The sequence below is a fragment of the Microcaecilia unicolor genome, chromosome 8, assembly GCF_901765095.1.
Source record: "Microcaecilia unicolor chromosome 8, aMicUni1.1, whole genome shotgun sequence".
Lineage (NCBI taxonomy): Eukaryota > Metazoa > Chordata > Amphibia > Gymnophiona > Siphonopidae > Microcaecilia > Microcaecilia unicolor.
In genome coordinates, this window is record NC_044038.1 from 168,956,169 (window position 1) to 169,028,257 (window position 72,089).

Consider the following 72,089-nt stretch of genomic DNA (forward strand, 5'->3'; position numbering starts at 1 on the left):
CATCTCTCTAGCACCATGTTGTGCTCTACTCTGCTGTTCTCTGTTCTATGCATTATGTATGGTTGGTTCCTCCCCCCCCCCCCCCCCCCACCCCACCCCCCAATATTCAGCACTATTTAACCAGTCAGCAATAGCCGCTGATTACTTAAATAGCGTTTAACCAGCTAACTGTGAATATTCAGTGGGAGACAAGAACATAAGAATCACCATACTGGGTCAGACCAATGGTCCATCCAGCCCATTATCCTGCTTCCAGCTGTGGCCAATCCAGGTCACAAGTACCTGGCAGAAATTAGTAGCAACATTCCAGAATCCCAAAGAGTAACAAGATTCCGAAATCCCAAAGAGTAGCAATATTCCATGCTACCAATCAACAGGGCAAGCAGTTGCTTCCCCCCATGTCCATCTCCAATAGACTATTGACATTTCCTCCAGGAACTTGTCCAAACCTTTTTAAATCCAGATATGCTAACCACTGTTACCACATTCTCCAGCAGCAAGTTCCAGAGTGAAAACATATTTCCTCCTGTTTGTTTTAAAAGTATCCTATATAATAAAATGCACCTCCAACGTTCTGAAGCCAAGAAAGTGAAGCCTTCAAGCCTTGAAGCATTCCTGCAACGTTCCAGAACTATGTGTCGTCAATTGAGGAAACGGAGCCTTACAGAGTGCACGAATACTTCAAGGCTTGAAGGCTTCACTTTCTCACACACACACACTCTGTCTCTCACATATACTCTCTCTCACTCTCTCTCTCTCTCTCTCTCTCTCTCTCTCTCTCTCTCTCTCTCACTCATTCTCTCTCACATACACACTCCATCTCTCACCCACACACTCTCTCTCAAACATACACACTCCGAGGAAAGGGGGGCATGGAACACGCTGGGGAGGAGAGGGAGGGGGGCATGGAACTCGGAGGGAAGGGGGGGCCAAGAACTTGGAGGGGAGGAGAGAGAGGGATGGAGGAGAGGAGAGAGAGGGAGGGAGGGAGGGGGCCTGCACCTCAGACGGAAGAGGGGCCTGGAACTCGGAGCCCCCCACACACACACTCACTCTCTGTCTCTCACATACACTCTCACACACTCTCTCTCACACACACACTCCATCTCTCTCTCACACACACACATACACTCTGTCTCTCACACACTCTCTCTCTCTCACTCATTCTCTCTCTCACTCACACACACACACACTCCATCTCTCACACACACTTTCTCTCTCACACACACACACTCTCTCTCTCTCTCTCAAACATACACACTCCGAGGAAAACCTTGCTAGCGCCTGTTTCATTTGTGTCAGAAACGGGCCTGTTTTACTAGTTTCTATATAATTTCATTGAGTGTTCCCTGGTCTTTGTACTTTTTGAACCAATGAAAAATTGATTCACTTCTACCCATTCTACACCACTCAGGATTTTATAAGCCTCAATCATATCCCCTTCAGCTGTCTCCTTTCCAAGCTGAAGAGCCCTAACCTCTTTAGCCTTTCCTCATATGGGAGAAGTTCCATCTCTATTATCATTTTGGTTGCTCTTCTTTGAACCTTTCCTAATTCCCCTATATCTTTTTTGAGATACAGCGACAAGAATTGAATGCATTATTCAAGGTGAGGTCGCACCATGGAGCAATACAGAGGCATTATAATATTCTCAGTCTTATTTTCAATCACTTTCCTAATAATTCCAATCATCCTGTTTGCTTTTTTTTGTCTGCCGCCACTCACTGGGCAGAAGATTTCAGCATATTGTCTACAATGACACATAGATCTTTTTTCACCACAGCTGAATTATCAGCTCCCTTATGCACTGTTTTATTTTATCTGCATTGAACAAATTATTTCTTTGGATTTTCACGATAGAGAATTGCTAAATAAATAAATAAACTTGATTTGTATTTTCTTCTAATAGTTCAAGTTAAAAGGGTTTCCGACACGCACACATCCTTGTCAACCCCTAATTTGCTTTTTGGAGGAATCTTTCTATAATAGGCACTGAGTTAAGTGAAACAGATAATTGAGCATGTTCATACTGCCCCCTAATGTTTATTTGATAATATATGAAAAGACAAAAGAAGTGGCTTTCCAAGCAATGTAAGGGAAGGGTTTCCTATTCTGAAGATGCTGAAGTGCAAGTCCCGTGATCTTACCTTTGTTAAATGCAAAACACTGGGTAAGAGGACAGAGCTCTTTCCCTGATTGTTTGTTGTCTTGTTCCTAGATTGCACTGTACACTTACCTCTGAATATACTCTTGAATGAAGATGGATGAATGACAGTTATAGGTGTTTTACCCTTGACATAACTTAATAAGTAGCCTAGCAATTTGTGCAGCAGGCTTTGATCCTGGTGAACTAGGTTTGACTCCCACTGCAGCTCCTTGTGACTCTGGGCAAGTCACAATCCTCCATTGCCCCAGGTACAAGATAAGTACCTGTAAGTAAACCACTTTTTTTTTTTTTTTTTGAAATTTGCTCACACCTTTTTCAGTAGTAGCTCAAGGTGAGTTACATTCAGGTACATTGGATATTTCTCTGTCCCTGGAGGGCTCACAATCTAAGTTTATACCTGAGGCAATGGAGGGTTAAGTGACTTGCCCAAGATCACAGGGAGCAGCAGTGGGATTTGAACCAGCCACCTCTGGATTGCAAGACTGGTGCTCTAACCACTAGGCCACTCCTCCACTTTGAATGTAGTTGCTAAAACCACAGAAAGGCGGTATATCAAGTTCCTTTTCCATTTCCCTATTTGAGATTCTATATGGAATGTTGCTAGTTGTGGAATAGCCTAGTGGTTAGTGAAGTGGACTATGATCCCGGGAACTGGGTTCAATTCCCACTGCAGCTCCCTGTGACTCTGGTCAAATCACCTAACTCTCCATTGCCCCAGGTACAAATAAGTGCCTGTATATAATATGTAAACCACCTTGATTGTAACCACAGAAAGGCAGCATATTAAGTCCCATTCCCTCCCCCTCCAATAGTGATCCAAGAGTGGATGCCCCAAGTTGGGTCTCTGTGGTTTGGGGGTTCACACATTGGGTCAGTCAGATTCCAGGGTTGCAATCTCATGGTCTCCAGACCAAGGAGTTTCTGCATGTTTTGTGAGTTCAGCTCAACTTCCACATCTAACTGCTGAAGTTAGAAAGGTAGAAAAGTAAAAAGTTAACTCGTTTTACAGTAGTTCTTTTTTAATTTTAATACTGCTGAATTTGTTTTTTCATTCCTTCCCATTGAAGTAAGTAGAATTAACAGCTTCATTCCAAAGAGTAAAGTACAAAGTCAGCATTTAAATGAAAGCACAAAGACCCCGATGCTCAAATGTCCGGCATTGCACGGAACAGCGCCAGAACAGAATGGAAAAAAAAACATCCTAATGTTCAGCACTACTGGTATGCAAATCATCAGTGTGCCCTTAGCATTGAGCATTAGGAAGTTAAGGGGAAGGATTGTGCCTGGTGCATGCACACAAGACCTCTCTCTGGCCAGTTGCCGGAACCTAGCCAGCCCTGCTTACTTGCCAGACCTCCTTGGTTTCTCCTTTCAAGTCACATTTCACATAAAGTGTACCTGTTGGTTCTGTTTTGCCTTCTCCTGAAAGACGCTATGTACTTGAATTGGGGGGGAGTGAAGGAGCAGTGTCTACTCCAGTGGTTCCCAAACCTGGTCCTGGAGGCACCCCAACCAGTCAGGTTTTCAGGATATTCACAATGAATATTCATGAGAGTGATTTGTCTACCAAGGAGGCAGTGCATGCTGGAAATCCTGAAAACCTGCCTCCAGGACCAGGTTTGGGAACCACTGGTCTACTCTGAAACTTATATTTCAGCTGGGCCAGGCTGTGAACTGGAGGCTGAGAGGCTCACTTTGGGGGGTCTTTTACTAAGGCATGCTAGCACCCCAAGGGTGTGCGATAGAAGCCTATTCTACTCAGGTTTCTTTAGAGAATGACATGCTTAATATTTAGGCACTTGCACTTAAGCCAACCATAGGTTGGTGTAAATGCGAGCACCTAAATGCACAGGTACCTACATAAGTTATGCAGTTACGTAAAAGTGGGAGCCCTGCTGAAGTCCCACCCATATGTGACCCTATTGAAAATATGCACTAACCCCCTATATATGGCGCTGAAAATTATGCATGCAAATTGGGCATGTGCTCAATTTGCTTGTGCAATTTAATAGAGTAATGAGCCAATTAGCACCAATAATTGGGTGCTAACAATTATTGGCATTAATTGGCAACAATTTGGATTTACGCACATATCTTGCTAAGCACTATTCTATAAAGATATGCACATACATCTTTTAGCTGCAACTGAAAAGGGGGCATGGCTATGGGAGGAGCATGGGTGGGTCAAGGGCGTTCGCTAAAGATGCGCGCAGTATTATAGAATTCAGAGGATCTGCACCTAATTTACATGCGAGGATTTACACCGGGTTTCAATTGGTGTAAATCAGCGCGCATTTTTCACCTAATTTTGGCTGCGAGCGTTTACGCCTGACAAAGGCTGGTGTAAATATTTGAGCCCAACTGATAGTTGGGATCGCAAATGCAGGTTTTCTATAACATTGTGCCTAATCTGACCTGCCCATGCCCCTCCCACGGCCAGGCCCTCTTTGGAGTTGCACACTATGAAATTTATATACGTATGTTTTAGAATAGGGCATAGAGTGGATCCCTGTGTAACTCCTAATTACTGCCAATTAAGTGCTTGTTAACGCCAATAATTGATCATTGGTAACATAGTAAACGATGGCAGATAAAGACCTGAATGGTTCATCCAGTCTGCCCAACAGTCACACTCATCATCAATTCATGATTAAATCAACAATGAATGTGATATTATATACTTTATTACGGGTCTTTCTTTGGCATTTCTGGGACGTAGACCATAGAAGTCCACCTGGCTCTATGCTTATGTTCCATCTACTGGAGTTGCCATCAAAGCCCACTCCAGCCTATCCAAATCCATCTTGTCAGTTGTGGGACCCAGACCGTAAAAGTCTGCCCAGCACTGTCCTCAGTTCCAGCTACTGAAGTTGCCATTGAAGCCCTTTCCAGCTTATCCTAACCTGTATTGCCATATTTGGACACAAACCTACAAAGTCTGCCTAATTCACTAATTAGTTTATGCACGGATCTTCTATTTAGGAAGTGGTAAGTGGTCCCATGTTAACTCTGCATTAGCATGTGGTAAGTGCAGTTCATGTCTACCATTTCCACCCATTCCATGGCCCCCCTGACACATAAAGCAACTGCTACATTACCACAAAGGCCCTTAGCACAGCTCTGAGCTGCTAGCAAGCTCTTAATGTGGTTTAGTAAAAGGGTCTCTTTCTTTTATATAATATACAAGCAACAAAGCCCGTTTCATGAAAAATGAAACAAGCCCTAGGAAGGCTCTCGTCTAAGCGATTCCTCCTCTCTCCCCTGCCCTCCCCTCCATGTCCAGTGATTCTTCCCTCCCCTCCCATCCCCTCCATGTCCCACAATTCTGGCCTCCCCTCCATGTCCAGTGAGTCTCCTCTGCCCTGCCCTCCCCTCCCATGTCCAGCAATTCTGGCCTCCCCTCCATGTCCAGCGATTCTCCTCTGCCCTGCCCTCCGTGTCCCGTGATTCTGGCCTCCCTTCCATGTCCAGCACTTCTCCTCTGCCCTGCCCCCCTCCCATGTCCAGCGATCCTCCCCTCCCCTGCCCTCCCATCCATGGCCAGTGACTCTATGCTTCCTGCCGCCCTGCCTTTAAGACGTTCATCTTACCTCAGTTTGCAGCGGCGGCAGACTGGGCTTGCGTCGCCTCCAGCCTTCCCTTGCCTTCCCTGTCAGTGTCCCGCCCTCCTCTGATGTCATTTCGTCTTTCCGTGAGGGCGGGACACTGAGGGGGAAGGGAACGCTGGAGGCAAGCTGACGTCAGCATGCTGTTACGAACCCAGCCATCCAGCCATCCAAGGAAGCAGAGTTACCAATTATTATATAGATATAAAATATAATTTCCAAAAGACACTATACCCAAGAAAAGTAACCTATTTGATAACTACCCATCCTCATTGTTTGTTTTTGTGCAGCTGTCAGAACATAATGTTTTGTTTAAAATGTAGCTGCCTTTGCCACCCCCAACAAGCTGCTGCCTTAGGTGACCCCCTTCTCTTGCCTAAGGGTTAAGCCATCCCTACTAAAGATGTAAATGCATGCGTGTGTGTGTGTGTGTGTATTCTATGCAGTCACATGTGTATTTTATAAAGTACAAACCAGGATGTCCAATATACTTCATAGACCCTCAGGGGGAGGAATGCTGGCTTCAGCCTAACCCCTGGTAAGCCTTTTCCTCAGCTGAGAGGTGCCCAGCTCTACCACCGGCTGCCTTTCAGGTGCTGTGGAGGACTTGCAGCTCATCTGCATATCATTTACAGCCTTCTCCAGGGTGAATCCCAGGTCCACTCTGATCCACTCAGGGCCTCTGCACTTGGTGCCGTGCGCCGTTGGGGGCATTTTTCTCTTTACATCTACTTTTCTCTCAGTTAATACTTATGGCTCCAGTACACTTTTTCTTCTTGGCACTGTCCCTTCCTAATTTGTTTCTCCATCTTAAACCACTGTACACTGCAGGAACACATTGTCCACCATCTGTATTCCACCTCTCACCATCTCTTTTTTCCTCTTCCTTTTTCTCAGCTCTCACCATCTCTTTTTTCCTCTTCCTTTTTCTCAGCTCTCACCATCTCTTTTTTCCTCTTCCTTTTTCTCAGCTCTCAGCCTTAAACATTTCCTTCCTTCTATTCAGGGCCATGCCTAGGGTCTCTGGCGCCCTCCTGCAAACTATCAGTTGCCCCCCCCCCCCCCCCCCCCCCCCCCCCGTGTGGCACAAGATGCAAAGGAAATAGGGCTGAAAGATGGAGTGCATCTTTGTGGGATTGCTCAACAAATGGATCACAAATAATTTTTTATGATTTTTAACCGTGAAAATGATTGCTCACCACTTGTCACACTGACAGGAATTGTCAGCAATATTCTTAGAAACAAATTGCTATACATTGCAAAATAAGATAGCAGATGTAAAGTGGACATATTCCAAGCGCTAAAATGAAAATAAAATGATTTTTTTCTACCTTTGTTGTCTGGTGACTTTCTTTTTCCGATCATGCTGGCCCAGTATCTGATTCTGCTGCTATCTGTCCTCTTAACTCTGTTTCCAGGGCTTCCTTTCCATTTATTTCTTTACTTTCCTCCTTTCTTCTTCATTTCTTGCTCTATATCCATTTCCAGCAATTTCTCCTCTCTCCCTGGGTCCTGTTCTCCCATCCATGTCCATCCTTGTCCCTCTCTGCCCTTCCCTCCTCCATCCATAGCCAGCAATTCTTCTCTCTCCCCTCCCCTCCATTTCCAGCAATTTCTCCTCTCCATGGGCCCTGCCCTCCCATCCATGTCCATCCTTGTCCCTCTCTGCCCTTCCCTCCTCCATCCATAGCCAGCAATCCTCCTCCTCCTACTACTACTACTATTTAGCATTTCTATAGCGCTACAAGGCATACGCAGCGCTGCACAAACATAGAAGAAAGACAGTCCCTGCTCAAAGAGCTTACAATCTAATAGACAAAAAATAAATAAAGTAAGCAAATCAAATCAATTAATGTGAACGGGAAGGAAGAGAGGATGGAAGGTGGAGGCGAGTGGTTACAAGTGGTTACGAGTCAAAAGCAATGTTAAAGAGGTGGGCTTTCAGTCTAGATTTAAAGGTGGCCAAGGATGGGGCAAGACGTAGGGGCTCAGGAAGTTTATTCCAGGCGTAGGGTGCAGCGAGACAGAAGGCGCGAAGTCTGGAGTTGGCAGTAGTGGAGAAGGGAACAGATAAGAAGGATTTATCCATGGAGCGGAGTGCACGGGAAGGGGTGTAGGGAAGGACGAGTGTGGAGAGATACTGGGGAGCAGCAGAGTGAATACATTTATAGGTTAGTAGAAGAAGTTTGAACAGGATGCGAAAACGGATAGGGAGCCAGTGAAGGGTCTTGAGGAGAGGGGTAGTATGAGTAAAGCGACCCTGGCGGAAGATGAGACGGGCAGCAGAGTTTTGAACCGACTGGAGAGGGGAGAGGTGACTAAGTGGGAGGCCAGCAAGAAGCAGATTGCAGTAGTCTAAACGAGAGGTGACAAGGGTGTGGATGAGGGTTTTGGTAGAGTGTTTGGAAAGAAAGGGGTGGATTTTACGGATGTTGTAAAGAAAGAAACGACAGGTCTTGGCAGTCTGCTGGATATGAGCAGAGAAGGAAAGAGAAGAGTCAAAGATGACCCCAAGGTTTCGAGCTGAGGAGACAGGAAGAATGAGAGAGCCATCAACAGAAATAGAAAACGGGGGGAGCGGGGAGGTGGGTTTGGGGGGGGAAATGAGAAGCTCGGTTTTGGTCATATTTAATTTCAGGTGGCGTTGAGACATCCAGGCAGCAATGTCAGACAAGCACGCTGAAACTTTAGTTTGGATGCAAGGTGAGATATCAGGGGTAGAAAGGTAGATTTGGGAGTCATCAGCATAGAGATGGTAGGAAAAGCCATGGGATGAGATTAATGAACCAAGGGAAGAAGTGTAGATAGAAAAGAGGAGGGGACCAAGAACAGAACCCTGAGGTACGCCGACAGGCAGAGGGATAGAAGTAGAAGAGGATCCACCAGAGTGAACACTAAAGGTGCGGAGGGAGAGGTAGGAAGAGAACCAGGAAAGGACAGAGCCCTGGAATCCAAGTGAGGACAGGGTATCGAGAAGTATGCTGTGATGGACAGTGTCAAAAGCAGCGGAAAGATCAAGAAGAATGAGGATGGAATATTGACCTCTGGATTTAGCCAGTAATAGGTCATTGGAGACTTTAGTAAGTGCAGTTTCGGTTGAGTGGAGAGGGCGAAAACCAGATTGTAGTGGGTCAAGAATAGCATGTGAGGAGAGAAAATCAAGGCAGCGGCAGTGAACAGCACGCTCAAGTAATTTGGAGAGAAAAGGAAGGAAATCAAGGCAGCGGCGGTGAACAACACGCTCCATTTCCAGCAATTTGTCCTCTCCCTGGGCCCTGCCCTCCCATCCATGCCTCTCTGCCCTTCCCTTACCTCAGCTCCGCGCCCTGGGGCTTTTAAATTTTTTACCTCCGGTCGCAGCAACATCAGTGAAAGCGCTGGCGACATCTCCCTTCCCTTCGCGCTCGTTGGTTCCCTCAGTGTCCCGCCTTCTTCTGATGTCAGAAGGGAAGGGAGATGTCAGCAGCACTTTCACTGACGCTGCTGCGACCGTCGAGTCTCGAAGGTAAAAGGTTTAAAGGCCTCGGCGGCGCGGAGCTCAGGTAAGCGGTGAGGGTAAGCACCGCGGCGGCACCCCCCAGAGGTCGGCACCCCCCTGCAGTGCTTACCCCACTTACCATATTGGCACGGCCCTGCTTCTATCCATCCATCTCCTTTCTATCTGAGTACATCTCGCCTTCGTCGCCTTCGTCGCTGTCGTCGTACCTCTCCTACTCTTCTCCGTACTCTCTTACTCTTTCTCCTGCTCTCTGCTGGGGACATTAATCCCAATCCTGGTCCTCCACATCAGCTCTCGTCCTATCCATGCAAACACCTGTCCTCGTCCTATCCATGCAAACGATTCCGGGATGTCTCCAATCTCATCTCTATTCCCTTCCTCCCCCTCTTCCCTCCCCTTCTCGTGTGCCCTGTGGAATGCCCGGTCAGTCTGCAACAAACTTCCCTTCACCCATTGTCTCTTCATCTCCTGTTCCCTTCAACTGCTCGCCCTAACTGAAACCTGGCTCACCCCCGACGACTCTGCCTCAGTCGCGGCCCTATGCCATGGAGGTTATCTTTTCTCCCACACTCCCCGCACAGTTGGCCATTGAGGAGGCGTCGGGTTTCTGCTTTCGCCCTCCTGTAGTTTTCAACCCCTCCTCCTACCGCAGTCTCACTGCTTCTCATCCTTTGAAGTTCACTCCATCCGTCTATTCTACCTGCTGCCACTCAGAGTTGCAGTCGTTTACCGCCCCCCTGATAAGTCCCCCTCTTCCTTCTTTACTGACTTTGATGCCGTTTTTCTTGAACCCTCATCTCCATCCCTCATTCTTGGAGACTTTAACATACATGCTGACGACCCATCTGACGCTTATGCTTCTCAGTTCCTCACTCTGACATCATCCTTCAACCTCCAGCTGAGCTCCACCACCCCTACTCACCAAACTGGTCATTGTCTTGACCTTGTCCTCTCCTCTACCTGCTCACCCTCCAATTTCTGCGCCTCTGCTCTTCCTCTCTCAGATCATCACCTGATCACCTTCACACTTCATCACCCTCCCCCTCTGTCCTGCCCAACTCTAACCACTACTTTCAGGAATCTCCAGGCTGTTGACCCTCCCACCTTATCCTCTAGTATCTAATCTCCTTCCGTCCATCATGTCCTCCGAGTCTGTCGACAAGGCTGTCTCTACTTACAATGCCACTCTCTGCTCTGGACACCCTTGCACCATCCATCTCCCATCCCACAAGGCGTACTAAACCCCAGCCCTGGCTGACCCCTTGCATCCGATACCTTCGCTCCTGCGCCCGATCTGCTGAACGCCTCTGGAGGAAATCTCGCACCCATAGCAACTTCATTCATTACAAATTCATGCTATCCTCCGTCCAGTCCTCCCTATTCCTTGCCAAACAGGACTATTACACCCAATTGACTAATTCTCTCGGCTCCAACCCTCGTCGTCTCTTCGCCACCCTTATCTCCCTCCTCAAAGTGCCCTCCGCTCCCACCCCCCCCCCCCCTCACTCTCTCCTCAATCACTGGCTGACTACTTCCGCGACAAGGTGCAGAAGATCAACCTCAAATTCACTACCAAGCCACCTCTTCCTCTTCACCCTTTAACCCAATCCCTCAACCAACCAACCCAGGCCTCTTTCTCCTCTTTTCCTGATATCACCAAGGAGGAAACAGCCCACCTTCTTTCCTCCTCGAAATGCACCACCTGTCCTGATCCGATCCCCACTAACTTACTAAACACCATCTCTCCTACTGTCACCCCCCCCCCCCCCATCTGTGTTATCCTCAACCTCTCTCTCTCCACTGCAACTGTCCCTGACTCCTTCAAGCATGCTGTAGTCACACCACTCCTCAAAAAACCATCACTATTCCCTACCTGCCCTTCCAACTACCGCCCCATCTCCCTCCTACCCTTCCTTTCTAAGATACTTGAATGCGCCGTTCACAGCCGCTGCCTTGATTTTCTCTCCTCTCATGCCATCCTCGATCCGCTTCAATCCGGTTTTCGCCCTCTACACTCGACAGAAACGGCACTCACTAAAGTCTGTAATGACCTGTTCCTTGCCAAATCCAAAGGTCATTACTCCATCCTCATCCTCCTCGACCTATCCGCCGCTTTTGACACTGTATATCATAATTTACTTCTTGCTACACTATCCTCATTTGGGTTCCAGGGCTCTCTCCTCTCCTGGTTCTCCTCTTATCTCTCCCAGAGTACACTCTCATGGATCTTCCTCCACCCCATCCCGCTCTCTGTTGGAGTTCCTCAGGGATCTGTCCTTGGACCCCTTCTTTTTTCAACCTACACCTCTTCCCTGGGTTCACTGATCTCATCTCATGGTTTCCAATATTATCTTTAAGCTGACGACACCCAGCTTTATCTCTCCACACCAGACATCACTGCGGAAACCCAGGCCAAAGTTTCGACATTGCTGCCTGGATGTCCAACCGCCACCTGAAACTGATCATGGCCAGACTCACTTCTCCTGTCCCTCAACTCTCTATTTCAGTCGATAACACCCTCATCCTCCCCGTCTCATCTGCCTGCAACCTTGGAGTCATCTTCGACTCCTCCCTCTCCTTCTCTGCCCATATCCAGCAGACAGCCAAGACTTGTCGCTTCTTTCTCTATAACATCAGCAAAATTCGCCCTTTCTTCTCTGAGCACACCACCCGAACTCTCATCCACTCTCTCATTACCTCTTGCCTTGACTACTGCAACCTACTCCTCACTGGCCTCCCACTTAACCATCTATCCCCCCTTCAATCCATTCAGAACTCTGCTGCGCGTCTTATCTTCCGCCTAGACCGATATGCTCATATCACCCCTCTCCTCAAGTCACTTCACTGGCTTCCAATCAGGTACTGCATACAGTTCAAGCTTCTCCTACTAACCTACTAATGCACTCAATCTGCAGCCCCTCACTACCTCTCTACCCTCATCTCCCCTTACGCTCCTACCCGTAACCTCCGCTCACAGGACAAATCCCTCCTCTCAGTACCCTTCTCCACCACTGCCAACTCCAGACTCAGCCCTTTCTGCCTCGCCTATGCGTGGAATAAACTCCCTGAGCCCATATGCTAAGCCCCCTCCCTACCCATCTTCAAATCCTTGCTCAAAGCCCACCTCTTCAATGTAGCTTTCGGAACCTAACCATTGTACCTCTATCCAGGAAATCTAGACTACCTCAATCTTGATTGACTGCACTTTTTGTCCTTTAGATTGTAAGCTCCTTTGAGCAGGGACTGTCCTTCTTTGTTAATTGTACAGCGCTGCGCAACCCTGGTAGCACTTTAGAAATGTTAAATAGTAGTAGTAGTAATAGACTTCCCAAAAAAACCCAGGTAATAAACACCAATAAAGGGTTGGTCAGTGAACCTCAGTCGTAATGCACTGCATAAGATGTCCTTACACACACAGACTTACATACTTTAATCCTCACTAGTTCTTTGACCGCCTCCTTCCTGTGTTGGCGTGATGAGCAGAGGTTAACATTGAGGGGACTTCCTTGGTAAAGCAACCTAGTGAAACACATGCCGTGTCGGAAAAGAGAGTCCCCATTCCAACTTTTATCTGAAACTATTCTCTAAAGATGAGTATCTTAAGAATTTATGTACATAAGCTGTGAAGGAATAATTTAATTATATATATATACTAGTAAAAAAGGCCCGTTTCTGACACAAATGAAACGGGCGCTAGCAAGGTTTTCCTCGGAGTGTGTATGTTTGGGAGAGTGTATGTGAGAGTGACTGTTTGAGAGTCAGAGTGAAAGTGTGATTGTGTGAGAGAGAGCGTGAGTCTGGGTGTGAGTGTGTTTGTGAGAGAGTGTGTGTGTGAGAATGAGAGTGTGTGCAAGTGTGTATGTGAGACACAGTGTGAGTGAGAGTGTGTGTGTGTGGGCGAGAGAGAGAGTGTGTGTGAGACACAGATTCTCTGTTTGAGTGAGTGTATGAGACCAAGCGAGTGTGTGAGTGACTGTGTGGCACATAGAGAGTGAATGTGATACAGTGTGAGACAGAGTGTGTGAGAGTGAGAGTCAGAAAGACATTGTATATGAGAGAGAGAGTGTGAGCCGTGCCCTCCCAATCCATGGCCATCTGTCCCCTGCCCCCTCCATTCATCCTTTTCCAGCAATTCCCCTCTGTCCCTGAGCCCTGCCCTCCCAATCCATGGCCATCCATGTTTGTCTGTCACCTGCCCCCTCCATTCATCCCTATCCAGCATTTCCCCTCTCTGCCTGAGGCCTGCCCTGCAATCCATATCCATCCATGCCCATCTGTCCCCTCCATTCATCCCTATGCAGCAATTCCCCTCTCCGAGTCCTGCCCTTCCAATCCATGCCCATCCATGCTCCTCTGTCACCTGGCCCCTCCATTTTTCCCTATCCAGCATTTCCCCTCTCTGCCTGAGGCCTGCTCTGCAATCCATATCCATCCATGCCCATCTGTCCCCTCCATTCATCCCTATCCAGCAATTCCCCTCTCCCTGAGTCCTGCCCTTCCAATCCATGCCCATCCATGCTCATCTGTCACCTGGCCCCTCCATTGTTCCCTATCCAGCATTTCCCCTCTCTGCCTGAGGCCTGCTCTGCAATCCATATCCATCCATGCCCATCTGTCCCCTCCATTCATCCCTATCCAGCAATTCCCCTCTCCCTGAGTCCTGCCCTTCCAATCCATGCCCATCCATGCTCATCTGTCACCTGGCCCCTCCATTGTTCCCTATCCAGCATTTCCCCTCTCTGCCTGAGGCCTGCTCTGCAATCCATATCCATCCATGCCCATCTGTCCCCTCCATTCATCCCTATCCAGCAATTCCCCTCTACCTGAGTCCTGCCCTCCCAATCCATGCCCATCCATGCTCATCTGTCACCTGGCCCCTCCATTTTTCCCTATCCAGCATTTCCCCTCTCTGCCTGAGGCCTGCTCTGCAATCCATATCCATCCATGCCCATCTGTCCCCTCCATTCATCCCTATCCAGCAATTCCCCTCTCCCTGTGTCCTGCCCCTTCCAATCCATGCCCATCCATGCTCATCTGTCACCTGGCCCCTCCATTTTTCCCTATCCAGCAATTTCCCTCTCTCCCTGAGTCCTGCCCTCCCAATCCATGCCCATCCATGCTCCTCTTTCCCCTGCCCCCTCCATTCATCCATTTCTAGTAATTCCCCTCTCTCCCTGTGCCCTGCCTCCTAAGCCATACCCATCCATGCTCCTCTGTCCCCTGCCGCCTCCATTCATCCTTTTCCAGCAAGTCCCCTCTTGCCCTTCCATGACCCCCCCCCTCGCATCCATGCTACTCTCTCTCCCATGTCCCAGCCTGGCCCGCCCTCTTCTCCCCCCCCCCCTCGCATCCATGCCTCGCATCCATGCCCCCCCCCTTCGCATCCATGCATCCCCCCCCCCCCGTTCGCATACATGCATCCCTTTTTTTTTTTTTCTTCTTCGTTTTAACTTTACCTCCGTGGCGGTTCGTGCAGCGAAGCGTCAGGGAAGGAGGCGGCGCTCCCGACGTCTAGCTTTCCCTTCGCTGTGTTCCGCCCGAACACAGCGAAGGGAAAGCTAGACGTCGGGAGCGCCGCCTCCTTCCCTGACGCTTCGCTTCCCAATTTGTTTGGTTTGAGGCGAGGGCGGGGCAGAGACGGCTGGCTGGCTTGAAGGCTTCACTGGGAGTGACGTCAGATGGCTTCAAGGCTTCAGGGCTTGAAGCTTCCGGCTTCAAGTTTCCGGCTTCACAGAACGTTGTCTTCAGAACGTTCACGGTGCGTTTTATTATATTAGATATATATATATATATATATATATATATATATATTGAAAATATTTTGAAAATAACAAGCAACACAGGAAGGAGTCGGTGAAAGAAAAATATGTAAGTCTCTATGTGTAAGGACATCTTACATAGTGTATTACGACTGAGGTTCACTGACCAACCCTTTATTGGTGTTTATTGCCTGGGGTGTTTGGGTAGTCTATGAAGTATATTAGACATCCTGGTTTGTAGTTAACAGTTACCCAGAGTAAAAGTGACAGTGCCCAATTGCCTTGGTATTTTATAAAATATACATGTACATCACACCTCTGCCCCAGCTCTGCTTAACCTGTACTCCTGGAAGGGCCTATGCTCAGATCACATAAAAACAGGACTGTGGAGTCAGTCAGAAGCAATTTTCAGTGGAGGCAGTCAATAAAAATGTGCCGACTCTGACCCAGCTTCAAAATAAAAACTTACAACATTCTAATATATGGTAAATTTATCATTTTATACTTATATATATATTTTTTTTTAAGGTTCTTTGTTCAAACTTCAAATAAATATATTTTGTGGTTAATTAGCCCTAATTTTGGACATAAAAGAAATATTCTCTGTTTCTGTAATAAATTTCTCATAGATTTGCTATACATAGGAGGCGTCAGAGTCGGAGTCAAATAGTAGAAAAAAAGAGGAGTTGGAGTCAAGGGTTTGGGGTACCAACTCCACAGCTCTGCATAACAGGAGGTATTATTTTGCCCTGTGGCCGCTTTTTACAAGTGCGAAATGTTATAAGTGCTTGTTTCTCTGTCTAAAACATGTTTTATACAAAGATAGAGGTTTACACAATTACCCCCATTTGTGTCTATGGGAAAAATGTTTAGTACATCTGACCCAAAGTGAAATGTTTTTACAACATTAGAAGGAATTTCAGAGTATCCTTCCTTTTAGATCAGGGATACATAGTCTAAAGATTTACAAATAACAACAACATTTTCACTGGAAAGAAGAGCATGGATTAAATTTACAATGAAATTGCCATTTTCTTCATCAAAATCTGCACTAGTAGCACAGCCTGTGTGATGCCACTCAGTTCTGCAAAATTCCTGAGTCATGTAAATATGTGCAGGTTATTCACCCTTGGTTTTTGTTTCCTCACATCAGAAAGAAGATTTTCGGGCTTTGAGCCACGTAAAAGGTATCTGACTCCTCTGCGTAACTGTTTGGAGAAGGCTCTGAATGTCGTACTACCAAAGCCCCTGTAAACGGTGCCACCAGCATGGCATCTTCCAAGACCTTTTCAATCTTCAATGACATTTTACTCCAAATTGTGAATTCTAGTTGCTATGTATGTCTAGCAGTGCTATGGAAATGAGAAGTTAAAAACAAAATGAATATTAAAACAGAACGTTAGGGATAACATAACATAACATAGCACACTACCCTATAGTCCGCTATCTACCTTTCGGTACTATGCAGATTACAAAAGATAAATCTGGAAATTACCAGAGATTAACAATGTTACATTATAACAAAAAATAAAATTCCCTTTAAAATTTGCAATAAAGTCAATTACAAGGTAATAAACGACAAAGGATCATTAATCCAGTGGCATAGCTACGGAGGGCCACTGGGGGCCTGGGCCCCCCAAATTGGCTCTGGAGCCCCCGGTTTGGCTGGCGGGGGTCTCCAACCCCTGCCAGCTAAAGCGTTTGTCCCACATTGGTCTCACATTGCCTGGTGCCCTTGTCCTGTTTTCAGTCGCTTTGCACGCTCATTTTAATGAAACTGAGCATGCTCACGCAGTGGCAGGGAGGGGGGGGGGGCAGAGGCAGCGGCAGGAGGGCAGTGGCAGGGAGGTGGGCCAAAATGTTCCCCCCACCTTGTGCTCTGGCCCCCCTCCCATCAAGATCTGGCTACGTCCCTGCATTAATCTACAGAATTTAACACTAATTTCCTAAATAGGTATGTCTTAATCATGCACCTAAAATGCCTGTAATCTAAAGCAGAAAGCATAAAATTCAAAATAGTTTTATCTAATCTTGCCACTTGGAAAGCTAAGAGATTCTCCAATAACTTGAACCTGTTTCTACCCTTTAAAAAGTAATAACGGAATAAATTGCAAGCTCTTAGGTCTCTCAGTGAAATTAAAAAGACAAAATGAGTAGCAAAATATAAGGGAGCTAGACCAAACACGACCTGATAGTCAAACACAAAAAACTGAATACGATTCTGGCATATATTGGTGGCCAATGAACCTGTCTATATATTGGAGAAATACTATTGGATTTTTTAAAAGAGGAAATCAATCATAAGGCCATGTTTTAAATACTCTGTAATATTGTGCAATTAATGCAAAGTCTAACTCTGGTTCAGGTTCAGAAAGATTAGATTTTCTGTAAATCTGCTATGCAAATCTATCATATTTCTATTCAAATTGTTCTTCAAGAAAAGAACAATATGGTAATTTTAAACCCTAATTGACAGCTCGTTAAGAAGTGAATCGGTTTAAGACTTTCTGTTTTTTACAACTGACCTGCCACTCAGGGATTTGGTTCTGCATGATTTCTCCTTATTGCTCTAAGCGAAAGTTCATAAGCCAGAAACATTGCGGCACTCGTAGGGAATCCTCTCACTGCATTCACCGTGATACCCCTGAAAAACACCTGGATTGGTATTCAGAACAAACAAAAACAATGAATAAAAAAGCTTATGCATTATGCAACATACCTCTCAGTTTGAATGAAAGCAAAGCAAAAACTTTTATCTTTGTCATGCATGATATAAAATTTATGCTGTTCCTTTGGCAGCCTGAATTCTTCATGATTTGCATAGCAATGTATAGTGTCAATAAAAAGCACCCCCCCCCCCCCCCATATGAAGCAACACCTTGTTAAGAGGGTCCTTTACTAAGCAGCAGTAAGCCCAATGCGGACTTACCACGAGAAAACAGGAAGTACCGCCGGGCCATTTTTCAATACACCTAAGTAAAAGGACCCCTCAGTGACTTGCTCAGGGTCACAAGAAGCCATAGTGGGAATTGAATTCAGTTTTCCTGGTTCTCAGGCCACTGCTCTAACTGTCAGGCTACTCCTCCACTCCACAGAGATGTCTGCAAAAGACCCAACAGCTGAGCACAATGCTGGGGCTTTAATGCAAGGGCTGAAGAGGCAGAAAAGGTTAGCTCATTCTTATACGAGCAGCATTAGTGACCCGCAGCCTCACAAGACTGCCACTAGAGGTCACAGCAGCCATTTTGAAAGCAGAGTTGGCATGGATCATTCCTGCCCTGACCACCAGAAGTTCTAGGTAGGCATAAGAGGGCCAGCAGGTGGGTGGGTGGGGAAGCACTTTGGGGTCTGAAAGTGGGGGCATTGTTGTTGTTCTGGGGGGGGAAGGGAGGAAGGAATGCTCTGAGTGTGGTAGACGGCGGAACCTGACCACCTGACTGTCGATTAATCTAGAATGTTGAATAACCAAAGGTCAGGTAATCGGGACTCTACTGTATATACCTTTTGGGCTGCTAGTGATGAATGAAAATAAGGATAAAATTAGGTTATTTTTTTAAAATGCTCACTATCAGGTCTGAAAATGACCCACTGATGTTTGTTGAAATGCTTAGAGTACTGTGAGTAAATAGCAAGAAATACACTACACGAATAAATAATATATTATATATATGGCATCTTTCACAAGTTGCTCAATGTGTAATGATCTTTTACTGGTAGGAATAACTATGTACTCTTTTACAGTGATTAATAATGTCCCTAATACATCTTGAATCTCAGATGGACTGTCTTTTATTTGAGCGACATAAAAATTAATTTGAAGACAATGAACATACAAATGTTTGAAACCAGATAGGCTTCTTTTTCAGATCTCTCTCTTAAATATCTTTCCTGTAAGTTCTTTTCAAAGCATTTAAGTTTTCTATCAGAGTTTTTTAAATTACATCTCATAAAGGATGTGCTGCAGCTCACACATAAAAAATAGAATTGAACACAAGTCAAAGTAAAAATGTTTCTAATATGTTTATAAGTACAATTTCTGTTGCATATGATCACAAATATTTATTATATTTTAGCATACTTTCAATCCTTCATTCTGGTAGCTTTGAGATATACAGTCAGCCACACCCTTATATTTCTTGAAATGAACTCCATCTGCTTGAAGTCGACTTTTCACCACGTCCATTGGAGTGGCTGTTCCCCAGGAAATTGCTCCTAGAAGCAAAACAATTAAAATATTTAGAAGCTTATGGGATAAAAGTTGTGCTGAGAAAAAAGTCCACCAGGTTGGTCAGAAAATATTAACTTAGGAAAGAAAAGTTTTGCTATGTGCATGCTAATTGTATATCGCACTGGCATGACTGTAATAGTGGGTGACCAAATCTGAAGATTGTTCAAAGTTGTCAGATCATGAGCAGATTGTGGAGGACTTGCGTAAGTATCTGCTAATTAGTGCCAATCATTGCTAGTTAGCATCAATTATCAGTTCATTATTATATTAAATTATGTGTGCAACTGACCTTATTCTATAACTTGTGAGTGAAATCTGAGTGCTAAGCACATAGGGTCCTTTTACTACAGCATAGCAAGTATTAAGCTTTAGTTAAAGGGCCCCAGAGTTGGGCATTCAAATTTACAAAATTTGGGGGTTGTGGGAAGTTATCGACTTCAGCTACTGTTAAGACATAGAGGGGCATAATTGAACGAAAACGCCTATCTCCATGGGCGTTTATCTCCGAGAACGGGTCCGTGAAGGGGCGGACCGAACCATATTTTCGAAAAAAATAGACGCCCATGTTTTATTCAACAATGTGTGAGCTGGGCGTTTTTGTTTTTCAGCGATAATGGAAAATGAAAGCGCCCAGCTCAAAAACAAATAAATCCAAGACATTTATTCGTGGGAGGGGCCAGGATTCGTAGTGTACTGGTCCCCCTCACATGCCAGGACATCAACCGGGCACCCTAGGGGGCACTTTTACAAAACCAAAAAAAAAGGTAAAAGAGCTCCCAGGTGCATAGCACCCTTCCCTTGTGTGTTGAGCCCCCAAATCCCCCTCAAAACCCACTGCCCACAAGTCTACACCATTACTATAGCCCTAAGGGGTGAAGGGGGGCACCTACATGTGGGTACAGTAGGTTTGGGGGGGTTGGACGACTAATAAGCATTAAGCAGCACAATTGTAACAGGTAGGGGGGATGGGCCTGGGTCCACCTGCCTGAAGTCCACTGCACCCCCTAACAACTCCTCCAGTGACCTGCATACTGCTGCCAGGGAGCTGGGTATGACATTTGAGGGTGAAAATAAAAATTTGTGAAACATCATTTTTTTGTGGTGGGAGGGGGTTAGTGACCACTGGGGGAGTCAGGGGAGGTCATCCCCGATTCCCTCCAGTGGTCATCTGGTCATTTAGGGCACTTTTTGGGGCCTTATTCGTGAAAAAACAGGGTCCAGGAAAAGTGTCCTAAATTCTAGCTAAAAACGCATACTTTTTTCCCATTATCAGTGAAATGCGCCCATCTTTGTTCGGCAGATAACCACGCCCCAGTTCCGCCTTCGTCACACCTCTGACACGCCCCCATCAACTTTGTCCGCATCCACGACGGAGTGCAGTTGAAAACGTCCAAAAATCGGCTTTCGATTATACCGCTTTATTCGGTTTTGTGAGATAAACGTCCATCTCCCGATTTAGGTCGGAACTTGGGCGTTTTTCTCGTTCGATTATAAGCAGGATAGTAACATAGGGGCACATTTACTAAGCTGCGGTAAAAAGGACCCTGCGCTAGCGGCAGGGGCCGTTTTTACCGTGTGCTGAGGCCCTTTTTACCAAAGCAGGTAAAAATGGCAGAAAAAAGACATGGCCATGCAGTAAACTTGGGGGGGGGGGGGGGGGGGAGAGCACTTATCACTACCTATTGAGGTGGCGGTAAGGGCTCTCACGCTAACCAGGCAGGTAACTGGGTAGCACATTGGGCTGCCTGATTACCACTGGGTAACCTCTGCTTTAAAAAATTGGGCCCTATTTTCTCTAGTGTGGGAAATGGTGCTTACTAGGGCTGGAACTACCACCGGCGCCTACACTGGGCTGGTGGTAGCTCCAACTTGGCATGTGGTAAGCCCGTGTTGAGCTTACCACCGCTTAGTAAAGGGCCCCTTAGTGTGAAGAGTTTCAGTCTCTGTAACCAGAGCTGATATTGTGATGTCATAATGCCTCATTCCACCAATAAGAGCCAACCTCATCAGTGATGTCACACTATCAGCTCTGGTTATTTTATTGTTATCCCCAGTTATGCAATAAGACCTAGTTACTAATAACTGGCGTTAACAGCAAAATAGTAAGTCCCAGGTTCATAACTTTTCCCCATTAGCATCCTTCTGAATATTGACAAGTATGTATACAATTTGATCCTCCTTCCCCTACCTATTTCTTATTTCAGGATGACTTTTTTTTTTTTTCCCACAAGTCCAACTAAGCACTGTAGGGATGTGAACTTATTAGCATGCATTTAGTTCTCTAAAGCACATAAATACAGGTCTCTGCAAACAACAGGGTAAAACCAGCACTGGATCCTGAAAACTGGAAAACAGCTAGCAAACCTGCTTCATGGGAAAAATGTTCATCCGTGGATATCCTGTCCAGATATCTCCTTAATTGCCTGTCTAGATTTCTTTGAAACTTGACCTTTTGAAAGTACTGCCAGTTTCATTTTCTCTTGCATTATATTATTTTTTTTCCTGCAGTAGCACAACATTGACAGACCAATCCAAGCTGTTCTTAATAAAGGCCACTTCGATTCAGAAGGTAAACTTCGGTGAGTGGACTGGATGATCAAGTGAATTAAGGAGAGAGAGGATGAACTGGTGATCAGGCTAAACCTGTTTTGTACCCTTTGGTCTGTCCAGTTGCTGTTCATCCAGCCTTATCAGTCATGTGCACATTATTTCTTTGACTGTGTTCCTGGTGTATCATTTTCTAAGAATGAGTATATCATTTCCAAAGAATGAGGGTTAAAATGTGAACTTCCACTGTGGAAACATTACAAAATACTCAGACTCACACATTCATGGTAAGGTCCTTAAACTTGATGGCATTTGGAGGGATACAAAGCCACAGTTCTGAAGCAGGTATAAATGTATGCCCACACCTATTTATTTTATAAATATGCACATGCATTGCAACTCCACCCCTATTCTAGCCAAAAGTATCCCCTTGGGAGTGTCTATTAGGTGCCCTGTTTCCATACCCCTACTTTCTACATGCTCATTTGGCCATGCAAACTTATAAGAGCCTTTTTCCATGTGTAAAATATTTTTTACACATGAAAACGTTTTTTTTTATTATTGCCCTCAAGTCTAGTAATGTTTCCATGTTGATTGGTAATGAGCTAATATCCTGAAACTCTTGTTATAAGCCATTTAGGCTTAATTCTTTCAATTACATGAACAGATTGAACCTTTTATTTTCTCACCAGCTAAATAAATTCCCCCTTATTGAGTGAATTCCCATGCTATAAACCTCTCTGGATAGAGAAGTTTCTATGTCCAACTCTATGCAAGAGTTGTATCTGACAAAGCCTGTTGGTCCCCTTTAAAAGATACCACTTGCATAACTAATGCATTTTAGGAGAAATTCTATAAGTGGCACCTCTTTATAAGTGGACTGATGCTATAGGTTGAGATCCTATTCTAAAATGACCACTGGGTGCCCAGATTCCATTATAGAATACTGGCATAATCCAGCACTAGTGCACCCAAGGAGGTTTCATGATAGGAGATGGCATGACATCAAAAAGTTGAAGCCGTCTCCCCCGCGCAGTCACCATATTGTGTGACTCAAACCTTTCATACACATTATTGAAAGCAATAGCAAACATGAGATTTATGACTGCCAAAGTGTGTTTTTTAATTTTTTTGAAAGCTTCCCATATGTAACCCGAGGTTTCTTTTTTATACCTCTAGGGGTGTCCTGGGGGTGTCCACAACTGGACCCCAAGGCTCAGACAGAGCCGAGACCTTTATTAAAGCTACCTCCTACAACAATCAAGCCTCCCGTGACTCGAGAGTGCCCCATGAACCCCCAGAGGTTAAAGAAACTTGGGTTACATATGGGAAGCTTTCAAATAAATAAAAAAAAGCTGTCAAATAAAAAAAACACACATAGGCAGTCATAAACCTCACGAGTTTTCTATTGTTTATGGAGACATTCCAGGGTACATGTTAAAATTTAATAGATTTACCACCTAGAAACAGTTCCAGTTCTTCCCGATCCTATTTAATCTTACATTACCCAGATTACTATGCCCTCAAATATCAAATCTACCTATGCATCCAGCTGCTCCTTCATTGGCACACAGCTATGGAATGCATTGCCCAAATTCTTAAAATCAACTCAGAACCATCTAAATTTCAAGAAATTACTGAAGACATCCTTATTCCAGAATGCTTATCCTCCAGACTCAACTTAAGTTACTGCTTTTTCGTCACAGCAAAAATGTTTGGACCTTATTGATCTTCTATTATCTCTTATTATCTTTGTTGTTTTATACGATACCTATACGATCACTACCTTACTTTACTTTGTTTAACTGTATTTTACTGCCCTACGGTATTGTGTAAGCCACATTGAGCCTGCAACTAGTGGGAAAATGTGGGGTATAAATGTGTTAAATAAATAAATAAACCTGCGGGATTGGATTCGATTCCCACTACAGCTCTTTCTGACTCTGGGCAAGCCTCTCAACCTGGGCAATGGTGCAAAACTAGGATTGTGAACTCACTAGAGATAGAAAAAGTCACTGTATGTGATATGAAAACCAATTTGTTTGAACCACTGAAAGACGGTATAACAAGAATCTATTAAACTTGCATGAACAGACCCGCAGTTACACCAGCCATAGACCTAGTATAAGTACAAGCATGTATATGTGGCAAAGTGCATGTAATTTACAGAAGCTCCACCCCTGCATCAAGGTGTGTGTAAACGGAAGCTCCACCCCTGCCCCAGTACGCTCCACCCATATATACTACTACTACTTAACATTTCTAGAGCGCTACTAGGGTTACGCAGCGCTGTACAATTTAACAGAGAAGGACAGTCCCTGCTCAAAGGAGCTTACAATCTAAAGGACAAAATGTCAAGTTGGGGCAGTCTAGATTTCCTGAATAGAGGTATGGTGGTTAGGTGCTGAAGGCGACATTGAAGAGGTGGGCTTTGAGCAAGGATTTGAAGATGGGCAGGGCAGGGGCGTAGGCAGACAACAGATTTTGGGTGGGCCTAGGCAAGAAGTGGGTGGGCACCAAGTGTTCTCTCCCCCCCCCCCCCCCCCCCACAACCACCACCAAAAATATATCTCCGCTGGCAGGAAAATGCTTCTTTCCACCTTGGCAGTCTGCAGCAGGCATGCGCTGAAAACTGAACATGCACAGGTGCCGATATCGTGGAGAGTAGCATTTTTGTTAACATCAGGGTGATGTCTTCAGCTGACGGAGCTTGAAATCCCCACCAGCTACCGCTAAACGTGTGCTACTGTTGGGTGGGCCTGAGCTCTAAGTGGGTGGGCCCCGACCCACCCAGGCCCACCTGTGGCTACGCCACTGGGGCAGGGAGGGATGGATGTGGTTGTGGTTGCATATATATGCTCTCCTGTGTTTATTCACCATACCACTTATGTGTACATTACATTACATTAACAAACAGTAAGTATATTTTTCCACCAACTATAATGGATGCTTTATGTTTTCTTTTTTGTTCTGTTTTATGGTTAATTTTCTTGTTATAAATATTATAAAGAAAAAATTTCTCAATAAAAAAATTTAAAAAAAAGAACTTGTATTCCACAAATACCTATGCAATTCATCATGAATAACAACAAAAGAGACAGTCCATTCCTAAGAACTTACAACAAAACGACACACAATCTATTAATGAACAGAAACAAAAATTACTCTAACACAAATAACACAAATAAGTTTTCAAAGGTTTCCCAAATAACATATAATCCTGATAGAAATAGGCACAAAATTTCAAAATAGATGGGGTTTGATAGAATAGAGAGGATGGCCATTGCTTAAATAGTTTGACAAATTTAACCGTTGGGAAACGGGGTCTAAACTGATTTTCTACTACTACTACTAACCATTTCTATAGCGCTACTAGATGTATGCAGCGTTGTACACATTATATGCAGGTACTTTTTCTGTCCCTAGAGGGCTCACAGTTTTTGCAACTGGGGCGATGGAGGATTAAGTGACTTGCCCAAGGTCAGAAGGAGAATGCAGTGGGATCTCAAAGCAATTAAGTGAATCTACATGTTAGGAAATTAATAAACGACTGCATGTATGGTGGGACTAAACCACCCAGTATTTTTAAAAACTGTTACACAAAGTTTAAACTGATGGGCAACCTATGTAATTTGAAGTATAACAGCTTGATTGTGACAAATGTCTGTAAAGAATAAATTAACCGAACAGCATTATTATGAGCTATTTTAATCCTTGTTAGTAGAGATTATGAGCAACCTAAATATACTATATTGTAATAATCAATCCTAGAAAGTAGAAGAACTTGTACCAACAAGTGAAAAGTTGAGGGTATGCTTATAAAATAGCTTGCTTTGCTGCCAGTTACGTGTATAAGTGTACAACTTACTAAAAAAAAGTGCCCATATTGGACTAAATTCTATACATTGCACCTAAAAAGTCAGCACCGAAAAAAACAGTGCTTAGCACCTCAGTGGTGTTTCTTGGTCGGCTGTCAGTCGGGGTGGATCATCGCCATGCACCTCCCCCAGGTACAGTGTTGTCCCCTCCCATGTGTGCAGCAAAACAACCCCCCCCCCCCCCCCAGGGGCAGCGTTCTTCTTACCTGCTGGGGTGCTGGGAGCTGCTGCGCGGCTGTCGGCTCCGCTGGTTCCCTGCTCTTCTGTCATGGAACAGGAAGTAACAGCAGAGGGAGCAGGGAATTGGCGGAGCCAACAGCCACGTGGCTGCTCCCCGCATCCCTCCTGCAGCGTGCACCCAGGACAGACTGCCCCCACAGCCCCACCCTCAGTACACTGCTGCTTAGTGTTATTCCATAAATGGTGCTTAAAGTTAGCTGCTTAGCACTGGGAACCACAACTACATTTAGGTGTAACCATTTACACCAATGAAACCATGCTTAAATTAGATGTGGATCCCCGTTATTCTGTAACATTGCGCATAAATTGTGGGAATGCCCCCAATCCACCCATGACCCTCCCATGGCTTTGTCCCCTTTTTATGCATGTAAATTTTAATTAAATCCAATGACCACCAAAAGAAGTCAATTGTTTCCACTAATTGGCTCATTATTATTGGCACTAATTGGTTTGCCATTCAATTGGGCGTGCACACAAATTTATGCATGTAATTTTTTGCAACTTTTATATAATTTGAGGGATTCTATACATTTATGTGCACAAGTGGTGCATAAATGCACTTACTTATAGAATTGGTCTTTTATGTTTATTGTACTTGATATGCCACCTTTTGACTTCTGTAGCATGGTGGCTCACAAAAACTTTAAAAATACAAAAAGGGGAAAATAACTCCATAAAAAAACAAGAGTCACTACAACTTGTCAGAGAAATACACAACAAATCAATAGGCTACCAGGACATCCGCCCACCCTTCCTGCCAGTCACAAATGGAGAGAGTCGCAGCCCAGTCCAGGCCATAAGCCGCAGAAAACAAATATGCCTTAAGATAAGAGTTAAACTTACTACACCATATTTCCTTTTTCACAATCCATACCTGCAATCCCTCCCGCCATCCACACAGAATAGGCATTTGCTGTTGAACGCCCATCGGGGGTGCTCCATTGACAGAGAAATGTATAAGGGATGAAGTACAGGCAATATCCCGGAACATCCCTGAGCAGCATTGCATTTGCCCCTCGATAGATGCCTGTGAATCCCTCCCGCTGCAGGATGGTGCTAAGACAGTGCACTGGGCCTCGGTATGCAGGCTGCTCATAAAAGCCCAGAGGCCTGTGACCAACAGTTATGTTTTCTGGGAAAAGGAAAGGAAACAGAAAGGAGAAGGAGTCATGTCATAGTGAAGTTGACTAGAGTTCTTCGTCACTTTATATCTCATTCCACTTCTCTTCATTTATCTGGCACTTGATGCTGTCACATGTATGCTTCTCTTGTCATTCTCTTCTTAGGGGGGTCTTTTACTTAGGCATGCTGGCGTTTTCAGCGCGCGTTAAAAATAGGCATGTGCTAAACGCTAAAGACACCCATAGGAATACATTGGCATCTTTAGCGTTTAGCGCGCGCCTATTTTTAGCACATGCTAAAAACGCCAACTCGCCTTAGTAAAAGACCCCCTTAATGCATTAATACACATGAATACAAAACAGTTACAAACTGGGCTAAAAATTAAATGCATTTGCATACCATTAGAAGTTGATTTCCCTACTGGAGAACATCATTTGTCTAATGTTGCTACAGGTGAATTACTACTACTACTATTACTACTATTTAGCATTTCTATAGCGCTACAAGGCATACGCAGCGCTGCACAAACATAGAAGAAAGACAGTCCCTGCTCAAAGAGCTTACAATCTAATAGACAAAAAATAAAGTAAGCAAATCAAATCAATTAATGTGTACAGGAAGGAGGAGAGAAGGGTAGGTGGAGGCGAGTGGTTACAAGTGGTTACGAGTCAAAAGCATCCTGAGAGGAGAATGGTTCCTCCTCCTGATTTACTAAGAATTTGCATGTGGAGAAGCATCAGGCACATCAGGTAGGGTGCAGATGCAAGAAGGATTAATCAGCTATGCTATTTTAAGCCGCAAGACAAGGAAAAATCTCTGCCAGGAAACTGGAGCTTGCAGACCATTGGCCAGGGAAGTTTATGAGGTGATGGAGAAGTTGACTAAACCAATGAGTGAAGATCAGGGAAACCTAATGTCAGGTCTGTCTGCAGAGGCTGCCATACACCTCATTGTCTCTAGGGCCCAGATGCATTAAACTTTAACGACCCTTTAACGAGGAAATTTTGAAACGTAGCATGCATTAAAGGCCATTTTCCGGCGCCGCTAGCAGCTAACGAAAATGGAATGCAAACGAGTAACTACCATTGAAATGTGGGCGATTCGGAATGCATTAACCATACCGACGAGTGCACCGATTCATTTACCGTGATAAATTTAACGTCAGGTCAGACCAGTCGTTAAGGCCTGAGCTGTCATCTCCCCGCTTCCCCCTGCACCTTAAAATTCCAAGCTGGCATGTTGAAAAACAAAACAAACAACACAAACATGTGGCTCCCCGCTTCCCTCTGCATACAATAGAAATGAAACGAAAACAAAATCAAAAAAGGACTGGGAGGGGGCAAGGGCGCTCATCAGTAGCGTCTTGTATGGACAACCTTGCCCCCGCCCCCCCCCCGAGGTCGCCGCTGCTCCCCGCTTCCACCCGTATAAAATACGGTAGAGGGGGGGAGCGGCGGCGATGACCTCAAGGGGGCGGGGCACGGGGGCGGAGGATGCCGGGAGGCGGAGCTATGGGAGGAGAAACAGAGAGAGACAGGAAGGGAGGTGGACCGGGGCTGCTAAACTTGGGTTTTTGTTTTTATTTTTTATTTAATACATGCAGAAGCGGGGAGCAGTGGTGAACTCGGGGGGGGGGGGGGTAAGGGCATCCATACAGGACGCTCCTGATGAGTGCCTTTGCCATTTTTATTTTCAACATGTTTTTTTTTTTGTTTTGGGTTTTGACGTTTGTGGCATGCGCAGAGCAGCCAGCATAACGCTTGGCTGTTCTGCGCATGCTTTACAGGCAGATTAACGATGGGGATTACACTTCTGTAATGCATTCGACTTTCAAATACCGAACATGTGGGACTTCTGTTTTTAGTGCATTCTTCGTTTTTTCAACTTCAGTAAGGACTTTTATGTTTTTGATTTTTTAACATATGGTTGATGCATCTGGGCCTAAGACCAAGGACAGCAGACATTGTACGGTCATGCACAATGTCATAGAGAGCTCCGATTTGGAGGCCAAACGTGCCGGCGAGGGAATCTGGAAGTCTTCACTTAATGGATAGCAGGGGAGAGGAAAGGAGGTGATGAAATAATATAGATTGTAAGGGTGGAATTTGGATTTAGTTCATGTCTTTTCAGTAGTAGTTGATGACAAATTCTGCCAGGGCATTCTATAGGCTGAATGAGGGCAGTTGCAGAGTTATCCAGTCCACTAATCAGAATACTATCCAGATAAAGTTAGCACAGCAAGAAGGTTATCCTAATTTTATCTGGTCACTTATCCGCACAGCGGGCTTAAAAATTGCTGCTACTTGGATGGTTTTGATACTGACCCCCAACCCGGGTATCCAGTGCAGGCCATTGTCCGAACACTGGTGCTGAAGATCCTGATTATTTTTTGCTACAACAGCTGACATTTAAATTAATGCTGACCACTGTGGCTCAATATTGACCTATTTGCTTTATAGAAAGGGATGGAACTTGATATACCACCTTTCTGTGGTTACAATCAAAGCAGTTTACATATTATGTACAGATACTTATTTTGTACCTGGGGCAATTGAGGGTTAAGGGTGTTCGGCAGACTGGATGGACCGTACAGGTCTTTATCTGCCGCCGCCGCCATCTTCTTTTTCTTCTATGTTAAGGGACTTGCCCAGAATCACAAGGAGCTATACTCCTCCACCCTTTATAGAGCTCTTGAAAGAATGAGACTCATCGCAAAATGAAAAGAAGACCTGTGATGTGAGTCAAATTTGAGACAGAAGATTTTTGGTTTGTCTTGGGTTTTTTCCATCTCCTTCTGGAAGCAATATGGCAGTCGTAGTGTTGACTGCAAATTCAAGGAACAGAAAGCTTAAGTACTACAATGTATTGGAGTGAATTTGAGAAGAACAGGACTTGGTCAAAAGTCTCTCTCCATGACTGGAACCACATCATATTCCGGAAAAATGGTTCTTGTCATCCTACCTGCAAGTTGGCTTTGTGTTTGCATCTGTAGCCTTATCTTAACCAAGTCCACAGGACCGCCAATTCCAACTGAAATAAGTCCTGCCACCATGCTTGCAACAACCAAGTCTGAGAGGGCAGGAGCATGGTTAGGGTTTTCATAACGATGCTGACTTATAAGTCTTTGAGTGTTGCTGAAGACACCAAACACCACAGAATTGTAGAAAGCAATGCTAGCCAATGGGAAAGACATTCCTTTAAAGAACCCAGCAACCTGGCAGTGAAATAACACAAACGTTAAAAGAGAAACAGCAAACCGATTGACATAACCGATTTCTGTCATACTTACGCCCTCATCATCTCAGATTTCTGATTTCGCAAAGCAGAAATATATGTGTCTGGCATGTGTGCCACACGCCACCTCAGGGGCCCTTTTACTAAGGAATGTAGGTGCTACACGCGTCCAATGCATGTCAATTTGAAACTACCGCCCAGTTATCGCATGCCCCAGGCAGTAATTCTATTTTTTACGTGCGCCAATATGCACGGCAGAAAATATTTTTTATTTTCTACTGGGTGGCACTAACTGGGTGGTAATCAGCAGTGTACGCACCCTGACATTTACTGCCCGGTTAATGCGTGGGACCTTACCGTTAAGTCAATAGGTGGTGGTAAAGTCTCAGCCCCAAAATGGACACGCACCAATTTTTATTTTGCTGCATGTCCATTTTCAGCCCCCCAAAAAGTCCTGTTTTGCAGGTACACTGAAAAATGGACCAGCACACATCCAATGCATGCACCTACAATAGCGCAGGCCATTTTTCGGCACACCTTAGTAAAAGGACCCCTTAGTCTTTTTATAGCAGGCAGCTCAGTTAGTGCAACTGCATTCACTCGATACATATGAATTTGTTCAGTGTCATGTTTCCCAATTGAGTCCTAGAGGGACACCTATGCAGTTTTGTACATAGGCACAATCAATGTATATCAGATAGGTTTGCAAATGCTGAAGCACCAGCTTATGCAGTCTGAAATCGTTTGAAATGAAATAGGAATCATTTACATTTCCTGTGTTATTATGGGCGTGTTTACATTTCTCTTATATATGTGTACTATCAGTAAAAATAATTGAATAAAAGAAAAAACCTTTTGTTTATCTAAATGGTCTGAATGAGCAGTTATAGGAGAAAAATTTATCCCCGATGCAGATATAGATTAAAACATGAATCATGCCAGATTTGGAGGATTATCAATAAAGGAGCCCTTTAACTAAAGGGTGTTAACTGCCAGATTCTGTATAGGTCATCGAAATTTGGGTGTGCAAGTTTAGCCAAGACTCATAGGTCTGAATGGATACTAATTTACTAATCAGATGCAAACAATCAGCAGTTGGTGTTAACAAGAACTTAATTGGCGGTAATTAGGAGTTATGTGTGGATCTGCCCTACGCCCTAATTCTATAACATATGCACCTACATTTCATAGCATGCAATTCCAAAGGGGGGCGTGGCCATGGGAGGGGCATGGGCGGGACATGAGGCATTCCCAGAATTCAGGTGCAGTTTTATAGAATACCTGGATTTGTGCTTTTAACTGCCATCAGTCGGGCAGGCATAAATGCTTGCACTCAAAGTTAGATACAAAACACCCAATGTTCAGCACTATTTAACCAGAAGGAACGGCTCATGTCCCATTAAATAGCCTTACGCCGGCTAAGCGCTAATATTCAGGCCAAGATAGCAACTATCTTGGTTGAATATTAGCACTTAAGGGGAGGTTTTACATATGGTGCCTTAAAAAAAATTGGTTCTGAAATCAGTGCTAAGCATATTCTATAATCGGTGCCTAGATTTAGGCGCTGACTATAGAATATGCTTAGTTGACATTTCAGCATCCATTTACACTAACAAAAATGTGGCATAAATCCCAGTAGATTTACGCACACTGGGCCATATTCTATAACTATTTCTTTACAAACTTTTGCTCATAGCTTTTCAGTAGTAGCTCAAGGTGAGTTATATTCAGGTACACTTGATAACAATAGGCATATAAGGCCCACAAAATGCCCTTTTCCCTGCCCATAACCGTGCCCCTTTTTCTCTTTGTGCGCTAGAAGTGTGGCATACATTGTTACAGAATATGCTTAGCAACTTGTGTGTCTAAATTATAATCAGTGCTAATTAGTGTTCATTATTGCTTGTTAAGTGCTGTTATCAGCACTCATTAGCTTGTTAAGGGCTCTTTTTACTAAGCTGCGGGGGGAAAGAGCCCTGCAATAGTGGTGGGGGCCATTTTCCCATGCCCCAAGCCCTTTTTTCCGTAACCAGTAAAAGCCCCCCCCCCCCTCCAAAAAAAAAAATTGGCCACACAGTGAAAGAACTCTTACTGTGTGGCCATGCGGTAGGGAGCCCTTACTGCCACCCACTGAGGTGATGATAAGGGCTCCTGCTCTAACCCAGCAGTAACCGGGCAGCATGGGTGATGCCCAATTACCACCCTGCCTTGGAACAGGAAGTTGATGTCAGAGGGGGCAGGGAACCAGCAAAGCCAACAGCTGCATGCATGCTCCATGCACCCCCTTGCTTGGAGGAGGGAGTGTGCACTGCCCAAGGTTGCACGCTCCTCTGGGGGGGGGTTATGCTCCACCCTGAGTGCCATATAAGGTAGATATGCCACTGCCCCTTAGTGATTACTTCTGGTTTAGTGCTGAACTTTGGGGGGATAATGTTAGGGGTTAAGGTTTTACACTAACACACATTAACTGTCGCGTTCTCGAGGGCCTTGGCAACCGTCAGGTCCTCGAGGCAGGACTGGAGTTCGTGAGCCCTTGGGCCACTGCCGCGGAGCGGCAGCGGCAGGCAAGACCACCTCGGGACTGGAAACACAGAAGAGCAGTACTGGAACTCTGGACTGAAGTAGTACAAGGCAGGCAACTAGAACAGACGAAACAGGAACAGCTTCACCTGCACTTAGCCACCGTTCCTCTGGAGTTGAGCTCCGAAGTGCAGGTGGCCGGCAGGACTTGCAGGATAAGGCAGGAACGGAAGATCCAGAGGACCCACCCTGGGTCTGGGAAACACGAGGGAGACTAGACTAGGAACTAAACACAGACAGTGTGCTGCTGCACAGCCACTAGCAAGAACCAGAAGACAGACCAAGGAACACAAGGCGTACAGAAGCTTAGCAGGAGCAAGGACTAGGGCAGCATACACACTAGGCAGAACGGGGAATCGGGAATACCCACTGGGTAAACCCTCTAGCTAGGTGGAGATACAGGAATAATCACCCAGGAAAACACACTAGCCAGACAGATACAGAATTCAGGATATACACACAGGATATACAAGCAGGGTAGGCACACAGGCTAGGCAAGGCAGGACTCAGGGTAAAGAGAGCAAACCAGGAATAACAAGCCAAGGGTCTTGGGCAGGCAGCACAGCAAACAGAGTAACCAGGAAGAACAGACCAAGGGTCTGAAGCCACAGCCGTTCCACACACTGACTGGGGACCCACAAAGGCTGAGGCTTCGCATACAGACAGAGAACAAACCCGGACAAAGGCTTCACCCCAACCCAGGGTAAGCCAGAATCAGAGGCTTCACCCCAACACAGGGTAAGCCTGGAGCAGAGGCTTCACCTCAAACACAGGGTAAGCCAGGAACAGAGGCTTCACCCCAAACACAGGGTAAGCCAGGAAGGACCCGCAGTCCACAGACAGTGGAAGGGAAGATCCCCCACGGAAGGACAACAGAGACACAGACACAGAAAGAAACTGGGCTGGAACCCAGAGAGAGGCTAAGCAGTAGTGCAGCAGACACTTACTAACCTGACCTGGCCTAAGAGCATAACACTTATGCAAAGGCCCTGACTGCAAGCACAGCACTTCCTTATGAAGGCTCTCACTGATGAGTCACCAGCAGCAGGACAGAAGCAGGAAGTACACTGACCCAAAAGAGAGGCTTGACACACATAGGAAGTGAGCCCACAGGAAAGACAAGCAGGAACCATCTTGGAAGCTGGCACAGAGCAGGTGGCAGCCATCTTAGATGCTGGCTCCCTAGAGAGGCATAGCCCACACAGGTGAGGTCTAGTGAAGCAATCAGGTTCATACTGGAAGCAGCCAGCACATCAGGACAGAGACAAGAGTAACACAAACACAGACAGAAGCCAGCAGAGCTGCTGACCCCCAGAGTGAAGGTAAGGCTGAGGGTGGTCACGGCCACAGACGTGACATTAACTACAAAAGTTAAGGTATGTTACATTCAAAACCTCTGTGGTAACTATTGGGGTGTTCCCTGGATTTTTGGGAGGGCAGCCATACTTTTAGTGTAGGGCAAAATTTGGCTGATTATGTGAAATGCAATTAGCTACACTCCCGAGGTGGCATTACCTACCATATTAGCAATTAACATGCTGTAGTGACCCCTGGATGAATAGTAATGCATTGTGGGGCCCTTTTACTAAGGCGTGTAGGCGCCTACATGCATCGAACAGGCGATAATTCCACTTTTTACACGCATCAAAAAAAATATTTTTTTGTTTTCTATCGCGTGGCGCTAACTGGGTGGTAATTGGCAGTTAATGCATGAGACCTTACTGCTAAGACAATGGGTGGCAGTAAGGTCTCAGGCCAAAAATGGACGTGCGCCAATTTTTATTTTGACACACGTCCATTTTCGGCCACCCCAAAAAAAGGCCTTTTTTGCAGGCGCGCTGAAAAATGGACCTGCACTTGTCCAATCTACAACAGTACAGGCCATTTTCAGTGCACTTTAGTAAAAGGACCCCAAGGGCTAATGACCACCTGCTAATGTTGCCATTAGCACACGGCCATTTTTAAAAAATGATCATATGAGTACTTACCGCCACCCATTTTGTAGGCAGTAAGGGCTCATGCAGTAATTCTGCACTATCCAGTTAGCGTATGGTAATGTAGCTGCTCTAATTGATCAACCTAGAAATGCCCAGTCTGTGCTCCCTAACTTGCACCCTCAAACTTTTTCAAATATTTTTAGTATATGGTTAGTACGCGCACATTTGACAATTACCTCGGGATGCCAATTAAGCTGTGTTGGAACATTTTAGTGCTTAATGTGGCCTAGTAAAAGGGCCCCTAAGCTTAGTGTAGGTTATTTTATCAGCCTGTTAGGTCGCGAGGGCAGGGAAATAGCTGCTGTCCCTGAATGTAACTCACCTTGAGCTACCAATGCACAGCTAAATCCAAATAAAGAAATCAGGTACTGTGATTTTTGTACATCTTAATATAAGGCACATATCGCAATGTCAAGCCCAGTACTTACACTTTCATTTCTGTATACCGTACAAATACAGTTTAGTGTACTTCCATATCCTTTTCCAACTTGTAAGCGAGTCTGTGAGATAAATTCATGAATAATGACAAGTGAGAAATTGACCAAGGTGGTATTATGTAATACGGTTCAATGGCACCCAGTCAAAATAACCCCGACAAAATAACCCTTGACATTTCACACTCTAACAAAATAGCCCTTGACAAAATAGCCCCTACACAAAATTGCCCCCTTAACAAACCAGCCGCCTAAGAAAAAATAACACATCACAAAAAATATAATAAACTACAACTGAAATCTTCATTGATAAAGACTCCTACCAGCATTCAATTGCATAAAGCATATAGTATATATATATATATATATATATATATATAAACAAAATTCTATAGCTACAAACTGGTATTCATGATCTGTTCTGCTATTTAAAGAAACTATTCTTCCATCAACATGCTAATTAAAAAAAACAATATTGTCATCATTTTCATAGTCTTACCAACCTTATCCTGTTTGGCAAGGTAAGATTATTAGGAAAAAAAAATGCAGTCCCATATTCTGGGCAACCTGATCGAGCCCTTTTGTCAGGGGGCTAATTTGTCAAGGGTTATATTGTGGGCAGGCCATTTTGACAGTGGTTGTTATGTCAGGGACTATTATGTCGGGAGCTTTTTTTGTTTGAAGCTTTTTTTGTCCGGGCTATTTTGTTGAGCTGTTTTGACCAGATACCCAGTTCAACAGCTCTGAGGAACCCTTTTAATAAAGGGTTGCCATGTGGCAACCCAGAACTACTGCCAGCCCAACGCAGGTGCCGGCGGTAGTTCCACCCCCAGCATGCAACATTTCCACCAGATTAGCACAGGAGCTCTTACCACCACCTCAATGGGTGGCCGTAACTGATCCCCCCAATATGGCCATACAGCAACTGTGAACTTACCACATGATCTAACCCTAATTTAGGAGCGAGAAGTTACACCAGGTTTCAGTTGGTGTAAATTCTCATACTATAAGTTGGGCGAGGATCCCAGCGCTACACGCTGGTCTATAAATGACGCCAACGTAGAGCTCTGTTTATAGAATAGCACTCAGCACTCATTTTTGGCACCCTAATTTGGGTGCCATTTATAGAATCTGGCCCATTCTGTCCACGTAAATGGCTACCTGTTAAGTGTGCACTGGAAGATACACACAAGTTTACAGAAAAAGCACTTTCCTTTCTGAGCACACTACCAGAACCCTTCTCCACACTCTTATCACTTCTCACTTAGACTACTGCAACTTAGAAACATGATGGCAGATAAAGGCCGTATGACCCATCCAGTCTGCCCATCCTCTGTAACCCCTAATTCTTCCTGTTCCTAAGCAATCCCACATGCTTATCCCATGCCTTTTTACATTCTGGAGCAGTCCTTGACTCCACCACCTCCACCGGGAGGCCATTCCACGCCTCCACCACCCTTTCTGTGAAATAATACTTCCTTAGGTTACTCCTAAGCCTATTCCCTCTTAACTTTGTCATATGCCCCCTCATTCCAGAGCTCTCCTTCATTTGGAAAAGGCTCTCTTCCTGTACATAAATGCCCTTGAGATATTTAAATGTTTCTATCATGTCTCCTCTCTCCCTCCTCTCTTCCAGTGTGTACATGTTGAGGTTCATAAGCCTGTCCCTATAATTTTTGCATTCAAGACCGCTTACTAATTTCGTAGCCACCCTCTGGACTGACTCCATCCTGTTTATATCTTTCCGTAGGTGCGGTCTCCAGAACTGCACGCAGTACTCCAAATGAGACCTCACCAGAGACTTATACAACGGCACTATCACCTCCTTTTTCCTGCTGCTCATGCCTTTCTTTATGCACCCAAGCATCCTTCTGGCTTTGGCCGTTGCTTTTTCTACATGTTTGAAAGCTTTAAGGTCATCAGACACAATCACCCCCAAGTCCCGCTCTTCCTTTGCACACTGAAGCACTACACCCCCTATACTGTACTGTTCCCTCGGATTTTTGCAACCCAAGTGCATGACCCTGCATTTTTTGGGATTAAACCTTAGTTGCCAAATATCAGTCCATTCCTCTAGCTTCACTAGGTCCTTCCTCATGTCATTCACACCCTCCAGGGTGTCCACCCTGTTGCAGAGTTTAATATCATCCGCAAAGAGACAAACCTTACCAGACAGCCCTTCCGCAATATCGCTCACAAAGACGTTAAACTTGCTTCTCATAGGTCTCCCACTAAGCTATCTCGTTCCCCTTCAATCTGTTCAAACTTTTGCTGCGTGACATCTTCCGCCAGCATCGCTATGCTCATATTATACCCTCTCCTCATGTCACTTCATTGCCTCCCTATCCATTTCCGTATACCATTCAAACTCCTCTTATTGACTTACAATGCATTCACTCTGCAGCTCGTCAGTAGCTCTCCACTCTTATCTCTCCCTGCACTCCTCCCCGGGAACTCCGTTCACTGGGTAAATCTCTCTTATCTGCACCCTTCTCCTCCACCGCTAACTCCAGACTCCGTTCCTTTTATCTTGCTGCACCATATGCCTGAAATAGACTTCCTGAGCCAATATGTCAAGCTCCATCTCTGGCCGTCTTCCAATCTAGGCTAAAAGCTCACCTTTTTGATGTTCAGTACCCATATTTTATCATTCCCACCTTAATAATTCGTCCTGTTTGTCTGTCCTAATTAGATTGTAAGCTCTTTCAAGCAGGAACTGTCTCTTCATGTCCAGTGTACAGCACTGCATATGTCTAGTAGCACTATAGAAATGATAAGCAGTAGTAGTAGTAGTAAAGAATGAATTACACTCATATTTGTATATTTAAATAAAGCCCATATTTATTTCTCCTCAAATTCTATAAAAGGCTCTAAAAATTTGTGCACGCAAATTTGGGCAGGCGTCCAATTTGCACATGCATCTGTATAAAGAGTCAATTAGCACCGATAATTAAGATATTAAGAAGCCATTATAGGTGCTAATTGGATTTAATTCAAAATTATTGGGCATGGGATCCACAAGTAAATTTTATGCACGGGGCCAAATAGGGGGCGCAGCCATGAGCAGATTGGGGTGTTCCTATTTACACGCATTGCTATAAAGAGGGACTGCACCTGTAAGTGGTCATGTCTAAATGTAGTTGTGGTTCCCAGCGCTAAGCCCTATTCTATAAACAGCGCCTAACTTTAAGTGCCATTTATAGAGTAGTACTTTGAGCTATTTTTTTGGCACTGACATTTTTAGGCACCATTTAAAGAATTCAGTCCTTGGTGTATTTTTCCTGGCATGCTCTGTGATCGTTTAGGCGAATAGTGGATACTTTGCTTATAGTTTAATCCCTCAAGGTTCACACAGGCTGACACAGGGTTTAATCTTCTTTTCTTTAAGGCAAGAAATTTAAGCCTGCCTGCATGGATAATGGTTATGATGTCATTGTGTCCCCAATATTGTATATTTACACACAAAAAAGTGCATAATTCGTGCCACCGACATTTCGCCAGTTGGTGTTTGCAGCTCAGTGTTTTTTTCCTACCAAGGATTTCACAGAAATTCAACAGCCTGGACTTTGAATTTACTCTTTTGTTAAGCTTTTTCGCCATAACATAAGAGATCATCCTGACCCCTGAGGCAGGCCTTTGTGCCGAAACACAGCCGTGTCGGGTTGCTTTTATGAAGTTTATATTAAAGACTTTTTAATATCCTCTTTGAATCTACCTCACTTCTTTGCTTGTTGCTCATGTTCACGTGAGGGTTTTTTTTTCCTCCTTTTTTTGCTTGTCATTGTGTCTCCAAAAGAATTGGGTAACAGGGTGTTAATCCCCCATCCCCCATATTTACCAAGTCTCAATCTCAGACCAAATAAGAAGAAAGAATCATCCTTAACTTCTATGTCTGATCAGATCCTTGGATCTTAGCCTAATCAAGCAGACACAGGATTGATTCATTTTGAATCAATTTCTTTATGATTACAACAATACATATATTACTAAACCAGGACTTTAGTTTACAGTGTCTGCACTGTTTTCCAAGTAAAGGTGCCTCTGCGGACATCTACATGCCAAAACAGTTATCAATCTACTCACTAAGGGCCTTTGCTTGACTATTTTGTCATGCATGAAAAGAGTTTAATTATGCTGGACATATGCAGATATCTATGTGAAGGAGCAACTTAGGTGAAATTCTTCATTCAGCTGGTTTCCATTAATCCACCATAAATTTCCTCAGATTTGGAACTCAGCTAAGGAATAATGTTACCAGACTGCATTCCTTTATTTTTTCAATTAGAATCTTGTTGAAACAATATTTTGATGCACTTATTTTTAACATATTTTGTCACAGTGTAATTCAGAGAATAATAATAATAAACATTAAATGACAGTATATCAAAGCACAATAAACCATAAACTATAAGTGGGTAACTGGCACTTAAGCCCTATTTTATAATAATGCACTTAAATAGCTTAGACCTTAAATGACAGAGAGGCATTTACAGGGTAACAGCATAAGCAGGACAGAGCCAGAGTCAACATTTAAATGTCCAACTTAAGAATACTATAAATCACATGTGTACATTTTTCATTTAGGCACTCATGAGCCATAGAGCTCCTATAAATGCTAGCACCCACATTTAGGCATGCCGATGCAGTGTTAAACAAATATTCTATAAGGTCTCGTGTATAAGTGCCTTATAGAACACGCTCACATTGGTATTCTTATGGTGCCTAAATGATTGCACCCAGTTACAGAATTGCCTCCCATGCATTACTCTGAATGGCAAAAGCCCAAGCACTAGAGATAACGTCAAAATCGTTTCATTTCCTTTGAATTTGTTGCCAGAGAATGTGGTAAAAGCAGTTAGCTTAGCAGGGTTCAAAAAAGGTTTGAATAAATTCCTAAAAAAAAAGTCCATAAGTCATTATTAAGATAGACATGGAAAAATTCACTATGTATTTCTAGAATAAGCAGCATAAAATGTATTGAACTGTTTTGGGATCTTGCCAGGTACTTGTGACCTGGATTGACCACTACTGGAAATGGGATACTGGGCTTGATGGACCTTCAGCCTGTCCCAGTATGGCAATGCTTATGTTCTTATGACCTATGTATGCTATGGAATACATCAAAGACCCAAAACCTCAGATAGCCTTTGTCACTGATGACACCTTTCTACTGTCCTTTAGTAACACTGTAACTAAAAATGTTGCAAAGTCCTTCCTGGCTGTTTGTTCAAATGGTACAGTTGCGAGTGAAAGGTCTTTACACAGAAATAATTAAACCTTGAGCTTAAACAGAAACCAGAACTAGTCAGAAATTATTGCAGTTTGCACTAAACCCTCTCACACTCTAGTAGTCTCTGACATCCTAAAAGTCTAAAAGGTACAGACCTCATCCCGTGGTCAAGTTCTGCAGGATCCCAAGAGACCTGCCTGCCCTGCACAATCAAAACTCTGAGATGGCTGCACTGCCCCCCCAATGGTGAGAATGTGTATGGTTGACTCCCACATATCTTAGGGGGAACATCTGTGGCCCTGTGGTAGCCATATGCAATTTTCAAATCAGTTGAATATGTGCATGTCATCGATATGCTCAACAGATCAAATAAGGGTGTTGCAGACAAATGACAGATGCTAATGTTCTGCAAAACGGCAGGGCTTTTTTTTTTTTCTTGTTTTGAAAACCATTAACACACACCGGTACCTTTAAAAATGTCTCTTACTGTCCCTACATGAAAAGACCTTGGCAATCCTAGCCAAAAGTCAAATCACTTGTTAGAAAACTCAGGTAAATACTAATATTCTGTAAATTTATATACACAAGGGGTACATGAGTACAGGTGCACAGTCATAGAATTGGCCTTCATGCCGTTACGTTGTGCGTTCTCATTGCTGCACCGAAAGCTGTTTTTAACTGTGTTGGGTTCTTACGTTTTAGGCATTCCTTTAAGTTCTCACTTTGCTAATTGTTAGATGATCCCTACCCAATGTTTCTGCCCTGCTCCTGTGGAATTTGTAAAGAACCCCCTAGAGGGTGAGGTGATAATCTGACCCTGGGATACCTTGCCAGCCTGCTGGTGTATATTAGGGTGAAAGCTGACAGGTTAAATAGCATGTCGGCACCTAACCACGGATAATTAGTGGGAGATAACCAGTCATCTCCTGCTAAATATATAGGGTTAGCAGCTACTAACCGGCTATACCACACAACATAGCTGGTTAGGTGCAGATATTCTACGCTTAACTGGCTACATTTAGCAATTAAAATAGGCCACATAAATAGCAGGCCTATCTTTCACCACTAAATATTAACTGGTTATCACTGAATATCAGCTTAACCAGTTAACGTTTTAGCAGTTTAAAAAAATCCAGATATTCAATGCCGATCACCGGAAATGGCCCAAAAGCACTGCCCACTGCCAGCTGAATATCAGGCCTTTGATCTCTGATTTCATATTGCTTCTTTTAATATTTGTTATGTTAAAGCCCAGTGTCCATTATTTGTATTTGGCCGAATAATAATTTTCAATATTTCTATTCGGCCGAATAGTAAAATCTGCTAATCGGTACAGCTCTAATTTGCAGAATAGAGATTAAGCAGGTAAGAAACTCTGGAATTCATTGCTACAGAAGCCTAGCGGGGTTTTAAAAAGATTTTGATGGCTTCCTAAAGGAAAAGTCCATAGACCATTATTAAAATGGACTTGAGGAAAATCCACTGCTTATTTCTAGAATAAGCAGCATAAAATGTATTGTACTTTTTTGGGCTCTTGCCAGGTACTTGTGACCTAGATTGACCACTGTTGGAAACAGGATGCTGGGCTTGATGGACCTTCGGTCTGTTCGGTATGGCAATATTGATGTACTTATGTGCTAGCATTGCATGTACATAACTGTACACATTTACAAATCATGCTAGTATTCTAAACACTTATACAAATATGAAAAAGTCTTCAAGGACATGCCTTTAGCAAGAATGAGGTTTCTTGTTCCGAAAGTGATCATGCCTATGGACTACTTGCCAGTTACGGATTATCTTTAGGGTAAGCATTATGCTCCACTGCTCTTCTTAATCCTAAAGTATTGATGCTTCTCAAACAATAGCCATGAGGAAGACATTCTCACATTTCTATAGATGGGGGAGAACAGTTTGCATGCCTAAATTGATTTTTCAGATCTTTGTTATTTTTTCTTTCCTGGCTCTTCAATTGAAGACGACAATTTTCAAACTCAATTACTGAGTTAAATCAATGGCAAAGTGGGTTGGCTTAACATTTCCCTCCTTTTTCTGGCTAAAATGTAATTTAATTTGAATTATTTCTGTTCTTCATCTGGCAATCCACAGTACAAAATCTTACAGTCAAAGAAGTTTGCAAAGTCTTCAGCAGGACATGTACTATGATGAGGATCCAGGACCAGGATGGCCTGAGACCAATGTTCTAGGCCTAGTGTCCTCTGTCAGCAACTGATACAACCCTGCCAAGTCCTTAATAAGCAGTCACTACTCTCAAGGGCTTCACACGCAGCAGAGCCACACTAAAGCTTTTCAAAATCAAAAGCTTTAATATTTCTTAACAAAACAAAACTCATGGCATCTTCATATCACTGACTTGGGATTCTTTCTACTACTACTAATGATTTCGATAGTGCTATTAGAGGTACACATTACATGCAGGTACTTTCTCTGTCCCTAGAGGGCTCACAATCTAAGTTTTTGTACCTGGGGCAAAGGAGGGTTAAGTGACTTACCCAAGGTCACAAGGAGCTGAAGTAGGAATCGAACCTAGGTTGCCAGGATCAAAGCCTGCTGCACTAACCATTAAACTACTCCTCCACTCAAATCTTTTCTTTCCAATCCATTCCAGGCTACTCCTCCACTCCAATCTTTCCTTTTCAATCTATTCCAGTCCAGGTTTTCCCACACACATTAGGCTACTCCTCCACTCCAATCTTTCTAATCCATTCCAGGTTTTCTCTCTCGCTCTGTCTCTCACACACACACACACACACACACACACATACACATACACCATGCAGCACGTTACTGGTCTTTTCGGGAGCTGTGTATACTAGCAGAGCACAAGTGCCTTATTTCTACACAGGCACTGCGATTGTTTAGCACTGGATCACATTCTATCAACCTACCTTACCTGTATTTTCACTGACATATGCTTACAGGGTTGTTGACCTCTGAAGCAGGCTCACACACTGAAACATGACTGTGCCAGGTCCCAAATGTGTTGAATTTGTGAGTACATTAAAGGTCCTTAAACTTTGGAAATCCTCATTGTCTTTGCCTTACTACTTTGTCGTCATCTACATGTCCCTTAGGCTCTGGATTTTCTCCTCCTTTTGTGCTTTCCAGAATGTGGGACAGGAATGGGCAGGGCAGTCATTTACACACAAAACTTACAGAATGCTGTCAGTCACTGCTGTGTTTACACAACCTTAGATACTCCAGGTCTATGGCTGGTACAACTGCAGACTTATAAATGTAAGATGCACTGGTGCCAGGTTATGTTTGCATTCTATAATGGAGTCTTGGCACCCAGATGTCATTATAGAATAGACTCATACCGTGTGGCATCAGGGCACCTAAAAGGAGATGCCCACTTCTAGAATTGCCCCTCCCCCTCCAAACTTGTTCAACTGTAATTTATCAGTGCTTCCATGAGAGAATAGCAATTATCAGTAAAGGAAAGATTACAACACAATTCACATTTCCAAAGAATCATTAAACGTTTTCTGAGAGACAGACTGCATACCCCACACGGAAACGACAAAAACAGCTTTACCTTCACAGTATCCAGAGGATGTCCTACCATGACACTTGTGATCCCTGTGGATTAAAATAAAGCTGCTAGACAAACCAACTAAAATAGCAATGTTCAGCAATTTACTAGGGAGGTGCACAGCCAAAATAATTCCATCATTTTTGGATTTGTCCAAATTTTTCCTGATTTTCCTGTGGGATTTTTTTTTGGGGGGTGGGGTTGATTTCACACATTCACTTCAATAACTTTTTGTACGCTGATTAGAATGTGCAAATTGATTATATATGCATTAATTCAAAAGTTTTTGTGCATACATTTGATTTTTTTTTTTTGGGGGGGGGGGGAAATATCTTTATTGGGAGCAAAAGCATTATAAAAAGAAACAACATTCTCAAAAGGTTGCATGCAGTGAGGTTACAGCCAATTGTGCTCTGGTTGTTGTTTTGTTGTTCATGTACTCCTCTTAAAATTGATTGATTTTTTTTAAGGTGCCTGAATGAATCCAAGACATTTTAATGAATGCATATGCCTATAATTTACTTCAAGGAACAAATATATTACTACTTGTTTAGCACATGCAAATGTTTAGTATAATACATAAGTAGGGCTTCCATTCTTAGGTGTTTATCTGTATTATTCACCAGCTAATTAGGCATTCTTTGAGGCTACAGAATAGCAGGGTCTATCCATGTTTCCAGCCTCTGGTTTTATTGGCTGGGCACTTGTACGTTTATGTTGCTTAGGATTCGTCGGTGCAGAAAAGGCACAGAAATTGAGTGGAGGGTTCAAGACAAGTCAGGGGAGGGATGAGAGAGTGCTAGAGGAAATGGTATTTCCCAGTGTTTATTTACTAAACACATATTTATTTATTTATTGATTGATTGATTGCATTGGCATTGTTTTATTGGTGTTTATCAGTTAAAACCTAAAATCAAGAAGCCTTGTATGTCACTTTTAGAATACAGAAACCTAATAGAGACAAGAACTATACTGCACATAATGTCTACAGTGCATATTACAGCACCAACTGTAACTAAATAGTAACTCAACAAAACAAAGAGAGATAAGCAGTTACAATTTTTGCATTCCACAGTGCCTCATTCTTTCTTTCTGTACTATCACTTACCCCCTATCCAACCAGCTACAAAATCATCCAGTTGAAAACTGCTCATACTGTATTTCCAAGCTATAAATTCCTTTCCGTCTTTCTTGCAAGACGCCAGATGGCATTCAGCTTCTTTCACAGGGCATGTCTGGCATCGGATTAATGTCCCAGAACCTCCAATCTTCCAGTGAGCTGCCGCTGAATTCTTTTGTAAAGTTTCTGTTTTCTTACTTGCCTGCTTTTAACCTCTGCAACTTCGAGCCTAGGCGAGAGCCTCCAAACTTGGTGTGACATCATTTCAGATCTTCTTAAAGGCACAGTACGCAGAAACTTCCCTCTGTGCTCTGCTCAGTCATAGCCTCAAAAACCCTTTCTTGGAACTACATTTAACCAATCAGGTTTTCTGAATAGTTATGACTCTGCATAAAATATATTTGCAAACAAAGAGCCTCTAAAGACTGCAAATGCATTCATTGTGGATATCCTGATACCACACCTGTTTCCCCCAGAAGTAGGTTGGGATCCAGAGGCATAAACAGTGTTATAAGGCAGGACATGCATTGGCCAATTGCAATGATTTGGTAAAGCTGCAATGGCCTGTCATTTGATATGTTTAATGTTTCAAACCTGACATGAACATGTTAGTTTCATTACAACACAAGGAAAGTGATATTGAAACTCACTTGGGTTGCTAGAGGCAACACCCATCACAGGAGTGCCTTTACAAAATTCCAGTCCAGATATGCATATGAACAGACATTTTAACTGTAATACAGCCAAAGATGATCTTTTGAAAGGGGGTGTTTGGTTTGGGATGAGGAGAGTACAGGCAACAATGTTGCGTTCAGCTCCAACATTCAGTTATTAATGCAGTGGTTCCCAAACCTGGTCCTGGAGGCACCCCAGCCAGTCAGGTTTTCAGGATACCCACAATGAATATTCACTGTATTAATGAACCACTGTATTAACGTATAATTTATGCATATTAGTTGTAATAGGTGTATAGCAGATAGAAATGGAAAAGAAATGTGTAGATATTCAGAAGTGGTACTATGTTTTTTTTTGCCACTGAAAATCTGTATAATTTTAAATGAATTCCTGATAGGCATGTGCATTTGTTACTGCTCTTTTAGATCATTACGTGCCTTAAAAATTTTGGAGGTCAATATTCATGGCTTTGTGTTTTTTAGATGCCACAAAAAAATGGCTACAGAGTATGTTTGCCAACAGAACAGGTAGATGACAAGATGGCTGCTCAAACATGCCTCAGTCTCATCCCAAGTCCCTAAACTGAATGACTTTGCCACACTGAGGTAGGAGCATCCCACACCCTCGGGAGAGGCTAATTCCCAGTTCTTTCTTCCCACAGAGAGACAACGTTGCAAATTGGTCCAAGGAAAATTCCCCCCCCCCCTTCAGTAGGAAGTAGAGAGAAGGAGGAGTTTCCTTCCTAACCCACATGTAGTTCTTATTCCTGAAGAAAAGGAGAAGTAGATCTTTCTTTGCCTCTGCACGTTCCCAACATGGAGTCTTAATGGAACCCCTCAGATCAAAATGTGGCTCCTGGGTTATAAGAAAGAGAGAGGTAAAGTACAAGTAGAATGCAAGTACCAAGCCATGAGTGACTTGTGGGACCTACTTCTTGCATGATGGCTTCTTGGCCAACTGTTGGTGGGGTGTTTTGTCATTGCTTTCCCCAGTCATCTCGGTTTCTATTTGGTGTCTGTTTTTGGTTTCCATTTGGTGTCTGTTTTACACAATTATTAGTAGGTTGTGCCCTGTAACTCATTTTATTTCATTTTGATTTTTAGTATATTGTTTCTTGTGTTAGGCCATCTCTAGTCATTTGTCTTTTACTTAGGCGTGCTGACGTTTTTGGCATGCGTTAAAACTACACACGCGCTAAACACTAAAGATGTCAATGTATTCCTAGGGGCATCATTAGCATTTAGTGCGTGCCTATTTTTAACCCGTGCTAAAAACACCAGTGCGCTTAAGTAAAAGACCCCCATAGTTTTTAGAGTTTGATTGGTTGTTCCATCTCCCAATTTTTACTAGTGCTCTATATTTGAATGGTTTATATATCTTATATATTTTATATATCTTATATATTTTATTGTTGTTTTGTTTTTTTATTAAGAACCCCTGACAAAGGCAATGATAGTCCCCTCTATATAAGTACCAAACTGTGAACAATTTATGGAAGCTGCCACTTACATGAGTCTCTTGCCAGATTATTGGAGGAGTAGCAGACTGAGAACTACTAGGAAGTAGTGGACTGAGAACCTGGCAAAAAGGGTTCAATTCCCACTATAGCTCCTTGTCACTTAACCCTCAATGGCCCCAGAGGCAAAAATCCTAGATTGTGAGTTCACTAGGGACAGAGAAAGTATCTGCATATAATAAATGTAAACTGCTTTGGTTGTACCATAGAAAAGCAATTTTTATTTATTTATTAGGATTTATTAACCACCTTTATGAAGAGATTCACCCAAGGCGGTGTACAGCAGGTACAGATTAACAGAAAACTTACAATTTTGTTAACAGCATAAGAATACTAAATTGACCAAATATAAACATGAATACAATAAGGGGCCCTTTTACTAAGCCGTATAAGTGTCTACACACATCCAACGCGCGCCAAAATGGAGTTACCACCTGACTATCGCATGGCTCTTGCAGTAATTTCATTTTTGGCACACGTCCAATATGTGCATCTGAAAAATCTTTTTTATTTTCGGGCACGTGTAACGGACTCATGCCAAGTGGCATTTGATGCACGTAGGTCATTACCGCCCAGATTCTTTACCGCTAGGTCAATGGCTGACGGTAAGGTCTCAGACCCAAAATGGATGTGCGGCAATTTTGATTTTGCCAAACATCCAATTTTGGCCAAAAAAAAAAAAAAGAGGCCCTTTTCACAGGTGCACTAAAAACTGGATCAAAGTGCGCCCAAAACCTGCATCTACACTACTGCAAGCCATTTTTCAGTGCACCTTATTAAAAGGATCCCTCAATGAGGTAAACTTGAGAACAGCAAACTAAAACCTAATAATAGGACTACCATGAAACAATATCAAAAATATACACATTTAACAGCACTGAAATTCAAAAAACAGAGCTATAATGCAATATCAGCATAAGACTAATGAATCATCTAATAAGCAGGCATTAGAACATTCAAGTAACATACATATGATGCTAATGATTTTCTACAATACGGCTTACCATATAGCTGAGGGGCCAAGTGCAGATACGTAGAGGGGGACAAGATGGGTGGTACAGATGTCTTTGTCATAAAGCATATGGGTCAGACTTACAGATCTCAGTATGTATATGTGAGGGAGTGGATGGTATAGTGAAGAGCACTCTCTGGCTGACAGTGCAGTTCAACCACCTTACAGCAGGTGGTGCTAGTCTGCTGAGGTGGAGGCTAAGTCAGAGGAATGGGGCTCAGACTAGGCTGTACTTAAATGCCCTGAGATTGAACATATCAGAGAGGCCCTGCCTTCAGAGGAGTGCAAGGGTGTGGCAAGCAGGACTGTAGTACCCAGGGGCATAGCTAGGTGGGGCCATGGGGGCATGGGCCTCCCACAGATTTAGCCCTGGCCCCCTCTACTTTTGACCCCCCCCCCCTGCCACTTTCGCTCCCCCTCCGCTGCTTTTGAACCCCCTCCCGCCGCTGCCGACCCACCCCACTGCCGCCTGGTACCTTTGATGGCTGGGGTCCCCAACTCCTGCCAGCCTTAGTGTTCTTCAGCGCCGGTCTCCGGCGCGTTCACTGGTCTGTGCTGTGAGTCCTGACTGACGTCCTGCATGCACGTCCTGCACATCAACTGTGCAGGACGTCAGTCAGGACTCACAGCACAGATCAACAAACACACCGGAGACTAGCGCTGAAGAAGACTAACACAGCTGGCAGGGGTTGGAGACTCCCAGCAGCAAAGTACCTGGCGGCGGTGGGGGAGGGTTGGCGGTGGTGGGGGTGTCTGAAAGTGGCGGGGGAGGGTCGGCGGCAGGGGGGGGCTAAAATGTGCCCCCCATCTTGGGCTCTGGACCCCCCTTCCGCTGAGTTCTGGCTACGCCCATGGTAGTACCTGGGAAAAAGAGTGGCTTTAGCAGAGAGTGCTACCCCATAAGTGACAGAGCAGAAGAGGATTAAGGTAGGACAAGTTTGTCTTGCAACCTGGTACACAGTATGATTTGGGAACTCAGGGCCAAGCGGTGCCCAGTGTGGACATTGAGACTGGAACAGTGGGAATTCTAGGAAGAGACAAGGTAGTTGGGTTGCCTGGTAGAGAGGTGACCAAGCATGTGCCGTGGGCCTACAGAGCAGGCCACGGGAGAGAGCTTGTGACTGTAAAAAGTGACTTTGTAAGTTTATTCATCTCTGATCTGTGGGAAGAACAGGTTACACCAGTGGTTTCCAATACTGGTCCTGGAGGCACCCCAGCCAGTCAGGTTTTCAGGATAACCACAATGAAAATTCATGAGAGAGATCTGCATGCAGTGGAGGCAGTGCATGCAAATATCCCTCATGAATATTCAGAATATTCATTGTGGATATCCTGAAAACCTGACTGGCTGGGGTGCCCTCAGGACCTGGTTTGGGAACCACTGGGTTACACACTTCTCTGCATATCCTACATAATAAAAAGCACCCTCAACGTTCTGAAGCTGACTCCGTGGCTTCAGTGAAGGGTTTATAACATCCGAAGCTCAGGCTCCATCTCTGTCTGCTCCGCCCTCGCGTCAAAACGTTATGACATCGAGGGCGGGTAATGAGTTATACCGGCATTAAAGAATTGCGCTCGCCCAACTCGCGTGCACACAGGCCCGCGCCTTCAACTCCACTCGCGTGACAACACCAAGCGCCTGTGTCTTGCTGCAAAAAAAGTGCAAATCCGCCCCAGGTGCCATCCAGGCTAGGAACGCCACTGAATGAAAGCACAGGGGATGAAAGTGAAAAGGGGACAGACTCAGGAAATACTTCTGCACGGAAAAGGTGGTGAATTTGTGGAATAGCCTCCAGTGGAGATGGTGGTGACAAAAACTATAACTGAATTCAAGAAAGCTTAGTGCAAGTACATAGGATCTGTAAGGGTGAGGAAAGGATAGTAGATAGCATGGATGGGCAGACTGGATAGGCCCTATGGTCTTTTTCAAATCCATGAGTGTAATGGTTTTCTATTACCTTCCCCAGTCATCTGGGTTATGATTACCCACAAAGCTGTAATTCTAACAGCCGTTTGGATCATAAAATCTGCATCACCTTATCTCAACTTGGCGGTATTAGGCTACCATAATGCATTTTAATTTCTTTATCAGCTCCAGATTTAGTCACTGCATTTATATCAGTGGCAAAGGGGATAGCTGATACTATCTTTGCATCTGGAAAGAGGTTTTAAAAATTGCAAGTAAAACTAAGTGCCATTGTCAACTGATACCTAACATGGGTGCAGGTAAAGTCAGGGGACTAACAGAGTTCAGTGACCAGCCTGAACTACACTGTGGTTAATAATTGTCTCGGTAAATGTGAATTGTTTACTGGCTGTGATTCCTTTTATAGCCCCAGCTTAAGAATTATCCAGTGATGATGGTCTGCACAAGCTTGTTGAGATCCATTGCTCCCTTTTAAAGATGTTAGCAGAACACTTCCCTTAAGAAATACAAAATAACTTTCAGTTCCAACTTGTTCCCTGGTAATTAATGCCATATGAAAAACGAATAGCTGGCATTACTTGTTCCCCTTCTTAGAGGGCCCTTCAACAGCTGAAGCTCATGTTTGGGTTCTATAAATATCTGCTGGATGCTTTTAATTGAACAATCCAAATTAACCACAATGTCCAAGAAGATCAAAGTTTATTCTTCCAAAAGGATGTGCTGACACACAAAAAAACCCCAAAACAACACAGGCCATGTTTCAACATATAAAGCCTTCATCAGGGGTTCTTAATAAAAAAATAAAATAACAATAAAATAAAATAAAATATATAAGATACAAAAAACATTCAAATATAAGTACATAAGTAATGCCACACTGGGAAAAGACCAAGGGTCCATCGAGCCCAGCATCCTATCCACGACAGCAGCCAATCCAGGCCAAGGGCACCTGGCAAGCTTCCCAAACGTACAAACATTCTATACATGTTGTTCCTGGAATTGTGGGTTTTTCCCAAGTCCATTTAGTAGCGGTTTATGGACTTGTCCTTTAGGAAACCGTCTAACCCATTTTTAAACTCTGCCAAGCTAACCGCCTTCACCACGTTCTCTGGCAACGAATTCCAGAGTTTAATTACATGTTGGGTGAAGAAAAATTTTCTCCAATTTGTTTTAAATTTACTACACTGTAGTTTCATCGCATGACCCCTAGTCCTAGTATTTTTGGAAAGTGTGAACAGACGCTTCACATCCACCTGTTCCACTAGAACACTACTAAAAACTGGGAGATGGAACAACCAATCAAATGCTAAAAGCTATGGGGGTCTTTTACTTTGGCGTGCTGGTGTTTTTAGCGTGGGTTAAAAATAGGCGCGTGAAAAACGCTAATGACGCCCCTAGGAATACATTGGCATCTTCAGCGTTTAGCACACACCTGTTTTTAAAGTGTTGTGAATTGAGGGGTCCCGAGCCCCCCCCCCAAGAAGGCTGGGGTGACCTTAAATCTGACTCCATCTCTAAATAGCACTAGTACTGGGGTAATCAAGGAGTTATGTAGTTCTAAAAGGAATTGCCACTAAGGGAGACGTTAGGTCTAAGGAAAAGATACCAGCCTTATGACAAACTGGATTTAGATTACAAGTTATATAATGCAGAGAGAGATAGCCTGATACAGCAAAAGCATTTACACTTACAGCCTTTCATCATTAAGTGAAGCCCACAAATCATCATTTGGAATGAGGAGTTTATTTGCCAAGGTATAAGTCAAATCAGTGATTGACAACAGGCACGTACAATCAATTAATTATAGGAATATAATAAGCTGCAAACAGGTATTAATTAGTTCCTAATCTTTTATAATTTCTTACCAATTAGAGGTTTTACAAGGGAAAGCAATTAGGTAATTTGCCAATTCTGCTGGACACATTGGTTTCCCTTGGAGAGAGAGAGTGCCAACCCTTCTCTCTCTAACTTAAACCAGGAAATACCCTGATTTTTATAGGTGCCCTCAGGATATGGATAATATGACAGTAGATATACCTGATTGGATCTATGCTAATGTCATGGTTGTCACTGATTGGCTCATGCTAATGAGTAGCTTCTATCTTGCTAACATGGTTTTGTCTTTAGTTCGCTTGACCACAAATCTTAAGCAAGACCCTGCATCCAGCTGCACCTGGCATGACTCACTCATTTCTCAACTTGTTTTTCTAACTTACATTAGAGAAAATTCCACTTTGTAACAGATACGGGCTTCCATTTTGTGCTGAAATCCTCCATTTTGTTTCCATATCTATTGACCTAACTTTTAGGCCTCAATCCGGGCTACAAACTAGGCCATACTTTTCCAGTAAGCTCCCAGTTATGCCAGCCATCAGATTTCTGACTCGGCCAAGGTCTGTAACAGCCTGAGCTCTATGACTGGGCCCTCCACCATTCCAGTGGGGGGGTCTCTGGCTGTACCATAATTATACAAAAGCATGCTAAAAACATCAGCGCTCCTAAGTAAAAGATAAATTACTAGAGATGGCCTAACACAAGAAACAATATACTAAAAATCAAAATGAAATAAAATGAGAATTACAGCACAATCTACTAATAATGGTGTAAAACAGATACCAAATAGAAACAGATACCAGAATTATTACATATTGCATACCTTATAAGGCAGCAAAATAAAATGTAAATGGTTGTCATGATCAAAACGCCAATAAGACTACTGTAAAAGAACACAAAGAAAATTGAAAATGAATTAAAAGAAAATATATATATGTATGAGATAAAAAAATGTCAAAGAATTAGTGTATGTGAAGCTAAAAAACAAACCAATAAAATCTGCCATAAAGACAGGCACTCTACTAATTAAAAATCAGAAACACAGAAGTGATGAAGTGTTATCGCTAGTATAAAAAGACGAACTCAAGGATAAGAACAAAAAAGAAACCTAGTGTCAAAAAAATGTGCTCAAAAAAAGGTGACATGATAACCAAACTATCCAGTAAATAATATCTGTCCATCATGGTATATGACTAAACATCGTGTTATATTAAACCATGCTAAGCCCGCACAGACCCATCTATGGCTACACCCCTGTGTTTATGAAAGTGTGTTAAGTTTTTGCACTTACCACACATTAACAGGAAAAAATAATGTGTAATCAGTGCAAAGACTGTGCACTAACTCATGGTGTGGTCGGCAAATTCCCTACAATTTGTACACAGGGCACACACTGCACTGCCTGCCACTAGGGTTCAGAGCCACCATTTTGAATCTAGGACAACTATGGAAGGAGCATTCAGGGATCATTCCCGCCTTGAGACTATGCTACCGGGAAATTACCAGGTAAGTGCTGGGGTGGGGATTCAGATAGTGGGAGCAGGTTGGGTAATGCTCGTGGGGTGGTTTGAGTTCTGATTAGAGGGGGTCTAATGATGCTCTGAGGGGAGGTACTGGATCATAATCAAGGTAGGTGATGCTCTTGGGAGAGTTGGGTTATGACTGGGGGATGGGTGCTACTTTTGAGGGGCATTCAGGTTATGATACCCTCGCAGGATTAGTGTTCTGATTGAAGGATTGCAGGTGACTGAAGGTTTTTTGTGAAGCAGCCACAGTTAAAGGGTTATCCATATAGGGCTAGATTCTATATATGGCACCTGAAAATTCCAATTGGGAAAACATATGCATAGGTGTATTCTCTAAAGTATGCCTAAATTTTATAGAATAGGCTTAAATTTCTGTGCCTCACCTCCACGGATAAATCCACTGAATAATGACTTCTCAAGAGAAGTTTGAGCTGCAATAATCAGAGTTACCATGAGGTGGCGCTGCTAGCTCACATTATTTTTGTGAAGATCACATCAACATAACAAAATCACAGATTGAACCTAGACAGTGGCAAGTAGTTAAAGTGAGGATCTGATTCACTAAGGATTTTCTCCTATGCTGTATGTTCAGAAAAAAAGCTTTGAAATTTGAGTTAATTTTGTTCCTGCCAGTAAGCTGAAGCTTACTCTCTCTCTCAATGAGAAGGCATATCTGAGGTGTGTTGAGATCAGAAGAGGACAATAAAAATACATCCAGCTAGTGTTACTAACATGCACCACCCCATTATTGCATGCTAACACATCAACAGCCATTATTTTACCATAGACTCCTTTTTCTGCACTTCCAAAATCCTTAAAAATTATGAACAAGTACTTGAACTTCCGAAAACATCTCAAAATGTTCTTTTTCAAAAGGTTCTTCTTTGAAGACTCAGGGGAACTCCAAACCAGACCTGTTACTCAGATAAATCCTCCTTAACTTGATTCTAATCTGTACTCCACCTCTCTTTCCTATCACCGACACAGATCATCTCATCAAATGTAACTACTCTATTTGGTTTGCAAGCCATATTGAAACAATGTCAATTAGAAAATATAGGATATAAATGCTGAAATAAATAAATAACCTAGTTTATTTATTTATTTGTTACATTTGTACCCCGCGCTTTCCCACTCAAGGCAGGTTCAATGCGGTTTACATAGTAATAGGGGTTATAAGGTATAGCAGAGAGAGTACAAGCTGTGGTATAACAGAATAATGATGGAGATATGCAGATAGGTGGGATGGGCAAGTAAGAAAGGGGTAGGAGAGCAGGAGGGGGAAGGTTGAAATGAGCAAGGGATAATGGGGTGGGAGTTGCATCAGGCATTAACAGTATCAGCATTCATTAGTGTGGCAACACACATTGGTAACTCTAGCTGATATGTTGTATTTTCAGCTTCATGTTATGTTCCATGAAGAAGTAGTCACAGAAAACACAAATGCACTTGTCCATGAGTACGTTGCACCCACTGCCAGAAAATGTGGTAAAGGTGGTTAGCTTAGCAGAGTTTAAAAAAGGTTTGGACGGCTTCCTAAAGAAAAAGTCCATAGACCATTATTAAATGGACTTGGGGGAAATCCACTATTTCTGGGATAAGCAGTATAGAATGTTTTGTACTTTTTGGGGATCTTGCTGGGTATTTGTGACCTGGATTGGCCACTGTTGGAAACAGGATGCTGGGCTTGATGGATCTTTGGTCTTTCCCAGTATGGCAATACTTTTGTACTTATGGGAACAGACTTTTCTTTTGAAAATTGTGACAAAGTCCATGGGTAAAGGTATTTGTGAACACTGCACTAAAGTGTAGTTTGAAAATTAATCACCATGGGCAGGCTTCATGGTGCGACCGCACCTTGAATATTGTGTGCAATTCTGGTCACCGTATCACAAAAAAGATAGAGTGGAATTAAATAAAGGTACAGAGAAGGGCGAAGAAAATGATAAAGGGGATGGGACGACTTCCTTATGAGGAAATGCTAAAGCGGCTAGGGTTCTTGAGCTTCGAGAAAAGATGGTTGAGGGGAGATATGATAGAGGTCTATAAATTAATGAGTGGAGTGGAACAGGTAGACGTGAATCACTTGTTTAGTCTTTTCAAAAATACTAGGACTATGGAGCATGCAATGCAGTAAATTTAAAACAAATCAGAGAAAATATTTCTTCTCTTAACGTGTAATTAGTGCAATAGTAAGCAACAATGTATACTGTTGATCAATAGGATGCACTATTTAAGTTACAGAGTATGCTACTAAGCAATAGTGCCTACTATTCAATCAATAGTGTGCACTACTGTGCAGTACTGTACATTATTGATGACGTTCCCTGAACAAAAACAAAATTAATGAGAAATCCCATAAACAACTTGCAAAATGAAACTTTTTGGCCTGCGAACCCTTAGTAGTGGAGGAGGAGATACTCCATTTCCTTTCGTTTTGCAAATTTTTATCCATTTTTTCACTCTTTTCCCCAAAACAGTCCTGAGGGAATGAATATTCATGAGATAAATTTGCATTTACTGCCTCCATGGTATGCAAATCTACCTTATGCATATTCATTGTGGATAGACTGAAAACTGACAGGCTTATTGACTGAATCACTGACCTACGGGGTCAGTAAAATGTGGCCTAAGCGCTTCCTTTAGTGGGTCTTCCTTGCATTCTAAGGCCATTTTTACCACAGCCATTCAAATGGCTGCTTTCTATTTTTTGTATTAACGGCCATGTGCTAATGTTGCCATTACCATGTAGCCATTTTTATCGCCATCCATTTGTAGGCAGTAAGGGCTCACATGGTATTCATGTGCTAACCAGTAAGCCTGGCAGTGTAGATGCACTAACTGGTTAGTACAGGAATGCCCACTCTCTGCCCATGACTCACCCCCACAATAAAATGTAGACAATTATTTAACATGCAGTTAGCGTGTGCAGATGTCCAAGTTACCACAACATACTTGAATGCATCCCGTGATTCTCCATTTTTTATTGCATTAGCACCTAATGTAACTTAATATAAAGACCCCTTAGTTAAAAAAAAATCCCTTCCTCCACAATCTTGCCACCATCCTCTCCACCCCTTATATGGAAAGATGACCTCTTGTGATAGAACCGTGACACTACTGATAGGGTCAGCGGCTGCCATTTTGGAGCCAGAGCCAGGCTGGGTGGGAGCAGAGGCAAACCACTCCTGCCCGAGACAGCACACCTGGGTAGGTCTTGGGTCTTGTCTGGGGAGGTCAGGGGTGGGGAAGAGTTGGTTGGGATCCGCTGATGGATTCCAGGTGGGGGGGTCTTGATACATGAATGAGGATTGGGATGAAGGGGTCATTTTTAATTGATGAGGATGGGGGAATGTTAGTAGGGGATCGGGAGGGGTCATATTTATTTGACATGGGTTGGAATGTCAGGAGGGGGAGACTTTATGCTGGGGTGAATCAGCTATGTGCCACCACTGCAGGATATTTTGACTTGCTGGCACTGGGTTACATTGTCACTGGGTTACATTCAGTGCCTTATAGTGCAGGTGCCCGCTGTCTGGTGCTACATGCAATGCAGTGCCTGTGTGGTCAGTGATTACTCTGTGTGGTAAATGCAGACACGCCCTCTGTATTTACCAGAGGCGTAACCAGACTTTGGCATGAGGGGGGTCCAGAGCCCGAGGTGAGGGACACATTTTAGCCCCCCCCCCCGGCACTGCCGACCCCGCTGCCACTTTTGACACCCAACCCCAGCGCCGCCGCCCCTCCCCATCCCTTTCGACCCCCCTCCCGCCAACCCTCCACCGCCAGATACCTTTGCTGGTGGGGGTCCCCAACCCCCACCAACCGAAGTCCCCTTCAGCGCCAGTCTCCGAGTCCAGCGCGTTCGCTGATCTGGATTCTGTTTCTGTGAGTCCTGACATCCTGCAGGATGTCAGGACTCACAGAAACAGAATCCAGATCAGCAACGTGCCAGAGACTGGTGCTGAACAGGACTTTGGCTGGTGGGGGCTGGGGACCCCCACCAGCAAAGGTACCTGACGGCAGCGGTGGGGGAGGGTTGAATGTGGCAGGGGAAGGTCGGCGGGAGGGGGGTGAAAGCAGGGGGCCATGGCTAAATCTGTGAGGGTCCATGCCCCCGTGGCCCCACCTAGCTATGCCCCTGGTATTTACCACACAGGCTTTGTACTTATGCACCTCATCTTTTGCTGTTAAGTGTGCAGTAAGTTCAAAATGTACCACACTTTAGTAAACATACCTTTAAGTTTGTACCTGAGGTAATGAAGGGTTAATTGACATGTCCAGAATCACAAGGAGTTGTTGTGGGATTAGAACCCTGGCTTCCCTGGTTCTCAGCCCACTGCTCTAACCATTAAGTTGGTAACATAAGAACATAAGAATTGCCATATTGAGACAGACTGAAGGTCCATCAAGCCCAGTATCAAGTTCCAGGCAAGATCACCAAAGAGTAAAATCTATTTTATAATGCTTAATACAGATAAGCAGTGGAGTTTTCCAAGACCACCTTAATAATGGTTTATAAACTTTTCTTTTAGGAATATGCCCAAACCTCAATGAATTCCAGAGCTTAATTGCGCTTTGAGTAAATAAATATTTTTCCTATGTTTTAAATGTACTACTTAGTGGCTTCATTGCATAACTTAGTTCTTGTATTTTTGGAAAGAATAAACAAGGGATTCAAGTCTACCCATTCCACTCCATTCAGTGTTTTATAGACAACACATCTGCCCTCAGGCATCTCTTCTCCAAGCTGAAGAGCCCTAGGTTCCGTTGGCCTTTCCTCATAGAGAAGTTATCCCATCCCCTTTATCCTTTTCGTTGCCTTTCTGTATAATTTTCTAATTCTGCTATATCTTTTTTAAGATGTGGTGACCAGAATTGCACAAAGTAGTGGCTAGGTTTTTTTTTTTTAAATGCTGACCACCAAGGGTTAAATATTGACCTGAAAGTATTTTCACTGGGGCCGATAGTGAGACTGCGGGAGGAAGCCCAGCTAATTGCCATGGTTGGCGGCGAACCCAGAAATTCAAAGCCTGCACCATATCCTGTGACCGGCATTGATTTTCGGGGGAGGGGGGGTTGGCTGCTAAAACATAGCTGGTTAAGACAATACTCATCGGATGACTGGCTAAGTTATAATGTCCAAAGATAAACCTGATATTTATGTGGGTCTATTTGGCCACTAAACTTAGCAGGTCAGCCAATGCTATGTTGCGTGACATAGCAGGTGACCTGGCTAGTTACTAAGTGGTAATATTCAGCCGAGATAGCTGGCTATCTCACACTGTATATTAACGCTTAGCCGATTTCGGGTATTTAACCGGCCAGGAGCCGTTCCTGGCTAGTTAAATAGTTTTAAATATCAGCAGTACTGTGTCTAAATGTAGCAGAAAGCTAGATATTTTATTTTTCCTACATGGTGCAACAATTGAGATGAAACAGATTGAAAGTTCACAAATATTCACAGTGCATCACAAAACATTCCAGGTAACAGAAGATTAATTCGTTCTCAGCTCCTCTTGAAAGTTTGGCCTTCTCGTCATCACTTTTGGAAACCTTTGCAACAGCTGCATTTTGCATTCTTCAATGCTCAGTTTATTTTCATGAGGAGGAAATCGTTTGGTCTATTTGAGTCCAAGTCAAGAGAGCATAATGCAAGACGTCACAGAGCAGGATGAATTGGACGGATTTTTAATTCAGTATATCACAGAAAGTAAATAGATAGAGGGCAGTGCAGAAACTGGTACATGATTAACATACACTTGGAGCCAGTGACGTCAGTTTGACGGGGAGAGAGAGATGTTAGTTCCAACCATTCCATCTCTGCTTTCAGGTTGTGATTGATGAAATCCCATCTCTGTTGTACTACTAACCACTAACCTTCCTTTTTTTATCTAGTTTAAGATAACTTGCTGGTTATTTTATGCTGGGATATACACATATCAAACCCAGGTGTATGCAAATGGAAAGGGGGCATGATCTGGGCATGTCTTGGGTGGGACAAGACTGTGGGAAGTTACAACATAGACTGAGGGCCTGATATTCAGTCAGTGGAGGGCAGCACATTTGCTGTTTGCCCCTGGCAATAAACCTAGATACTCAGTACCGGGCCATATTTGGGATTCGGCTTTGAATATCTGGGCTTCTTTTGGTTGCTAAACAGTTAACCAGCTATGGTTATCTTTTTAGCGATCAAAGATAGGCTTGCTATTTAAGCAGCCTATTTTGATCGTTCAGTATAGCCGGCTAGTCACTGAATATCCATGCCTAACTGACTAGATGCTAACAGGGATATTCAGCAGGAGATAACCAGTTATCTCCCACTAAATATCCATGGTTAGGCGCTTAAACCATATTTATCCAGCCAGGAGCCATTCCTGGCTGGTTTAATAGTTTTGAAAATTGGGGGGGGGGGGGGGGGGGGGGGAATATCTATATCGTAAAAGACTGATGTCGGGAGTTATATCTGCTACCAAGCATGTTTAGTATATAAGTACATAAGTATTGTCATACTGGGATAGACCAAAAGTCCATCAAGCCCAGCATCCTGTTTCCAACAGTGGCCAATGCAAGTCACAAATACCTGGCAAGATCCTCAAAAAAGTGCAAAACATTTTATGCTGCTTATCCCAGAAATAGTGCATTTTCCCCCAAGTCCAATTTAATAATGGTCTGTGGACTTTTACTTTAGGAAGCCATCCAAACCTTTTTTAAATTCTGCTAAGCTAACCGCCTTTACCAAACTTTGTGGCATCGAATTCCAGGGTTGAATTACATGTTGAGTGAATAAAAATTTTCTCCGATTCATTTTAAATTTACTACATTGTAGTTTCATTGCATGCCCCCTAGTCCTAGTATTTTTGGAAAGCGTAAACAGACGCTTCACGTCTACCCGTTTCACTCCACTCATTATTTTATCGACCTCTATCATATCTCCCCTGAGCCATCTTTTCTCCAAGCTGAAGAGCCCCAGATGCTTTAGCCTTTCCTCATAGGGAAGTCGTCCCATCCCCTTTATCATTTTCGTCGCCCTTCTCTGCACCTTTTCTAATTCCACTATATCTTTTTTCAGATGCGTTGACCAGAATTAAAGACCTACTATTGAGCACAACCCCACTAGAGGAATTAGGAATTTACGTCTTGTAAAATAAATATGTTGGTCTTTAAAAAGACTGTTGATGAAAGAAAAAGTATGGAAAGCATGTGAAATGCCGCCGTATTGCCAAGGACAGATGTCATTGTCAAGTATACACATAAAGATTCCTGAGGCAGGCACGTGTGTGCCAAAACATGGAACCATGACGAGGCATCTTAAATAAACATCTTTAATTTCACATTGGGAGTCCCTCCTGAGTCTGTCTTCAAAGAGCCTGATCCAGTTCCCACTCCTTGTTTTTTGACTTTGTCTATCCCGTGGGAATTTTGTGTTCTTTCCAACTTTTTGTGGTATTTTGTGAATATTGGGCCACCAATATTTATTTTGTCTCTTTATTGGTAATCAATAGAAATCAAACAAAATAAAACATGGAAAGGAAATAAGATGATACCTTTCTTATTGGACATAACTTAATACATTTCTTGATTAGCTTTCGAAGGTTGCCCTTCTTCGTCAGATCGGAAATAAGCAAATGTGGTAGATGACAGTATATATAAGTAAAACACCCAAGCATTTCATTGATAGTCTAACAGGGTGGGGGTGGGTAGGAGGTATACATGGGAACACCAAAGCATTGCAGAGATAGTCTAACAGGATGGGGTGGATAGGTGAGAGGAGGGTGATAAACATAGCAATACAACTTTATGGTTTATAATGGGCTAGAAAACCCAGATCTTTGTTAAGTCCTGTCTGTTGGGTGTCAAAATATTCAATCATTCTGACTTCAAAGGTCTTACGTTCCTGTATTGTTTTAAATTTACCTTTCAGGATTCTTACTATGAAGTCACTGGTACAGTGATCTGGTTTTGTAAAGTGCTGACCCACAGGGGTGGGAACCAGGCTGGCACCAGCATTCTTCATGTGATGTCTATGTAGATTAAATCTTGTCTTTAGCATTTGGCCTGTTTCTCCAATACTGCATCCTTCATTACACTTTTTACACTGAATGATATATACCACATCGGAAGATGAGCATGTGAAATATTCCTTTATGTTGAATATTTTTCCTTTGTGAATGACTGTGGGGTCCTGTGAGATGTTTTGACATAGCTTGCAGCTGGCTATATTGCAAGGATGTGTGCCCTTCTCTTCTTTTTCAGTCTGTGTTGGGAGTTTACTTCTGATTAGCTTTTGTTTCAAGTTGGGTAGCTGTCGGAAGGCCAGCATTGGTGGGGCTGGGAATATCTCTTTCAGTAATTCATTATCTTGGAGTAGAGGCTGAAGATCTTTTATGATTTTTCTTAATTTTTCCAGCTCTGGGTTGTATGTCACTATAAGGAGGATTCTGTCTGTGGCTTTTTTTCCCCTTGTATTGTAGCAGATTTTCCCTGGGTGTTTTGAGGGAGGAGGCAATATTTTTGGAGATTATTTTGGGATTGTAGCCTTTCTGTTTGAAGGATGCAGTCTCTTTATTGTAAACTTTCAAGGGAATTCCATTTCTAAAAATCCTTGCTTGAAGAGCTTATTGGGCTCTTGGAAAAGCCTCAAGTCTGTTTTGAAATTAATGGAAACACCAGCTTAGCAACAATGGAAAAGGCATAACTTGCAAATTGTGCATGAAGCCTGAAGAAGTGATGTGTTTGGCAAGTAAATAGTCTGTGTTGCAATATTATATTATTCACTTTTTGTACACATAATAAAAGCCAGCCCCCCCCCCCCCCCCCCCCCCCCACCGCCAGCTCAAACAATAATTCTTGGAAATGGATTATGGTAAACAGCATAACTAAGACCAGATTCTTCTCCATTAGGATCCCTTCTTCCTGGTCTTGTTCCACCCTTGGAGCACTCTGGGAATTTTCTATGCCAGAATTCAATTCATTGGGTGCAACTTCCACAGTAGACAGGTTTGGGGAGTTGTATTCATTTTAAACTACATTTTCCAGGTTGTTTCATGTTGGTTTTAGCCAGATGTGGCAGGAAAAGCCTGAAATTTGTATGTTTTCCCTGTGTTAACAATAGTGTGCACCAATGTGTACGATCTGTGAAATGTCCACACTATGGAATAGATTTGGACACAGAAAAAAATGAACTCTGATCTCTATTCTATAAGTGGTTCTCCAAGTTGGACACCATTTATAGAATAGCACTTAGCACCGGGTCCGCAACCGATTTTGGGTGCATGGATTTGCACCAACTGAATCCTGGTGTAAATCTCATATCCAAATTAGGCAAAGATCCCCCAGATTCTATAATAGCACTACATCATTAGTGAATGCCTTGACCCACCCATGCCCCTTCCCATAACCATTCCCCCTTTTCAGCTGCTCTCTAAAACATTTACGCATGCATCTTTAAAGAATAGCACCTAGCAAGACATGCACGTAAATTCAAATTGTTGCTAATTAGCACCAATAATTGATTGGTAGCACCCAATTATTCGTGTTAATTGGCTCATTATTCAGTTAAATTGCACGCACAAATTGTATGCATACCCAAATTTGTTTAAGCAATTTTGAGCGTCATTAGGGGGTATTTGTGAAGTGCATGCACTCTTTTTCAGTAGTGTGCATTCTTTTTCAAAAGTACATACTCTTCACAATCAGTGTTCACTATTTGCCACCAGTGTGTGTACTATTTGTGAAAAGGCCACATTTTTGGGGGAAGAGCATGTATTGTTTTTCAGTAGTGAGTATTCTTTTCAATAGCGCATACTCTTCGCAAATAGTGTGCACTATTTACAACATTGCCTCTGAAATTAAATTTTAAAAAAAACAACAACAAATAAATGATGTGTTGTAAACTAAACAAAACAAAATATTTTGGCCTGCACACACTTGAACAATATTGAACAATATTGAGTGGTGCTCCAGAGGAGGTCCATATCGTTACTATTGGAAGGAAGGAGATGCCCTAGAGGGAGGCCATTTTCATTGTTTTAGTTTGGGAGGATCAGGTGTGGATGCCATGAAGGAGAAGGAAATATTCTAGCCAACTCTATACATACAGATGCAGATATTGGATGCCCATATATCTAGTGCATATGTTTGGGTTGGAAATACCAAAACTAGGTATAATGTGAAGCAAATTATTTAAAAAGATAGGAGTCCACACGCTGAATACACTGTGTAGATTCAGAACACTATAACAATAACACATATTTATAGTGCAGGTGTCATATCTAATATAATAATTCACACCTCCAACGTTCTGAAGCTGACTTCATGGCAGCATGCCAGTGAAGCCATGTAGTGTTTGTAGGATTTGTAATCGCCCCACCCTTGAGGGAACTCTGTATATTTGCCAGGGAAAGAAGTGCGACGTCAGAAGGAAAAGGGACCAACCACAGGACTCACACTCGCTCTCAGTGCCCCGCCCTCAGAGGGAAGGAAAGGCTTCATATAATATTCACCCACTGGAAGTTCGTTCCCTCCCTACGAGTTCCAGGGTCGTCGTCCGTCCCCCCTCCCTCCAAGTTCCAGCGTCCCCCCTCCCTCCCAATTCCAGGGTCCCCCCCTCCCTCCCAGTTTCAGGGTCGTTGTCCCTCCCTCTCTCCCTTCCAGTTCCAGGCCCCCTCCCTCCGAATTTTAACAGTCATCCTGACTTACCTCGCGCGGTAAAAAGTGTGCAGGCTCGGCACTTACTTCAGTTTTCCCTTCTCTGTCTCTCAGCTCTGGTCCCGCCCTTGCAGAAACAGGAAATGAGGGCAGGACCAGAACTGAGAGACAGAGAAGGGAAAACTGAAGTGCCAAGCCTGCATGCTTTTTACCGCTGCTGCTGCCGGCCGCCATAACCCCAATGGTTATGACCTGTTCTAGCCACTAGAGGAACTCTTCCAACTGGTGGGGCTTGGGGATCCCCACCAGCTCAGGTATTTTATTTGTTGGGGGTCGCAGGTACAGTGGCAGGGGTGGGGGAAGTTGTATGCCCACCCACTTTGGACCCAGGCCCACCCATAATCCCATGTCTGGCTACACCTTTGCTTTATTTAAAAAAAATAGATCTCTGTTTTATTGTTATAGCATAATGTGGAGCATCTAGATCAAATGTATATTCTATATTCTACAAGTGTAGGTGCCCATTATTGGAACCTACACATATAGAGTAGGCATATAAGTACAGTGTCATACATTATGGGCCAGGTTTATATAGGGTGCCTGAAAAATCTGCACTGAAAAAAAAAAACGCCTAGGCAAAAAGTATACCTAAATGTAGGCGTACGTTATACATATAAGCTTAAATTTCCATGGAGAATATAGAACACACCAAGTACCTGTCCATGTGACTAAATTTAGTCATGGGCAGTTACACCAAGTAAAACTTGGTGTAAATCCCGACACCTAATTAGGTGCAGACTGATGTATTCTATAACAACACGCATAGGTTTGAGAAACACCATGGCCATGTCCCCTTTTCAACTATGCGACTAAGAATTTTCACGCATCAAGTTGCCAAACACGCTTAGACAGTTGTGTACACAAATTCTAATTAATGCCAATTAGTGTCAATAATTGCTTCTTAAGTGGAAATTATTGGCTCTGATTGACTTGTTAACTAATTAAGTTGCGCACTGTATGGAATATGAGGAGGAGAGGGAGAATGAAAGCGCAAGGGGGAAGGAGGGGGTTGGAGAGAGAAAGAGAGAGGGTTCTTTTTCCCCTGAAGAATGGAGGAAAGGGAAAAACTGCAACTCCCAACAGCCCCTGAGTAGGACATACCATAGAAACAGGGACTGCCATTCCCAACAGCCCCCAGAGGTTGCTAGGAGAAGGACAAGAGGGGGGGAATTGGGAAAACCTGTCATAGAGAACCAGGCTAAGGGAAGAGGTTCTGAGCCTACCTAATCAGGGAGATGAGGAGCAGCTGAGCGGTGGGTGTGGTGAAGAACCCATGGACTGGCAAGGGGAAGAAAAGAGGGAGGAGAGAAGCCAAGAGGAGCCAATGGATACTTCTGCTCTTGCTAAACCAGGAGGCACCCAGGTGAAACAGCAGCTGGCTGCATGGTATGAAGGCTTGGTAGAAAAAGGGAAAAGGTGGCTAGCCCAGAAGGGGAGTTGAGATAGCATATTTACAACTGTTGGGTATTGTGGTGGTGGTCAGGAGGTAGTGCTGGCCACGTTGGGTGGGACCCTTTTACTCTCCCTGTGGTGATTAAGAGAGGAGAGAGAGGGGAAAGGTAGTGCTCTGCTTAATCTGCTTTATATGAATTGCTGGGGGGGGGGGGGGGGGTTCTTTGAACCCTTTGAACTGCTGTATTTTGGGAATTGCTTGGCATGAACTGCTTTATATGAACTGCTGGGGTGCTTGAACTGTTTTCTTTGGGTTAACTACTGTATATTGGGAAGCATTTCAAATATTTGAAAGGTATTAATCCGCAAACAAATCTTTTCCAGAGATGGGAAGGTGGTAGAACGAGAGGACATGAAATGAGATTGAAGGGGGGCAGACTCAGGAAAGATGTCAGGAAGTATTTTTTCACGGAGAGGGTGAAATTGGGTGGCGGAGCAGGTGGGGAGAAGAAAGGGTGGTGGTTGGGAGGCGAGGATAGGGGAGGGCAGACTTATACGGTCTGTACCAGAGCCGGTGATGGGAGGCGGGACTGGTGGTTGGGAGGCGGGAAATACTGCTGGGCAGACTTATATGGTCTGTGCCCTGAAAAGGACAGGTACAAATTCAAGGTAAGGTATACACATATGAGTTTGTCTTGGGCAGACTGGATGGACCATGCAGGTCTTTTTCTGCCGTCATCTACTATGTTACTATGTTACTATATTCCTTTTTGGAGTGCGGGGTTTTGGACATTGGGGGCCAAGCCACTTGGACAGCAGAGTCAGTGCCTTATTTACTCGGTGGATTACCATACTATCTGTTACCTGGAGGATTATCTTATATGTTTTGTGCCTAGATAAACTGCAAACTGCCTCTGTGATGAGCCGGACCTGTACTTAGAGGGCAGAGTAGGACGTGCCCAGGGGGATCCGAAGCGGGAGGCTTCACAGCACACAAATTGAGAAGACGACCAGATTTGCACACATAACTTAAGTCATGCTATATAGAATCTTGGGGAATTTATGTATGTTTTCATTTGGATCATGCTTTTTGCAGTTGTAGCTCAAGGTGAGCTATATTCCGGTATAGTAGGTATTTCTCTGAAGTAATAGAGGGTTAATTGACTTCCCCAGGGTCACAAAAGCTGCAGTAGGATTTGAACCAGGCTTCCGTAGTTCTCAGCCCAGTGCTCTAACCATTAGACTACTCTCCACCCATGCAGCATTACTGAAAATCTGCCTAACCCACATATGTACTACATCAACTGACCCCTCAATAACCTTACCCTAGCTAATGTTCATGTAAAACTTGCTTGTAGATGGAAAGAGCATTTTTCCTACCTCACATTACAATACTGTTTCTGAAAAATGCAGATCTCCTAATGCCACAATAGCTGATACAACATGAATATCATGTCCCTCGTTAAAAGCTAATCCATTGCGGTATTTCTTAGTAACTGACTCTTTCCCCACTGTGGTACCTTCCAATCCCTTGGTTAAACAGCACTTCTTTTCACCCTTTAAGTTGGTTACAGGGTTTGGCTTTTCCTCTAGCCCTTCCCCCACTTGACCTGAGATTTGTAGTATGGAGTGTTGCCACGATTTGGGTTTCTGCCAGCTACTTGTGACCTGGCTTGGCCACTGTTTGGAAAACAGGATACTGGGTTAGTAGATGGACCACTGATCTGATCCAATATGGCTACTTTTATGTTCTTATGATTCCTATGGGATTGAGCATTGTAAATGGTTTCAACCACATCTAAATGAGAAACTATAATGGGTGAAGTATAGGTTGGTGTGTTGAGTTTCTTAGCAAGACTATGTTCAATTGCCCCCCTTTTGCAAAGCCGCGTTAGCAGCTGCCAGTGCGGTAATGCCGACACAGCCCATTCAATGGGGGTCTTTTACTAAGCCACGGTACTGTTTTCAGCTCACAGTAGAAATCAGTTGGCAGTAAATGCCGAGACACCAATTATATTCCTAAGGCATTTCATCATTTACCGCCAGCTGATTTCTACCGTGAGCTAAAAACGCTACTGCGGCTTAGTAAAAGACCCCCAAAGTAAATAGACTGTGTCAGCATTGCCGCATGCCAGCTGCTAGTAAGGCTTTGTAAAAGGAGGGGGTGAGCGTCCTCTACTCAGTTTTAGGTATTGGAATAGAAGGAAAAGGATAATAATGTTGGTGTATATTTGAATGAAACTGATCATATATTGTGTGATTCTGGACGGATGCAAAGCCAACAAACTCAGGTACAGGAAGTTGTTTGCTTCTTCAGAGATACACGAGGAGTCTGAGTGATGTTATTTTTATTGAGCATGTGATTATGTTTATTGGCCACAGTAGAGAAATAACGTGCCTGCACATTTTTCCAAGGCCCAAGCCATCTGATCCACATTTAAAAGATGCTCCTCATCACCCTTACATAGCACATTAATTAGAACATTATAAACAAATTATCTTTGTCTTAAAATTGAATTAGCAAAGTTGTGGAACATTCTGTATATTTGGCAGGAAAGGAAGAAATAATGCTATTATTTCTTAACTGTAAAATGTGTTGTGAACAAGAAGTTGAATTCAATATTGGTAAATATTATAAATATTGACATTAAATAAATTAGATGCATACAGTTTTCATCATGCTGCTTTGTGCATTGTATGAAATATATTGCCATTTTTGTTCAGATTGTTTTGATATGGAAAATTCTAGTGTATCCTATCCTATATAATAATTTGCACCTCCAACATTCTACATCTGGATGCCTGGGTTTGTAACATCCATTCCCACTCATTGCCCCACCCTCGCGTCAAAACGTAATGACATCAGAGGGCGGAACAAAGAGGGGGAAGGGAAATAATGAGGCGAGATGATATCAGGAGGAGAGAATCGCAGGACATCGAGGGGAGGGAGGGAGGGAGGAAGGGGAGGGCAGGGCAGGGCAGAGGAGAATTGATGGACATGGATGGGATGGGAGGACAGTCATAAGCACCCCATATAAGAGGCTTTGGGAGGCTAAGCCTCTCCAGCCCAACCGTGACCTTCCCCTGGCTGCTGCCCCCCCACCCCCCAAACGCAGGGCTGCCTAGCGCAGCAGTGCTGCAGCCAGGCAACTCTCACACGGTTCCTCCGCTCCTTCCCGCAATCAGCTCCCCAATCGACAGCCCTCTGTTCCTCTCCCCTTGCGCATGTTTAACCCTTTTACTTTCAGGCGCAGTGACAGCAGTGAAGAGGACAACACAGGGGGCTCGCCTCCAACTTCTCCCTTCCCTCACACAGTGTCCCGCCTTCTGTGATGATGCATTTCCTGTTTCCGCAAGGGCGGGACACTGTGTGAGGGAAGGGAGAAGCTGTGTTGTCCTCTTCACTGCCGTCGCTGCGCCTGAAAGTAAAAGGGTTAATCGCACGGGGGGAGGGAGGAATGGAGAGGAGGGCTGTCAGCGAGCTGAGGGAGGGCAGGGAGAATCGCTGGACATGGATGGGAGGGCAGGGGGAGAGAAGAGATGGCTGGAATTGGAGGGGAGGGCAGGGCAGGGGAGAGAGGAGAATTGCTGGACATGGATGGATGGAGGGGGTAGGGGAGAGAGCAAATTTGCTGAATATGGATGGATGGAGGAGAGGGCAGGGGAGAATGCAGAGTTGCTGGACATGGATGGATGGAGGAGAGGGCAGGTGAGAGAGGAGAATTGCTGGGCATGGATGGATAAATGGAGGGGGCAGCGGAGAGAGGAAATTTGCTGGATATGGGTGGATGGAGGAGAAAGCAGGGGAGAATGGAGAGTTGCTGGACATGGATGGATGGAAGGGAGGGAAGTCAGGAAGGAGATGCACATGGATGGAGGGTAAGAAAGAGGGGAGAAATGCTGTACATGGATTGAGGGGAGGGAAGAAAGGAGAAATGCTGGACATGGATGGAGTCTGCGTACTCTTTATCTTTTAAAAAATACTATAAATAAAAATCACAAAAAAAGAAAGATTAAAACAAAAAAGAACAAACCATAGATTAAACAATCTGTATCTCATACCCCTGGAGCATATTACTCATTATACACCCTTCCCAATTATTACTTATCATGACAGAACATTTCTCCTAAAGGTTCCCTTAAAAACATAATCACCATTACAAAATAACCATGCTAGCGCCTGTTTCATTTGTGTGAGAAACGGGCCTTTTTCACTAGTTTTACATAAAAGACAGCCAAGCATCATGACTACTAGTCATTTAGGAATCCTTTTACTAAGGTGCGCTGAAAAATGGCTTACGGTAGTGTAGGTGCAGGTTTTGGGTGTGCACGATCCATTTTTCAGCATGCCTAGAAAAAACCCTTTTTAAACCTTTTGCCAAAAATGGATGTGCGGCTAAATAAAAATTGTTGCTCGTTCATTTTGGGTCTGTGACCTTACAGGTAGCCATTGACCTAGTGGTAAAGTCTCATGCGGTAACCGGGCAGTAATGACCTACGCACACCAAATGCTACTTGGTGCGCGTCCAATACGCGCGTCCGAAATAATTTTTCAGCTGCACGTATTGGGCACGCGCCAAAAATTAACTTACCGCAAGAGCCATGCAGTAGCTGGGTGGTAACTCCATTTTGGCACATGTGCACAGTGGGGTGGGGTGGGGTGCAGGAGAATGACAACATTGGCAATTTTCCCATTGTAAATGTATGGGATGCTATTTGAAATGCCACACTTCAGCTACTTAAATAATGCTACAGTTTGCTTCAGAACTTCCATGTTATATTTATTTGATATTCTAAGAGGTCCATATTTAACAATCTGGTGAATAGGTAAGATAACCGGATAACTTTATCCCCTTATCTTTATTTGCATATCAGAGGGACTTACTCAGACAAGTGTGCCACAGAATATAGTGGATAAAGTTATCCAAATAAAAATTACCTGGACATCCTTAGGCATGCTAGCTGACCAGAGTTATCCATATATTTCTAGCTTGTCAGTGGCCAGAAATGCCTCCATCACCGTCTCTTATTATCTGAGTAAATTTTGAACAGGCAATTTAAACTGCTAGGTTTTGTCCAGTTAACTCAAGCCAAAGAGACAACCTCTTTGATTATCGATCTCTTGGCTGGGCTGAATAAACCAATTCATATGTGTAAATGGTCAACAATAATACTGAAAAATATCACAAGAAGACAATTCTAAAATTGGATAACATAAATAATATGTTTCATTTACACTAATCACTGTATTCTGCTTTTAGAAACATGAAAGTATAAAGTTCTAATGTTTAAGTGTGTGACTTTGAAACTGGGTCACAATGTATTTAGACAGATGATGATGAGAAAACAGGTTGACTTGAAATGTTGTGTCCATGAAGATTTCATCAAAGTTAATTTGCTGTCAGATCTGCTTATGCATACATGTCAGTTTAATTCCACAAAGTGACAGAGTAAATAGCAGTGGTAAACAAACCACCAGAAAAAAAAAACTACATTCAGCTTTTATCATTCAAATTCAGGAACAAATGTCTGAACAGCTATAGGTAGTCTCTGAGGGAGTGAGACTACCTAGGCTCTGTGTTACTGGTATCAGAAGTCCATAATCGTACTATCATTTAGGGCTCAAGTCCCACAGATCTGGGACTTAGAAGATGTTCCCACAAAATTGTATTCTTTGACTGTTGAACAAAAATAATTCTCTGTTGGGCCAGAATGTGAGTCGGACCAGAGTCTATAAAGGATGCCCAAAGTTGCACATGATCCTTAGTTCTGTAGACAACTAAAGGGTCCTTTTACAAAGACACTCTCAAAAATGGTTGCAGTAGTGTAGCCCTGGGTTTTGGGTGCGTGCTGATCCATTTTTCAGCGCGCCTGTAAAAAAGGCCTTTTTTAAATTTTTGCTGAAAATGGATGTGCGGCAAAATGAAAATTGCCTCACGTCCATTTTGGATATGAGACCTTACTGCCAGCCATTGACCTAGCGGTAAAGACTCACATGGTAACTGGGCAGTAATGACCTACGTGCGCCAAATGCCACTTGGCGTGCGTCTAAAAATAAAAATTGTTTTTTGGACGTGCGTATCGGACATGCATCAAAAATGAAATTACCGCAAGAGCCACATGGTAGCCAGGCAGTAACTGCATTTTGGTGCATGTTGGGTGCGTGTAGACGCTGAGACGGCTCAGTAAAAAGGGTCCCTCAATTGGCTAATGATCCAATTAGTACCAATAATTGAGTGCTAGAAATCAATTATTGGCACTAATTAACAACATTTTGGATTTGCTAAGTGCTATTCTATACA

General features: G+C 43.6%; 1 protein-coding gene across 2 annotated transcripts; it reads right to left on the reverse strand.

The window, feature by feature from the left end:
• Window positions 1-15,100: 15,100 nt before the first annotated feature.
• SLC25A48 (solute carrier family 25 member 48) lies at window positions 15,101-45,674 on the reverse strand. Of its 2 annotated transcripts, XM_030212876.1 has the most exons (8): window positions 45,185-45,667; window positions 44,080-44,123; window positions 35,285-35,356; window positions 30,007-30,259; window positions 26,798-27,055; window positions 19,109-19,242; window positions 17,556-17,685; window positions 15,101-16,382 (listed from the first exon to the last, which is right to left on the reverse strand). In XM_030212876.1, the coding sequence occupies exons 1-7, from the start codon at window positions 45,228-45,230 to the stop codon at window positions 17,563-17,565; spliced, it is 930 nt and encodes a 309-aa protein (XP_030068736.1). In that variant the 5' UTR covers window positions 45,231-45,667; the 3' UTR covers window positions 15,101-16,382; window positions 17,556-17,562. The 2 variants fall into 2 exon arrangements, with proteins under 2 accessions (XP_030068736.1, XP_030068737.1); XM_030212877.1 differs by lacking the exon at window positions 26,798-27,055 and having other exon boundaries at window positions 45,185-45,674.
• Window positions 45,675-72,089: the final 26,415 nt, after the last annotated feature.

Coding starts and splice junctions, on each gene's coding strand:
- SLC25A48 (XM_030212876.1), bottom strand. CDS start 45,230: ATGAGCAGTTTTCAACTGGATGATTTTGTAGCTGGTTGGATAGGGG. Junction 44,124..45,184: donor TGTAGCTGGTTGGATAGGGG/GTAAGTGATAGT, acceptor TTTAATCCACAG/GGATCACAAGTGTCATGGTA. Junction 19,243..26,797: donor GATGGCGGGAGGGATTGCAG/GTATGGATTGTG, acceptor TTTTGCTTCTAG/GAGCAATTTCCTGGGGAACA.